A 60948-nucleotide genomic window follows, 5' to 3' on the forward strand; every position below is an offset into this window, starting at 1 on the left:
TTTTATCAATCACACACATTTTATGTCTTCTTCTACCGGATGTTTGTTTGTAAACTTAGCCTTTATCACAAAATAATAAACGCATTTTGTTTTTCTCAGTCGATCGTTAATCGACCATTACCTCATTGTATTCGTTTACATCTTCTTACATGCGCTAAATACTATGCATTTGTGTGTAGTAGTACTACAAGAGTACCTAGTTAGCTGTCCCTCTCGTAACGTAAACACAAACAAAACATCTCCACCGGCTTCTGGGCGCCTGGTGCAAAGGTTCCGCGTGTTACATCAGTCGGACACACGTAACCATCTCTGCTTACTTATGCACTCCTACTAGTGCTACATTCGGGAACCGAAGTTAACCGGAATAACTCGAGAATAACCGAACTTAACCGAGCGGGGGTCAAACGAAGTAATCTTAGTTCAAATTATGTCTTCATTGAAATTGTTTATTACCGATCTAAATAAACAATCTATTTACACGAACATTCAATGTGTTAGAACTGCTATTTGGAGATTGATAAATTTTGTTAGGTCAGTTGCAGACGTCAGGACTTAATGTCCTCTAGCCAATGAAACCAGTCATTAATTACGTTCCTAGATAAAACGAGTCGGGGTTTACGAAACTACTTAGCTACTAGTTATCTTATACGTAAGTATAATGACAGTATCGCGCAGCAAAATGATGGTTAACTTAATTCATAATTATCCTCAAACTTGTAAACTTTACAATGGGTTGCAAATATTATTTTTAAAATTTCAAAATAACCTTTTCCTTTTCAATTTCTCCCTTTAGTTTGATATGTGCCTCGGCAGCCATTAAGACTTAGGAACAGGCCAACAGGTACATAATGCAAGGCTTCCTCACACATATTAAATGTATCCAGTCAACTTTCAGAGCCTGCAGAAAGTGGTCTTAAAATGTATCAAACTTATATTTAACTCCATACAAACCTCATATAGTAAATATTTTGTTTTTTTTATAAAAACACCTGCATACAACAAAGCTGCCCTAGATGGCAATGCAAGTGACATCGATGTTGCATCATGCGTTTTGTTTCTAATCAACAAATTTCTCCCGCCTTGTGCGTTTGGATACGCCACTCGCAAACAGTTTGTATATTACATCAGATTATTTATTTGATTAAAACTTAGAAGGTTGATATTATTATGGCATTCCAATCCTATGTAGGTCAAGTTACTTGTACGGCGTCATATAACAAATGTAATGTAAAATTGTGTCTTCATTAATAGGTAACTTAGGTACATGGTTTCTTTCTTGGTGTATTATTATTTTCTTTAATAACTATATTTATTGATTACTTATTATGAATCCCTAATACTTAAATTACCACGCATACGAAGTCGCGGGCTATAACTAGTTTTATCTATTTGTTGAGTACATTCATTTGAACAAATAATGACAATTTAGGATGACATATTGGAATTTTAGTTAATAGCATATTCAATGAAATCTGACTACGGAGCACAGTAAAATACAGACATTGTGGAACAGCCTAGACGAAGATAGATGTATTGTTTATATTGCTATTTCATACACACCGGAAGGTGTCTAATGCAAGTTGCTCGGCGCGTTTCGTCATACGACCGTCCACTTTACACGGAACAGTCCCTAGATAGACACCTTACGTGATTAGAGGTCAAGATATATTAGCTACCAGGATAGCAGCAAGCTGATCTAGGACACCAATCACGAGGTTGCTGAGCCCTTTACGAAATTCAAATCATATGTTTTTGTCATTTCGTGTAAACTTAGTATGGGTTTTTGAAATTATGGAGTCCTAGTATATTAACTTAATACTCACTTATATAGAGGGAAATCTGCCATATTTATTTCTTCGATATAATTAAGGATCTGGGCAAGAAACAAATTATTGAAATAATTTTAATTCCTTGCTAGTATTAAATAAATTACATTTAATATTTGATGGACACTAGAACGTGCATAGTACATGCACGTCTGGTTACTGGTACTGCATAAGATTATCTCAAGTAGTATTAATTAACGTATAGGGTTGTAGGTAATTTTGCACACGTATCAAGCGTCCACACTTGTTGTAAAAGTGCACGCAATTATCTCTACAGTCATACTACTGAGTAATGAGATAAACTATTAAAAAACAGTAGGTCAATACAAACGCATCAGTTATGTAACGAATGCTCTACACCAATCAAATAAACTTATTATCAAACCGTTAATAATTATCGGTAATCCAATTAAAGAATGAATTTCATGCAATTAAAACTGCAATGTATATTTAAAATATTATAAAAAAACAGATTTTTCCAATCAATATTTAATATCAATTTAATAATCCGGGGCAAATATACTTTATTGATATAAAGATATTATAAGAATGCTTATTTTAAAATCTGAATAAAATTCTATATTATCTTAGCAGTGAATGCGTGTGCGCAGCTAGTAAATAAAACCGCATAGCGCGTGCGTACACCGCATTTGCTCAGCAAACGTCGCCCAGTGAGGTCGTGAACTGACGTCACGAAAACTTTCAGTTGTTTACAATTTTACATCGAGTGAGTTTTGTTGTTATACCAGTGAATAATTAAAATTATAAGGTACGTTTAATATTATGCTTCATTTTTTAAAAGTTACCAGGGTAAAGTAATGTTTTTTTAAGGAAATATTTAGACTAGATTAGAATACAATATTCTTTATTATATAGGTACCTTATAAGTGTAAAGGTACAATGGCGGTGTTATCGCTATATCTATAAATGTGAAATTAAGTAGTACAAGAGCTTTTAAGGGAGGATTGCCGATAAAGAAAATAGCGAACTGGATTCAAACCTGCGACCTAAATTGTTTTAACTCAGTGCAAACGAAAATAGTTGGTAATCTTCATTCAGGAGAGATTCGGAGGAGGCTTATAGGTTTCTTTCCCACGTAAATTAAAAAGTCAACATTCACTATATGGATTCAAACCTCCTTCGTTACGTAGTACCGTAACCTTGTTCATCGATGCATAAGCCTCTTGGTAATTATAATCTAAGAAAAACAAATTACCTTATTATAATTATTATCAGAAGACTAAAGCTCACTTTATGTTATGTTTTCGTTTATTTTAATTAATTGCCGTTTAAATTAGAACTTAAGTATTAATTATATGTCTCATCCAAACAATCCGATATCACATTAAAACAGAGTTATCACATCCATCGTTAATAGTTAATATCTTTCTTCTTAGCTTACATCTGAGATTAAACCAGTATTATTAACAAAGACCTTTTTAAACAAGGTTTTCAGTTTTTTTTCTTTTCGTGGATAGAAATTAGACTAGCCCAAATTCGATGGAGTTGCCTTGCTTAATTGCGAAGCTCCTTTACGACAATTATATTTGGAATATTCTGGACCCCGATTCTGCTATTTACAACGGCTTATAAATGAATATCAATTGGATTAAATTAGAATTGATTCCTATTCCCTTAAGCATTATGCCAACACAATAATTGGAAATTCATTGTATTGAGCGTGAGTGTACCGTCCCATATTAAATTTTATTGTGCAGGAAAAATGCGAGAAAGGCAGAGAGGAAAAATGAGAGATTACGAATAGTATCATTTTAAAACAATTTTCATTCATTCATCGGTCATTGTAAATAGCAGAATTAGGGCCCAGGCATGCATTCAAATTTCGTCTCAATCTGCAAACCTCTGCATTACAGACAAAGGGACATTAATAAAAAATTGTTAATAGAATTCAATGTTAATGGTTAGACTTAAGTTACCTAAAATAATCGCACGCATATTTTGTTTGTCCGGGAAATGGGTCGAATGCGGCGATCGAGGGAAATCGATATCAATAACATTTTAGTATAACATAGTTGTAATTAACAAGTTAATCGTGCTAATAACGGTATCATCGTTATGAGATTATCAGGGTCCACCACTAACATAGGCCTCCCTCAGAGTGCGCCACAACACTGGACCTCCACTTGCCACATCCAGTCTGAACCAGCTAGCTCTGTTTGCCAAAACCATGTTACCTTATTTCAAGCTTGCCTGTCTCAATAATGCCAGACCGTTCAATATCTTTTTCACGAAAAGAGGTTATATTTCGATGGCATCGCATAAATAACAGTGTTATTAATCCAAATAAACTTCATTTTTTGAATGGATCTGATATGATTTATATACTTTTTATTATTACTCACTCTTTTGATGTCACGGCCATAGATGGCCACATTAAATATTTACGAATATGTAAAAAAAACTGTAGGTATTCAGTTGAAATATTATCTAATTGAAATTCGTGTTTATTTTAAGATAATTGGCCACATTATCAATCCTACAGATAGGGCATTGACTTGTCCCCTTTCGCTCACCTAAGATTGTACGTGCCTAGAACCTATTTCGCCAATAGATCAAAGAGCAATAACTTCAATTTGTTAACAAATGTTACACGATCTTGCTTTTAAACGAAAATAACGAGTAAATGTTGCCAGATAAAGTTGAATTTAGATTGAGCATGCGAACATTATTGATAGAAACTTAAGAAACAAATGATTCCTTGTGCGATATGAATCTGGCAAGCCTTAAGAAGTTTAATTTAACTAAATCGAAAGTGATAGAAAAAGTAAACGTAACAGCTGTTGATGATGCACGAGTTATTGCAACATTGTAACTTATGAAACACGTGCTTATTAGCGCTCAAGCTGAGGACAGCTGATATGCACTTCATAATAATTATTTTGTCATACTATATTGCGATAGCATAGAAAGTAAGAAAGTTTAAGATTCAATTTAAATCAATCCATAATAGTCCCAATGAACGATCAAATTAACGATTTAAACAACATTGTTTGAATAATTATTTTAATACCATAATTAAAACAATTGCTATGCAGATATGTTGCCATAACTTTGATCTTAATTGAACGTCGATATTTCAGCCACACACAGCTGTATAATCTTTGTAGTATGCTATAATTATCCGAACTTAACCAGTTCGATTCAGCCCTTATCTAAACAAGCTCACACACTTTTCAATGAACTTTTACCCATCAGACAATAATTAGTTCAGTGATAATCAACTTGGTGACATATCAATTAATGTAGCGTTCCGTCGATCTGGAACCGGTCCAATGTAGACGCATCAAGTACGGAGCCAATATCTGATGTCAGAGTAAATTTATAATCACGCATATTTATTGATTTTTGACAGTAAGGTTTCCATCACTCAGATATAAGTTGTTCAGTGCCCTAAGAAGGGATATCGACTTTGTGTATGTATATTCTTCATACCATAAGTGATTTAGACTAGGAAAGCAGTAATGCAGAAGTGCTTGTGTGCCAAAAATGGATATTATTTAATTAAGCTACGTCAGAAGATTGTTTAATAAGCGTCATAGATATAGTACATAATGTTATTTATTCTCAGAAACATTGAACAAACAAGATCTTTCCGTTCGTCTTGCATATATAAGTGCAATGCATTTATCTGACCTTATGGAGACAATCCCTTCCTTGATGCCTTTATTGGGATGACTGACGATGTTGTTATAAGTGTTCTCGCATCGGAAGCACGGAACATTTTTTTATTATTTCCGCTTAATTTGCATTCATCATCATAAGATTGTAAATATTTAGCAAAAGACTGACTTTCATTAATACATTTTGTGGATAGGTATCTAAGTTCTCGTATTTTTGCCCCTCTTATTGAAGACTCGAAATTATTTAGTTTTTGTATAAATTAGGTCTTTGACCTTTGTTTCAATTTTACTGAATACTGATATTAGGGTATGTTTACAAAAACACAATCTGACTAATTGACTCCTAAGTAGATCGTTTTAATGGTTGTAGTTAATAGATGACATATTGGAATTTTAGTTAATAGCATATTCAATGAAATCTGACTACGGAGCACAGTAAAATACAGACATTGTGGAACAGCCTAGACGAAGATAGATGTATTGTTTATATTGCTATTTCATACACACCGGAAGGTGTCTAATGCAAGTTGCTCGGCGCGTTTCGTCATACGACCGTCCACTTTACACGGAACAGTCCCTAGATAGACACCTTACGTGATTAGAGGTCAAGATATATTAGCTACCAGGATAGCAGCAAGCTGATCTAGGACACCAATCACGAGGTTGCTGAGCCCTTTACGAAATTCAAATCATATGTTTTTGTCATTTCGTGTAAACTTAGTATGGGTTTTTGAAATTATGGAGTCCTAGTATATTAACTTAATACTCACTTATATAGAGGGAAATCTGCCATATTTATTTCTTCGATATAATTAAGGATCTGGGCAAGAAACAAATTATTGAAATAATTTTAATTCCTTGCTAGTATTAAATAAATTACATTTAATATTTGATGGACACTAGAACGTGCATAGTACATGCACGTCTGGTTACTGGTACTGCATAAGATTATCTCAAGTAGTATTAATTAACGTATAGGGTTGTAGGTAATTTTGCACACGTATCAAGCGTCCACACTTGTTGTAAAAGTGCACGCAATTATCTCTACAGTCATACTACTGAGTAATGAGATAAACTATTAAAAAACAGTAGGTCAATACAAACGCATCAGTTATGTAACGAATGCTCTACACCAATCAAATAAACTTATTATCAAACCGTTAATAATTATCGGTAATCCAATTAAAGAATGAATTTCATGCAATTAAAACTGCAATGTATATTTAAAATATTATAAAAAAACAGATTTTTCCAATCAATATTTAATATCAATTTAATAATCCGGGGCAAATATACTTTATTGATATAAAGATATTATAAGAATGCTTATTTTAAAATCTGAATAAAATTCTATATTATCTTAGCAGTGAATGCGTGTGCGCAGCTAGTAAATAAAACCGCATAGCGCGTGCGTACACCGCATTTGCTCAGCAAACGTCGCCCAGTGAGGTCGTGAACTGACGTCACGAAAACTTTCAGTTGTTTACAATTTTACATCGAGTGAGTTTTGTTGTTATACCAGTGAATAATTAAAATTATAAGGTACGTTTAATATTATGCTTCATTTTTTAAAAGTTACCAGGGTAAAGTAATGTTTTTTTAAGGAAATATTTAGACTAGATTAGAATACAATATTCTTTATTATATAGGTACCTTATAAGTGTAAAGGTACAATGGCGGTGTTATCGCTATATCTATAAATGTGAAATTAAGTAGTACAAGAGCTTTTAAGGGAGGATTGCCGATAAAGAAAATAGCGAACTGGATTCAAACCTGCGACCTAAATTGTTTTAACTCAGTGCAAACGAAAATAGTTGGTAATCTTCATTCAGGAGAGATTCGGAGGAGGCTTATAGGTTTCTTTCCCACGTAAATTAAAAAGTCAACATTCACTATATGGATTCAAACCTCCTTCGTTACGTAGTACCGTAACCTTGTTCATCGATGCATAAGCCTCTTGGTAATTATAATCTAAGAAAAACAAATTACCTTATTATAATTATTATCAGAAGACTAAAGCTCACTTTATGTTATGTTTTCGTTTATTTTAATTAATTGCCGTTTAAATTAGAACTTAAGTATTAATTATATGTCTCATCCAAACAATCCGATATCACATTAAAACAGAGTTATCACATCCATCGTTAATAGTTAATATCTTTCTTCTTAGCTTACATCTGAGATTAAACCAGTATTATTAACAAAGACCTTTTTAAACAAGGTTTTCAGTTTTTTTTCTTTTCGTGGATAGAAATTAGACTAGCCCAAATTCGATGGAGTTGCCTTGCTTAATTGCGAAGCTCCTTTACGACAATTATATTTGGAATATTCTGGACCCCGATTCTGCTATTTACAACGGCTTATAAATGAATATCAATTGGATTAAATTAGAATTGATTCCTATTCCCTTAAGCATTATGCCAACACAATAATTGGAAATTCATTGTATTGAGCGTGAGTGTACCGTCCCATATTAAATTTTATTGTGCAGGAAAAATGCGAGAAAGGCAGAGAGGAAAAATGAGAGATTACGAATAGTATCATTTTAAAACAATTTTCATTCATTCATCGGTCATTGTAAATAGCAGAATTAGGGCCCAGGCATGCATTCAAATTTCGTCTCAATCTGCAAACCTCTGCATTACAGACAAAGGGACATTAATAAAAAATTGTTAATAGAATTCAATGTTAATGGTTAGACTTAAGTTACCTAAAATAATCGCACGCATATTTTGTTTGTCCGGGAAATGGGTCGAATGCGGCGATCGAGGGAAATCGATATCAATAACATTTTAGTATAACATAGTTGTAATTAACAAGTTAATCGTGCTAATAACGGTATCATCGTTATGAGATTATCAGGGTCCACCACTAACATAGGCCTCCCTCAGAGTGCGCCACAACACTGGACCTCCACTTGCCACATCCAGTCTGAACCAGCTAGCTCTGTTTGCCAAAACCATGTTACCTTATTTCAAGCTTGCCTGTCTCAATAATGCCAGACCGTTCAATATCTTTTTCACGAAAAGAGGTTATATTTCGATGGCATCGCATAAATAACAGTGTTATTAATCCAAATAAACTTCATTTTTTGAATGGATCTGATATGATTTATATACTTTTTATTATTACTCACTCTTTTGATGTCACGGCCATAGATGGCCACATTAAATATTTACGAATATGTAAAAAAAACTGTAGGTATTCAGTTGAAATATTATCTAATTGAAATTCGTGTTTATTTTAAGATAATTGGCCACATTATCAATCCTACAGATAGGGCATTGACTTGTCCCCTTTCGCTCACCTAAGATTGTACGTGCCTAGAACCTATTTCGCCAATAGATCAAAGAGCAATAACTTCAATTTGTTAACAAATGTTACACGATCTTGCTTTTAAACGAAAATAACGAGTAAATGTTGCCAGATAAAGTTGAATTTAGATTGAGCATGCGAACATTATTGATAGAAACTTAAGAAACAAATGATTCCTTGTGCGATATGAATCTGGCAAGCCTTAAGAAGTTTAATTTAACTAAATCGAAAGTGATAGAAAAAGTAAACGTAACAGCTGTTGATGATGCACGAGTTATTGCAACATTGTAACTTATGAAACACGTGCTTATTAGCGCTCAAGCTGAGGACAGCTGATATGCACTTCATAATAATTATTTTGTCATACTATATTGCGATAGCATAGAAAGTAAGAAAGTTTAAGATTCAATTTAAATCAATCCATAATAGTCCCAATGAACGATCAAATTAACGATTTAAACAACATTGTTTGAATAATTATTTTAATACCATAATTAAAACAATTGCTATGCAGATATGTTGCCATAACTTTGATCTTAATTGAACGTCGATATTTCAGCCACACACAGCTGTATAATCTTTGTAGTATGCTATAATTATCCGAACTTAACCAGTTCGATTCAGCCCTTATCTAAACAAGCTCACACACTTTTCAATGAACTTTTACCCATCAGACAATAATTAGTTCAGTGATAATCAACTTGGTGACATATCAATTAATGTAGCGTTCCGTCGATCTGGAACCGGTCCAATGTAGACGCATCAAGTACGGAGCCAATATCTGATGTCAGAGTAAATTTATAATCACGCATATTTATTGATTTTTGACAGTAAGGTTTCCATCACTCAGATATAAGTTGTTCAGTGCCCTAAGAAGGGATATCGACTTTGTGTATGTATATTCTTCATACCATAAGTGATTTAGACTAGGAAAGCAGTAATGCAGAAGTGCTTGTGTGCCAAAAATGGATATTATTTAATTAAGCTACGTCAGAAGATTGTTTAATAAGCGTCATAGATATAGTACATAATGTTATTTATTCTCAGAAACATTGAACAAACAAGATCTTTCCGTTCGTCTTGCATATATAAGTGCAATGCATTTATCTGACCTTATGGAGACAATCCCTTCCTTGATGCCTTTATTGGGATGACTGACGATGTTGTTATAAGTGTTCTCGCATCGGAAGCACGGAACATTTTTTTATTATTTCCGCTTAATTTGCATTCATCATCATAAGATTGTAAATATTTAGCAAAAGACTGACTTTCATTAATACATTTTGTGGATAGGTATCTAAGTTCTCGTATTTTTGCCCCTCTTATTGAAGACTCGAAATTATTTAGTTTTTGTATAAATTAGGTCTTTGACCTTTGTTTCAATTTTACTGAATACTGATATTAGGGTATGTTTACAAAAACACAATCTGACTAATTGACTCCTAAGTAGATCGTTTTAATGGTTGTAGTTAATTATAATATGAGTTCAAATGAGTTTACTGAGCAAAATAGTTTATAAAATATTGTTTTATTACTCTGATAGGTTGAGCTCGCGAAATATGATAAAGTAATTAATTCCTTCCCAGTGATAATTTATCATTAGTTTTTGCATCACTGTCTGACCGAAGTCTGTTCACACGATTTATTCTGATATCGTTACATATCGAATAATACAAATAGAAAGGATTTTTTTAAATATAAAAACCATCATTTTTTAATTATATTTTTATTATACTTCCGTTTCATAAATTTTATATTTGTTACACATTTTCATTTTGCGTGACATGATACGTTATCTACACGCAAAGAAAGTAAGAAAATATAGTCATTTCCACTTTCCTAAGTACCAGGGCGTCATAAGATAGAGGAACTAAAAACTTTCTCCTCTCCCGTTTCAGCTATGGCTCGTGCATGCGTCATCGGAGCCGGCGCCGCTGGTTTGTGCACCGCTCGCCACCTGCTTGAGGAGCCCTGCGTCAGCCAGGTAGACATCTTGGAACAAGCGCCGCAGCTCGGGGGCACCTGGGTATACACCGAAAACGTTGGCTACGATGACTTTGGACTTCCTATTCATACAAGCATGTACAAAAGTTTGAGGTAAGAAGATACTGTAACACTAGTTCATTTTAGGATTTAAAATTATACGTTTAAAAACGTCCGTTTATATTAATAAGTACCATAAAAGCCATCTGAATAAAGCCAACATAAAAGAATAAGACCTTATTAGTTGAGCACTTTGCTCTACATTCTCACATAACAAGTATTTACAGCTAATTCATTATAGTGCTGAATCTTTATCGGGTATTCTGAAACAAGATGAATAAAGAAAAAAGGAGTGTCAATCTAACATTGAGATAGTTTTGTATTAACTGAGTCAATCTAAAATCTAATCTTTTCTAATCCAAAATTTAAATGATGTCACATTTAAGCTTTGTTTACAATTAATTAAGATTAATATGAAGAAGTATATATTGAGTTTTACTAACAAACTTTGTCATTTAATTCTCTGTCTTAATATGTATGTTCATGTACACCTACGTATGTATTGCCCGATAAAAGTAAGTAATCGATATATTTTTAACATTATTTATTTATTTTTGTTTACGACACCATAGTAACAACAATATTCCACAGTCGCCACGCTATCGAGGGTCGGAGGCTATCAGGGTAACATAAGTTACTCGGAGATATTTTACAAGCATTTTGTACATTCTAGAAATGTGTTTAGACGCGTGATTAGGTTAGCTCGCTCTATTTTACTATGATATTAGTAAGTTAGAAAATACCGTAGAAAATCTGTAAGGTTATGAAAAGCAGGCACTATTTCAAGCAGGCCTTTTTAAAGAACTTATGGATTTTAAATATTAATTACCCTTTTCTCATTTCATAATTTAAGTAGTTCCCTCACTTTCATAATCTCATTCTTAAGGAGAAGAACCGGCAAGAAACTCCAAATAGATTTTTAGAAATTCGTACTGAACAGAGATTTAATTTAACCGGGTTTTTTTTTATTCCCGTAAAAATGTCGACGACGCAGGTGTAAAAAAAAACAATATTCAAGTTAAATAGTGATGATATGCCTATCTAACATAAAGAAAAAACTATTTTATTTCATTCAATTGCACGTACTTTTATCATCCATTACGTACATAAATGAGTATTTTATACCAGGGTAGAGTGCAGTCGTAAGAGGTATTTTTATTGTTCTGTAAATATCCTCGGAGTTATCAATTGATTTATAATTCCACGTAGTTCAAGGTAGCGATCCATAACTGTTTTATGGATCACTATGTACTTCATTAATTGTTATATTATGGAAGATAATGCGACAAACAACAACGGGTCAACAGTTTAAAAATCGATCGAGAACAATAATAACTATCTTTAGCTATATAATTTATGTAATAATACTATACTCAATCAAATAAGTAGATCAAAAACTTTGATTTGAAATAGAGAATACTTACCGATTCTACCGACATTGATAGACTAATTCGCTTTAAAGTCCTGCACTCCTAGTAAAAATGCAAAAATAAATTGTTATTTCATTTTTAGGACTAATCTCCCGAAGGAAATCATGGGATTCCCGGACTTCCCAGTACCTGAAAGCGACAAGTCTTACCTACCAGCTAAAGATATGCTGGCCTTCTTACAGCTGTATGCTGACAGACATGGTGTCACGGAAAAGATAAGGGTAAGATACTTAGAGGTACTTAATCAGATGGAATAATAAACACTAGGGATCATAATAAGTATTCTATAAAGCTGAAAAAAGTTTCTATTTTCTAAGCATTGTTTTTAAATTATTGCAAAACGAGTAGAGTAAATGTATAATAATAATATGGCACCAAAAAATCGAAAGAAATAATTAAGGAAGTCATGTTTATTTAGTTCAGCCACCACGTGCAGCTAGTGATTCCCAAGCAAGGACCTTCTGGAGAACTCTGGGATGTGACCTTCAAGAACATGACCACTGGAGTCACGGAGACGAAGGAGTACGACTACGTGTTCGTCTGCAACGGCCATTATAACACGCCCTTCATACCACACATACCAGGGCTGAAGGAATTCCAAGGTAAATTCTAAAAAAATGTATAGAATTGATTTTACTCGGATATTTAGAATATAGAACTTTCCACCAAATTCCCCACATTATTCGACCTAAAATATTTATGTTATATTCAGTAAATGCAAGTACAGTATAACCCGTTTAATACGATCACGCTTAATACGATTTCTCGCATAATACGCCGCTTTACGCCAGTCCCTGCAACTTGAGACATATTTTCATACATTTCTTAACGCTTAATACGATTCGTCATCCCGTTTAATACGTCCGCGCTCAGGCCATAGGCCCGCACTCGAGGCCAGCCGAGAGCGCTTTAACGGCGAGGGCGAGCCGAGCCCCTTTGTTTTAAGAAAGCAGGTTTCAGAAATAACGTGGTTGACGTCGTGTTGGAAGAAGAAGAACCCGAGATACTGCAGGGTTTTCCTGGATATTCTTCCATTGATGACAATGTAGCACCGTACGAAATTCAATCAATTGAAGATCTTATTGAGAATGTGAATAACACACAAAACGAGGCCCATATAAGTGATAATGATGAAGACGAAGATGAGTCAACTCCGGTTTTGTCAAACGCCCAGGCATTATCAGCTGTTAATGATTTAAGACGCGTTGCTTCTTTGGATCAAAGTGAAGACGCACTGCAAAAGTTGAATTATGTTGAAAATCTTTTAATTGCTAATGCATCAAAATCTTTCTGTCAAACCAAAATAAGTGATTATTTTAAATAATGTATTGAATGTACATATGTAATTTAAAATAATAAGAACAAAATACATAATAATATGTAGTACGTTCGTTTTATTTTCCCTATCCCGCATAATACGCTTTCTCGCTTAAGACGCGTTTTTGGTGGGGTCCCTGAGAAATCGTCTTAAGCGGGTTTTACTGTATTATGATATCATGAAGGCATTTATATTTAACTAACACAAAATTATTATTAAACAGCCAATGAGACTTTAGTTAAATATTTTGTCCAATTATATAAATTGTTTAAAATCATAATGTCTCACGTATGTTTTTGTGTATCGGCTTTCTTTTCTCACGACTGGGTTCTTACTCGTAGGTGACGTCATGCATAGTCACGACTACAGGGTACCGGAAGTGTTTTCTGACAAACGGGTCCTAGTCATTGGTGCCGGACCTTCTGGCATGGACATCGCTTTGGAGCTCACCAGCGTCTCCAAAAAAGTGATCCTGAGTCACCATCTTAAAGAACATCCCCGGACCGTGTTCCCTGAGAACTTGGAACAGAAACCAGATGTGGAGAGGCTTGATGGTACTAAGGCATGCTTCCAGGATGGCAGCGAAGAGGAAATTGATGTAGTGTTCTTATGTACTGGTGAGTACGAACCATTATGTCTTTATTTTAAAACGTTTTAGCACAAAACGACTTTTTTGTAATTGTCAGTTTCAATTATCAAAGGTAGTCATAGAACCGACAAGCGTGTTGATCTATATCAGAAAGTAGCAAGTTCTAACTAAAAGCAAGCTCACGAACAATACTGATTTCAATCCTAGGTTACCTGTACAACTTCCCATTCCTCCACGAGTCGTGCGGCATCGTGGTAGAGGAGAACTGCGTGGAGCCGCTCTACAAGCACATCGTGAACATGAAACACCCCTCCATGTGCTTCATCGGGGTGCCCTACTACGTCTGTGCCTTCTCCATGTTCGATCTACAGGTACCTGCTATTGCATAGCATCAACATTTTCCAGATACTCCTTAGGAGAAGTAGTTAGGTCAGGTTACTTGGTACACGCATCGTAGCTAGTTTATAGATCTACCCGCTACAAATCGATAATGATTCTACAGAAGCATAAAACGGGATCAAAACTATCCTATGTGTTAATCCAACTATCTGACTAGCAAGTTTCGTCTAAATTCGTTCAGTAGTTTTTGGGTGACAGATTAACATCCATACATACAAACTTTCACGTTTTATATAAAAGTCCTTCTTTCTGCTGCAATATTGGAGACAATTAATTATGATAACATATTGTCAGACAAATAAACAAAACTACTGGATTCCATTTCAAAACAATCTCGCGCCATGTTTCAATAACATTTTGACTTGTGGATAGCGAAAACTATGAACCTACATAATTAATAATTAAGTATACTATATACTTTGTTAAAAATATTATTTTTTTGTTTGTAGGTTCGATACTACGTGCGCTCAATGAACGGAACCTTCAGACTGCCGAACCCTGAGCAGATGGCGGAACACTGGGAGCAGGAGAAGAGGGACCGTGCGGCTCGAGGGTTCACGAAGCGGCAAGCGCATATGATGGGACCAGACCAGGTAAATACATTATGACATACTTCGGAGTTCTGCAGTCCTAGTACTTGGTACTGGTCTGGACCGATATATACTTGTTTTGCGGTGTTGACTTTTGTGAGACGGATTCCTATTTGTTTTAATAACGATTTACTGCGTATCTATCGGTAGAGCTCAATTAGTTTCGGGCGAATCTGAACTCAATCATAAGTTGACAAAAATTTAAATTAATCAGTTTACAACTAATTCTAACAAAACAGCTGGCATTGAAGGTTGCGAGATCCAAGTAGGTTGGAAATGTAAGTAAGTAGATAATTACTTTTAAGTTCACCAAACTGAAAAAGTGAAAATACCTTGGTTTACAAGTAACCTACAATAAAACGGATCGAACTGCAATTCATTTTGGTATAGTACAAGTTAAATTATGTATCCACTGGAATTTTTAGTTAACAGAAAAGAAATACTCGTAAACAATTTATTCAATTGTTAAAAAAATCCAGTAAATTATACCTCTCATTATATTCATGAGCCTAAGATGACCATGATTGATTTTTAATTCTCGATTCTAAACACATTTACGACGTATCATGTCATAACTAACACAGCATTTGCGAATGTCCATTTACTTTTGGATGCCACGACTCTACAAGTTTCCGTGATTTTAATACTTGTTTACCTTAAAATTATTTCTGTAGACGATCTGTTCTTAGGCGCTGCTTTAAGAGTACTTACATCTGAGGAGATTGAGATACATACGTATACTTTTTTCAACCAATCTCATCAGAATATGAATTGGTTAATGTTAACAACCACACAAAACAACCTAGAAGAAACCCTTTTTATCTTTGGTTTGACTACATACATGTTGACAATTATGTCAACAGTATGTTATGTTGACTATGATGCTTTCATCACAGTTTAGAAAAAAGTTCTCAACAAAGCTTCTCCGATTTAGAACTTTGTCCCCATTTAGACTATAAAAGGACTGGGTTTTTTCCCTTCAATTCAAGAGGATAAATTTTATTTCGGAAAAACCTCGAATGAATCTATTTACCTATTAGTATTAACCCACTTATACACACATATATGTATATTATGTCGTGGCATCCAGAAGCTTACCTAACCCATGTACATGAGTTCAACCACAATATAGGCTGAGTACTACGTCTCGCTGGCCGAGGAGGCTGGCACCGCGCCGCTGCCGGCCGTCTTCACCAAGATTCACAACGACAGCAGTCAGAAATTCCTTGACAACCTCACCAAGTATAGAGACGATATCTATTGTGTGTTGGATGATGACAACTTTGTTTGTTACTAAGTAACATCCATTTTTGATATGATCGGGGAAATAAGTTACAGGCGCGAGAGAAATAAATATTTTTACTGATGTCATGCGGGAATATTGAGCAAGCGCCGTGAATTTAAATAATAATAAAAACATACTTCAAATTAAAAACGACTGAGCCAAACTTGATGAAATTTTTAAGCGACCAAATTTTTCCTTTAAAGAAAAAGAATCAACGAAATTCACCCACTCTGAACCTCTGAAGAAATAAAAAAATCAGATGAATTGAGAAGTTTTTGAACTCGGATAAAAATGAATTCGTATTTAATTGAAGCATTCCATGTTTACATATCAATTACAAGATTTATTGATTAATTAATCAATGGTTAATTAAACACATGTCATCAATATTATTATACTTGAAATTTAAGTTTTATTTCGACTTTTGTGCATAAAATTAAATGCAATTTAGTACATAAATACATACTCTAATAGATATAATATCATTTTGTAAATTAGCTTAGGTACATCACTATCATAATAAGCTTTTTTAAACATATATCCTCTTAAAATAAACTTCACATTTATAAAAATAGTTGGATATCATTTTTCATGAACATTTTGAGGTAATTTAGTTCCTAAGCAGTTATCATCGTAAATGTCAGTAGTCATATTTAATGTTACGTTTATTTTAATGTCGCGACAATAAATGTTGCTTGAATTAATTTGTTTATTTTTAGTTTAAAATGTTATTCTACTTTATAACAATATACACATAATGAAAGAGTAGAACAAGCTGACCTGTTTACTGAAAAAACACCAATTTAAGAAGAAAATAAAACAGTCAGTTCTCTGTATATGTATTTAAGTGTAGGGATAAAAATATCAACAAAACATGTAACTGTATATATCCCTTTTATTAAAATTAAGGAGTTTATTAGTTTTGTAATATTACGAAAGTAAATTATTCATGCGCTATGACCCAAACGCCATGTCTTAACATGACATTATTTCAGTTGTGGGGGAACGTGATAGAACACCACAATATTCCTTTTAGAAGTGGTCGCAGGCCATCAAATCCACACGAAACTATTTAGTCAGGATCGAAAATTTACAATCGACATTACATCGCATTTATTTCGTTATATCGGTTTAAATTACGTTACATTCAATAACAGTGCACTCTCCTTTTGTTGAGCTAGCCTTTCTTATACCTCACAGCTGGACAAGGGCCTAGGTACTCCAAATCCTTCCACAATAATTCATCCTACTACGTCGAAACAGGGCCCCGAATCTTCTTTTTACAATGGTCATAGCAAATTGCATTAAAATGACACTATTCGTATTCTCCTAAGCATTTTTTATTGAATATTTTAAAATTAATTGTATTGACGGCGACTGTTCCGCTGCGTACTGAATTTCCAATTATTGTTTTGGCAAAATGCTTAGGAAAGTGTGTGATTACGTGTTAAATTGAATTCAATATCCATTCATTTATCGGCCATTGTAAATAGCGGAATTCGGGTCCAGTCAGCTGTATACGAGCATAGTATCCTGCCTCCTTCACTCCTTCTTATCTTATATCATAAGCGTTGATAGCCCAAGTAACTGGGTTTAGGAGTTCAGATAGACAGTCGCTCCTTGTAAAACATTGGTACTTAGCTGAATCCGGATAGACTAAAAGCCAAACATAGTTGAGAAAAGGCTAGGCGCAAAGATGATGATGATGTCATATGCGTTAATGGTGTCATTTAAGGTTATAATTTTTGATTTGTGTGCATAAGGTGCAGGCTATATCCCAACGCAGACAAACTACCAAAGTACACTTTTTCAAAGATGTACTTTCTCAATCCTCGTAAGACAACGATAACGTAACGGTGATGGAAAACATCCTTCATCCATCCAAACCTTGATTCCAATAATTGAAATCTGGATGCGCAAAGTCGTGTGACCTATTGTGATGATCAATGCTTAGGTAAACCTTTCCTATATGGAAGGCCTGTTTTTTTTGTTTTTTTCAAATCACTTCGATCAATTCAAGATGATGCCTCTTGCCTTTAAATCATAAATCGATCTACTTATGACTAATTCCTTCGTGTTCAAAAAGTCACAAAACTACCAAGGAAGTCCTCTTATTATAACTACTTACTAAATGGGGCCCTCGTTGACTCATTAAAAAGGTGCAATCTTGTCCCGGGTTTATTCTGATATTTGTATCGTTTGATTATGATATTCTTATATTTTGAGAATATTATTCAAGTGTACAGCTGCAGTATTTCGCCATCGGTTTAAGTTTCATTGAAATTTACATAACTACTAGTGGCCTTAAATTATAAGCCTACTTACTTGAATATTCATTTAACTATTAAATAAACATTTTGGTCCCCGTACAACCTAAATTACAGAGTTCTTTTCTATCCATTCAATGCTACGATAAATTAACCTGTGTTCTTTGGAATCATCAGTAGCCTTGTTCTCAAGTGTCTGATTTTGTAAAGAACCGATAAGAGACATTTTATAACAATATTTTTCGAAAGCACTTAGACAAGTGTTCCGTGGTCAGTGGTCACAGATAACCCAGATTTGATTGTCACATTTATTAATTAATAAATATATTATTTAAGTCTTAAACTTCATGTTTGAACTTTAACTACAAGCATATTATTATGTATTCATATTATAAATTAAGCACAGTATTATATCGCTACAATAACAATAACTCACCTATTTATTTATAAGGGTGACCCGATTATCAATAAAAAACAAATAAATCCATATTTTATTTGTAGAAATACATAACAATATTTTAAATACAAGTACCAGGCGAGCAGAAACCGCAAGAGATTGCAAATATTGAGTTCAATTACTGTACACTGAGCGCTACGTCTTGATACTATCACTGGTTGTTTAACACTGACGCGCGCGCAGTTTGCTAAAGTTGAATTAGCGCATGTGTATGCACTGTTCAGCCTAGTTGGAGGTTATCGAATGTTTACCTTGGCTCGATACGCGCGCCGATTGTCGGCATCCTTCCTGAGCAGAATCAAAACAAGGAGCTAACTAGCCAACATTGCAGTGAACTTCCCTTGAAACGTCTATTTATTATTGTTTATAGCTTTTCCTTTACTGTGGCGGCCTTTTCCGAGTAAACAAGTTGCATTACAATTTAAAAAAATAGACAAACAATGACTAAATATTCGACTCGAACAAGAAATAATTCATTCAATAACTTTTCTCTTTTTATTTTTTTGTCTACTTTGTAATAGCATAGCTCTGTAACGGAATAGATAAGTAATTATGTATATTCTGTGTAGGTATATATTAAGGTCGATAGCATAGGACTCACAAGGATCTTTTTGTATTAACAGGGTGATAGCATAGAATAACTATTTGTTATTCAACACAAAAGTCAATAACCGCAGATGTCATTTATTTAACCTATCAATAAACTATTTTACATATCTAGCGCATATATCGTCTACTACCCTCTTTATGTTTACTTTGTATTTTTTGTTACAGGAAAAATACTACGCCTCATTAGCAACAGAAGCGAAGACCAAGACTCTTCCGTCCGTTATGACTAAGATTAGGGACGAGAGCTCGATCCGTTTCCTGCACAACCTCAAGCACTACCGGCAAGACGTGTACAAGATCATCGACGACGATACCTACGAGATCATCAGTAATGGGAAGAGGGAAGTCATTTGTTGAGCCTCAACGGACAACTTACTTAATTAGTTCTAAGGTTTAGTTCTAGCTCTACACTTAACTCGAATATACATAGGTACTTCTGTAGTTATGACAGCCTGGTAGCTAAGGTAAAATCTTTTTTGTGTCTAAAATTGGATTTTTCAATGTTTTCCTGTTTTAGCTTGTATTTATTTTATAATGTTATTTTCAGACATGTATTAATTACCATCATACGAATAATAAAGTCTGATATGGTTATAAGTTGTTTCAATAAAACACAAAAATTCAGCCAAAAATATTTTATTTAAGCGTATTTATAATCTTTATATTATCAATGCTGATATATTATTAATCTTTAATTCTAATATTTTTATGGCTTTCCCCATTCTATTACACACTAAATTGTGTGGAGTGATTCAAGTAACTTACAGCAGTCTTGTAAGAGGGGATATACTACAAATATCGTGAATCCCCCCTTCAGCCTGCTATAAGTTGATAAGAATGACCACTGTGTTAGTACCTACACGTACACTGGGCCGAGCCAAATATCTTTCATCAACAAGTTTGTACTTATTGTAATAATAACTTCGCTTCACATACTTAAAGATTTAAAAATAAAAATGTTATTTTACGATTATTATAAAAATACCACATTTTCAATATTGTTACCGAAATTCGCACTTTTGTTTCTCTAATATATTTGTCTCAATTTTTGTCACCAATACATCTTTTTTTCAGTGTGTAAAATAATATCGAAAAAAATCTTAACTTAAACTTAGAACGAAACTTACATCTATAACTAGTTATTTATTCGTTAACAAAGTACGACGCACGCCATAATATATAGTTGTGATTCAAAATAAACTGGGAGACTTCTACCTACAATCGTAATTAACTGCCATCATGCATAATAGTTTGGCCTCGTGCTCCAACAGAACCATCGCACTGCATCACAAAGTATACAACATCACTTGACTACAAGATTTGTAACATTCCGTAACATGCGTGTTTCCACTCTAAGGCTGATCATTTCCAACATTTTCTTACAAACTTCCCTTGCCGCTCGTACAAAACCTACCCTACTCCTTCCCGCTCGACCTACCTACATCCCTGTCTTTTCAGTCCCTCCATCAAGATATGAATAAAAAGGATCAAAAGAAGGGTTCAATCATACCCTGTCGAAATAATATAGTTATGCACTAATTAAAATACATGTTATAGTAGAATTTTACAGTAAAATGGCAACGTTTTAGGAGTACAAGCAGATGAAATGAAAAGTCCGAACGAACTGTAATATTACATACCAACTAGATTCCAAACTTATTTATATACAATCTTAAGTTACTACGGCGAAACGTAAACGAGTAGCATCAAGCGTCTAGCACCATTTCGATATAAAAGTATACTTCAATTAACATAAAATTATCAACCAAGAAAAATATAAAAAATGATAAAAACAATAATATAACAAACAGCTCCAAGAACCACGCAAGACATTTTTTTCTCCAAGTTATCCAAAATAAGACTAATGTAACTCACTGGTAAATTTTGAATAAAAGAGGGGACTAGCTGAGAAAGTATTGCATTTTAGGATAATAGACATTTATACCAAGAAAAACTACGTATACATAAAATCTAATCGAATAATATACATGAAAAATACATCTATACACTGAGATTACAGCGTTACACGTATAAAAAATAAAATCACATATCATCACGTCGGTCGCGCGTCCGGCACACGGCAACCACCGCACCCACTCGGCCCACTACCAGGGAATTACTCAACACTCCAAATGGATACCACTAAATATAACGTAACGAGGGTAACTTTTTAAGATAATCGAGTTTTATTACGTCAATATAAGTTCGTCGCCTAAGGACGGGTGAATCTGAGAAAATTGTCACAATTTGAGCCTCAAAAATCTACATTGTACTTTAAGACCTGTATAGGTGAATTTCCGAGCTACGATCGGTTAATGGAAGAAACATATTCATTTATTTAAATTGCAAAAATCTATTTATAACACGCTAACACCAAGATAGATAAAATTGTGTACTCTTTAAATTACTACGTCACGTAACAGTGACTGTACTGTAATGTACTTCAGAAAAAAAAACAAACGATCAAGATCGTTATTGCACAAAATAAACTTGTTTTACGTTTCTTCACTCGACACAATGACGTTAATGTCAAAGTACTAGGGCGACAGATCTCTTAAGAGTTCGTCTTGTTCGCGAACGGTATATCGGGTTCCATGCGCAGGCTCTGCTGCGTGGGGTCGTAGTGCCCGGCGAGGTAGTACACGTCGTTATTGTCATACACAGTGCTGTACTTGACCGGGTCGTCGCCCATGCGCTCCTTGTACTGCGCGAGAGGTAACACTTCGCATTTGTGAGATATCGTTTGAACGTCATTCTCGTCCGTGTGTGGAGATTCAAAAAGGCCTCCCTGAAAATGAAAACACATTTAATTTAGTAAAATAATATTATCTAGAGTTTCTTACTGTTCTCCTTATTAGATTGCTTAAGGATCAGTATAACGATTAAGTTTCGATTTCATCGAATCTTGTGCATAAATAGACGTGAAATAACAGTAAAATTAGGTAAGATGTTACATGTATGTACATACCGGGTATTGCAGTTGTCCGGCACAGCCGACAGTCTCCTCGGGGTGGTAGAACCACTTGACGCGCACAGCCATGGCCCCGCGCGCCTCCCACAGCGCCACGATGCGCCCGATGTAGGGCCGGTCTGCGCGGCCCGTTGACAGGAACACCGCCGCTTCACCCACCTGCAATGCAACACCATTTAAATCCTCATATCCTTGGAAACAGATTCTAGTAGACTCTCCTTGTAACAAATGACAATTTGAAATAGTTCAAATTTAAGAAATCTCCAACAAAGGATACACTTTACAAGATTGAAGAAAAGATTCATATATTTTCAAGAAGTGAATAAATTCACACCAAAGTGATGATTCTTCAAAATTCTATTGTAATTTGTCACCTGCCATAAGAGGCAGCAGGGTTTTTAAGTACTAGGAAAGCATAAATACCTGTAAGGTTTCCTCGCCGCGTTGTATGGCACGGTAGAAGAGTTTCTTGAGCCTGGGCCTGGCGGTGCGGCGGTAGGCGGCCCCGTGCCAGCGCCACAGCGCGCCGCCGGGCAGGAAGGCGGCCATCTTGCTGACGCCGGCGCCGGCGCCACCGTCTGATGATGTTGCCGACACCGTACGACGCTTCGCCTTCTGTAAGTCAAAAACCAAAAAAAAAACGAATTAGTTCAAACAAAACACGAAGTAGTCATTCTTTGACAAATTGATAACATTTAGCATAAAACGCAAAAGATCTAAAACGTCTTTACTTGTAGTTTATTGAATTCACCACAGAATTCATATTCCTCTTCGTATTATAAATTTCTTGGCTACTAAATAAACTACGAGTATATGAGGAACGTAATGAAGTACTCGTGTGTAACCTTACTAAACTGAACATTCATTCTTATTGATTCTAAAATCATTATTAAAATCTATGTAAAGAAAAAAATAATGAAAAAATATCCATATTTTTGTTCATTCTCACCTAATCGAAATCCAGCACCCAGTTTTAAAAATAACAATAAATACCTTTTTAGCATCACTTGTAGATGTCGAAGCTATTTCATCGTCTAAACCAATTCCACTATCTTTTAAGTTATCTTTAGTCTCTTCGTCCTTTTTCACAGTGATTTTACCCAAATTGCTGAAATCTAAAACGGCGTTTTTGACGAGGTTTTTCTTGGACAAAACAGCTTTCTTTATCACAGTCTTCATTTTGTCGTCTGGGGACTTTTCCACAGCGATCAATGTGGAGAGTCTGTCATTAGAGTCCACCGAGTCTTCGTTGGATTTATTTGAATCAATGTAGTCTGAGGAAGACTTGACTCTTTGTTGATCGTCGCCAGATGAACTAGAATGCTCCTTGCAACTTGAGTGATGTCTTTTCCTGTGTTTCCTGTGGTGTTTCTTGTGGTGCCGCCGGTGCTTGCAGTGCTCCTCACAGCACTTGTGTTTCTTTTTCTTTTTCTTAACGTATTCGACGGAGTTGGGGTCATCCTCGCTGGAATGCCGTTTCAATTTGTCTTTTCGATGCTTCTTCATTTTCTTTCTGTCTTTGTGCCTATCTTCCTCGTCTTTAGGTTTCTCCTCAACCACCTGTTCTGAAGTCGATGGTTTAGGTTCACTGGAAGTAGTAGGCGTAGGCGGCACAGTAACTTTCTTTTCGTCGGTGCTGACACCGCTAACACTGGTGTTTCTTCTTCTTTTACCGAGAGTGAACAGTGGGTTTTCATATTCTGCAATAGGAAAATAATTAAGAATAAAATAGAGGTAGTGTTTTATGAAAAACAAAAATATTGATATTTTTATTACTAACCTACAACAGGATAATTCGGTTCCAAGAACCTGATATCCTCGATGGCTATCCTGCCAGAATCTCCGTCATCAAATTCGACGGCAACGAACTTGTCGTCATGAGGGTCCGGAGACGAGACGGCCACAGTGCCAGGGTATAGACATCTGTATTGCTGTGACCAATAGGCACACACTCTAGACCCTGACGGCAGTTCGCTTACTGAAGTAGGGCTTACTTCTAATATCTAGAAATAAAGAGTCATGGATAAATATTATTGTAAAGAATAAAAAATATGATTTGTTTTAATGTTAAGATACTCACAGCATCCCTCAAAGTTTCTTCTCTCGACAGTATGTGAGGCTTATTTCCTCTTTCCCCATCAAGGGTAATGGCATATACATCTGGTGCGGTAACAGCGCTCAATTTTCCTGCATAAAACAATCCACCCATGGCAGTAAGTACTCTTGGCGAATTGTCGAGTTTGTCCTCTGTTAAGGTACACTTAGATATCTGGATGGGCGCATTAGGAACCGATGTCGATGCCCTTAGCTCGTCACCATTCCTCTCTTTAGATTTGTGACTCTTTCGCCTCTTCTTCGCCCGCCGCCTTTCTTTCTCACTGTCACTAGACGCACTCGCGCGCCGTAAAGCAAACTCAAGTTCGGGTATGTCATCTCTTGAATGTTTTCTGACTAAGCGATCCACCTTCTCCCTATTTTTCTGCCTCACTTCGTTAAGACTCTCCATAGAAGAACTAGCTGACCGATTAAGTCCCCATTCACCTTCTTCCTGATCAGAGCAGGCCTTCATAATTGGTTCAGCTTTTAACTTCGGTCGCACTTTGCTTGTTCTGTTAACCTCTTCTCTAGAAGGTTCTCCTCTTGTGCACAATATACCGCCTTTGAGCTTTCCTTTTGCCAACAGATAGCCCACAAGACTGCTCTTTGATTTCGGCTTCTTGGCAACTATTGTTTCAGTAGAGTCTGGACTTGATACCTTTCGCGGTCTTCCCACTTTGCGTTTTTTGGATGAACCTCTATCGGAATCTGGTGACAAAGCTGGCGTAGAAGGTGTTGTAGATGCTGATAACGTTTGTAAAGGGGGATTCAATGCTTCCAACTGAGCTTTCCTCTCATCAAACTGTCTTTCCAAGGCCAAAAGTCTCTCGCGCATATCCTTTTCTATTGCACTGGCTAGGGCGTGAGCTGTACGAACGTTGGACGTATGAGTACAAGACACTGAGTTGCATGAGCACGCAGTCACACGTCTTAAGCTTGTCTCCAACTCACCTCCGCTATTCCTCGCTTCATCTCTTTCTCGATCTCGCTTGTGCCGCCGCATTTTTTCCAGTTTATGTCTTAATCGTTCTTCTCTGTCACGGCTACGTATTTTTCTTCTTTCGCCGCTCGAATCGGCGTCTCTATGCCTATGTCTGTCTTTTTTATTTGAAGAAGAATCCGCTGAGCGACTCCTATCGGTGGGGCTTAATAGAGGTTCAGTTTTAATAAAGGGACGGGTTGTAATAGGTATGTTTGACGGAGGGTTGTCTACTACTTCTTCCATAAATCTCTGTTCCGCTAAAGCACATAACAGTCCTAGACCATCGAGCGAAGGCTTTGCCTGTTCACTGGTAGATGGATCCGCTGATGGGAATTCAAACCTTCTGTGAGGCTCCACCTCGGTTCTGGGAGGGGATTTTGGAGACGTTTTAATTAAAATGTTTAACTTAGTCGGTGTTCTTGTATCGATAGTCAAGGGTGCGGGATCTAACGTTGGCATACTAGTTCCAGGAGTAGTGCGTTCAAACTGTTCAATGCTGTTTGACAGCAATTCTAAACCACTAACATCAACAGGAGGCCTTGAAGGTAGTGTAGGCTGTGGAATGGGAGTTGTCCTCGCTGTGTCTATTACAAGATCGTTAGACGCGTTGCTATTTGAGTTGTCTAATGTCTCATCCCTCTCTATCGCATCTATAGCTTTCTCAACAGCGCCGACGACAGACGTCGCAAGACCTTCCGAAGATGACTCTTCAGCACTATCCATAGTCGGAGGATGTAATAATTGAGGTTGATTTTGCATCATATTTTCATCAGGATAGTGAGCTACCCCGACGCAGGCTACATCCCTCTCGTCTTCATCAGCATTATTAGGCGACTCATCATCCTCGTCGATGTGATCGGTTTGGTTTGAAGCATCTCTGTGCGCTGGCAGCTCCGGGGCGTCTGGCGGCGGTGTCGGGGGAGCAGCTGGAGATGTAGCCTGACTCCGGCACGCCTGCTCAGCGTAATCAGGCTGGTAATACAAATGGGTGGTGATCATCGGCTGTTGAACAGGTTCCGGAGCATATGAAGGTTGTGGTTTCTCTTGCGGCGGCTCAGGTTCAATTTTAATTAAATGTGGCGTGATCAACGGTTGCATTATTGGTTTCCGTTTATCTGCTGTATGCGCTGGATGCGGCTGGGGCTGAGGCGCAGGAGCGAGTGTTACTAGGCGCGTAGAATGTGTGTGAGTATGTTGTAACGTGGCTGTCGAAGCCAAGAGGTCGCCGGGTAAGAGCTGGAGGTGGTGTGAAGGATGCGGCGCGGGGGGCAGGAGGAGTGGCGCAGATTGGTAAGGCATCCCGCCCCACACTACTGCATGCGACAGGTCTGGCGGTGTGGGTAACAACAGCAGGGCGCCCGAGGTGGGATCCCGCACCAGTTGGAAGCCGCCAGACATGCCACTGCCCACCGAACCCACTCCACCAACTCCGACGCCGCCGACCATCATGCTCTCCATTGACATTTGAGCTGAAAGAAGAAACAAATAATAAATCAGATAGTTGTTTCATTGAACTGTGCCAGGTTATATAAATCAGAGATCACAGATTTTGTATCTGTGAGCTACAAAATAACTTTGTAAATTGTCTCTACCACCCACAGTTTTGAGCGATACCGACTTACGTGCAGAATTACTAATGTTTAAAAATGAATCTTGCGCTTGTATTTGATTTACAAACAAGTAGCATTACGATCATGTAATTACGCACTAAAAGAGACGATTTAGGAAATGTCATAAAATTGTTACAATTTGCATACAAAAGAGTACCAAGGTAACATAAGGACGTAGTGGGTATATGTCACCGCGCCAATGCTGTGAGCCTGGTGTAAGATTAATAAATAAATGGAGCAGTGAACATAACTTCATTACATTCTTATTTATTTTGAAAAATTGATCAGTCTTCTTCTATTTATCTAATTATAAAGACATCGAAGGTATATATTGAGGTGTTAGTTTTAGCCCTAGGACTGAAAAATATACACAGCCTTTCAATTAAAACTGAAGGCGATCCGCGTATCAACAACTAAACCAGAAATCACTCCAAGCGCTAGTTACTCTGTGGCACAGCTCATCACTCAGTCACAATACACGAAGGCATCCGAGCCCGCACTTAGTATTCCGCGACCGCGCTTCCGGACACGAACAGGAATGTTAATGCTTTCGGTGGGAAATTACTCTTTATACTTTATTTGGTGTCGGTTTATGTTTAAAAGATAAGATCTTTCGTGTGATTTCACTGATATACTAGGGCATAGTATTAGGGGATTCTTCCGAACAGTATCTGCGACAATCTGCTTTCCTAGTACCTTGAATATAGAGGATTTAAGAAATAAGTTTTCACTTTTGAAATTAATAATCCTAATATATAAATCTCGAGTCCTTAATATATATATCAATCTCAATGGACTCCTAAACCACTTAACCGATTATAATAAAATTCGCACTCCATGTGCAGTTCGATCCAACTTGAGAGATAGGATAGTTTAAATCTCAAGTTATAGTCGCAATTTCTTCTAACCACGCGGACGAAGTCGCGGGCAACAGCTAGTGCAATTATAAAAGTGCCCATTACGGATATTCTAAGACATTTAATTAATCATCGGTTAAAATGGTAAAAAAGCCGTATCTTCGCTTGATCTGACACCATACGTAATACACTTTTTATATGCACTTAATATTCTACTTGAATGATTACCATATCGTTTAACACACATAATTCAGTTTTATATGCCTTTTATTATAATTACACCTTAGACCTTTATCTATCGCGTAATTAACGCACAATGGACATCATTTCCATAAAAAAAGAAGTACCTACTGGTCAAGTACAAGTTGAAGTCGCGACACTTAGGGTTCCATAAAAACAGGGTGAGGAAAATAAAATTAAAAAAAACCCACTATATTTGTGTAATGTCTAGCTATAGTTATTCATGAGGTAGGTAGGTACAGAATGGTGACTGATGGACGATATTACCTTTTGGGCAAGAAAATCTAAAAACCCAGTTATAAAGTAACCCGTTGAATTAAAACTATTTAAACATTAATCGACTGTTCGTTATAAGTTGCCCCTCGCAATACAAACCATTAGGTATCAGATTCAAAACATAAAACCGAAATAAAACCAAACTAAAACTCCCATTGATTGCTTTAAATTCATTCCCAAATACCGCGTACAGCTTCGAAACACTTTTAATGACTTGCATTTCACTGTTCCAATTAATCCATTATTCTTTTCACATCCCTAACGGGAGGGAAAGAGAGGGAACGTTAGAAAACAACGTGAAATGAAAAGAGATAGCACGGGGCTATTAGCATCGCTTTAATTTTAAACGTTTCTGAAAAGCGGTCGGTTTTTAAATAGTTTCATTTAGTTTAAATTGAGTGATGTGTTGAATGTGAAATGGTGGTTTTTATGATGTGAAGGCTTTTCGAGGCGCTTCGGTTTTGTGTGGACAGCTGGTTACGGTAATGGACGTTTTAGTATAACTTCAAAATATTCATCGACAAAGTGGCGTCGGGTTTTGTTTTTTGCACTGAAAAGCGATGAGTTTAGATAACTGCAGTAGACGGTTTAACTATTTTCTTTGATAAATAGATAGTCCGTAAGTTTGTAAAATACCAAATTATTGTCTAAAAGGCAACTTAACTAGGTTAGAATTAACTTGAGGTCCAACTTAGCTTACTGAGTAAACTTTAGTAAGTACTAGGATGTCATCACGATTAAAGGGTGACTTTAATATTTATTATCATATAGGTAAGTACTGTTCTACCTATTAAAATATAAAATACATAATATACATGTGTTTAAAACAAAAAATAGGAGATAATAATAAACATCAATAACTATTATTAAAATAGGTATATTTTATTAATCCTATAATAAGCTAGCTAGAATAGTCAGCCTAGACTGATCTATTACCTACTATAGAATTAATTCGACTACACTTTAGCACGCGATTCAAGTTTTTTACTTCTAATAAAACTTTATTTCTCGTAGATTAGTAAATTAGAAAGACCTGTTTGGAGTTCCATGGTCAAAGGGTAAATACGGAACCCTATTAAGAGGCACCGCTGTCTGACCGTCACCAAGCTTTCAAGGTATTGCAAGAACTGTGATAGTGACACTTGACATTTTCACAGATTATGTAGGGATTTCTGTTGCCTTTCTAACAACAAATACTACAAACGAGGTTAAGTAACGGTAAGTACGGCCATAAATATGATAGGTCGGTCCCCACCGATGTAAATTGGTTTTCGTCTAGCCTATACACACAGAACCCTCTATGTCGCAAGTTCGACTAGCATATGTTAGCATGTTTATTTCTTTTCTATTGAGAAACCTGTAACTTAAAGGTAGGTAGGCAGAGGTAGGTACTTTAGGTACCTGCTAAGAAGAAGGCGAAACAACTCTCGCAGATCTAACAATAGTTTAAGAATCTATCCGTCATTCGTCAGTCGGAATACCAGGCTGTCAGCTTCAAAAGGCGGTGTGTGCTAATAGCTAGTCTAGCTAGGTTTCGTGACGGCCTGAGGGGGTTCTATGCATGCACAGATGGTTTGGTGTGTTATTAGCTGTTACTCTCGTAAACCATTTATTTGGATCTCAGATGGAATTTTAGCATTGCTTGCTAGATGTAGGTAATATGGCTGGGAATTCGAAAAAGTCCAAGTTATTGTAGGTTCTAAACATCTCACCTGGCTAGTTGATAACAATTTAAAGTAACACCATTAGTCCCTTAGTTTCAATGATTTAAAAGACTGAGTGAACTAAGAAAATAAATCCAATCAAAAATTAAAATCAGCCCGAATCGAAATACCTATTTAGCATTGAAAAGTCTGCAATGGTCGCCGTAGCTGAAGGAGAAAAAAATAATGTGAAAGTAATTAAAAAAGCAATGCATTTCGCTTCTAGACTGCAAACATCGTTGACTTTCGTAAATTTACAAAGCAGCTAGCCAACTCCAGAAATTCATGATAACTTTGATTTCTTTAATTCAAGGTTAATTATAGACTGTGTATTAATTAGTCCTGCATTAAATCTCTTAATTATTTACTTTGCCCAACATCTTCCTAAATGCCTATTAAAATACAATTTCGTTATCAGATGTGTATCAAAGCCCAACAATTACCGAGCCATCAATCATTGCAACAAACGTTCTTTTTTTCAACGGTCGCGTGAGGTGTCAAACGCTCGGCGTGCGTTCAAGACGCAAAAATCGCCATTACCACACAACTTGTTATTACAAGAAAAACATAAACGCAAAAAACTCATTCACAACACTAAAAAGATTGAGGCGGCGATCACAAAGCCCTGCCTTTATAAACACACCGGCTTCTTATTGGCGGAGACGCTGAGGGGCGGAGCTTAGGAGGCGGAGCGTGAAATGTTAGGGCTGTACGTAAGTCGACTCAAGTTTATCGATAAATGACTTTTTATGTTTTTTTATGGCGTTATAATTTATGGCGTGGAAGTGACAGAGTTCCGTTTGTAGGGACCGATTTAGCGGATGGATGCGGGTGAGCGATGGATCCGGTCGAGTTTTAAGTATGTGTTATGACGTCATTTCTTTAAAACTGACAACACTCGTCACGGTGCTTTGGTAGATCACTCAATACTTTCAATTGATTTTATTATCCAGTAAATGAATGCAATTAAACTGACAGGTTAATTCTCGCTCTTTATTTAGGTACAGTAGCTATTAAATAAACAATTACATTGTTTGCTGAGTTACGATTTTTTTCATGTTTCAATTCCATTGCATTAATGACACTTAAAGGCACATTGTACTGCACTGTAAAACTATTTTCAATTTAATAAAGTGATCAATTTGTTTGGTAATACAATTACAATAAGTAATACACCTGAACGTTAACATTAATTTTAAACAATCTTTTACGTTTTTCCCACACGCTAATTACAAACGGACCACATTCATTTCTGTCTGAATTCCTGGTAATTAGGCAGAGCGAATGTTCAAAAGTTATCTTGAGACTATTTTAAAAGTTCATTCCAATACCATACATAAGCAATTAATAAAGAAACTGTTGAAATTGATTAATTACTTATGAATCTTTTGACAGTTAAAGGGTCGTACAGAAATTATCCATGGATTTATAGGTATACTGGAAAACCCTACTTTCCTGGTATATTTTTTGTTATTTGGCTATAAAAGTTTATAGGTACGTCACTTAAGAAATAAAGAATAGCAAAACATTCAAAAATCTCTATTTTAAGAAGATCGCACAACAAACTAAGAGAAAAATCAAACCGAAATCGTAGTATGAGAACTACCTAAGTACCTAGATTAAAACCCACAACATGTTTTGCTTCTGGCGGGTTAAACTTAATTTTGATCTTAATTAGCTTTCTTAACCGATTCTATCGGCAGTAGACTTAAAAAAAATTGATTCATCATCGTCCTCATCAGCCCATGTTCGTCCAGTGCAGGACATAGGCCTCCCCAATCGCACGCAATCGAGATCTATTTTCCGCTGCTCGCAGCAATGCAATTTACATGGCTACAAATATTCAATAAGCCGTAATAAATTCAAGTATTACAATAATTACTTTGTTTATTCCTTCGCGAGCATTAATCATTGTACCTATACTTACATATTAATATTAATTAACGTATTCTAACTGTGAGTTATGTTAGTTCTTGTCACGTCGAGGTTAACCGTTGTCTAGATAACAAAGGTTTAAATATATGGAGCTGGGATCATTCTTCTATTAGATATTGATTAAATGAATAAATTATAGTCCACAGCCCGATTATGTGTATCTAATTAATTCTTACACAGGGTACTTATATTGTTGTTTCTGGTGAAGCGTCTGAATGTTCAAATGATCATGAAATCACAAGAAATGATATAATAGACTAGCCATGGATTTGCCATGATTGATGAATTACCTCTACAAAAAACCAGCAAAGGTTTTTCTACCTAATAGGTACCTATGTACTAAGGTGGGTACTATGTGGTGCGAAACACAGTGTTGGCTCTAATTCAATTAGAATAATGAACAACGAATGCTAAGAGTTAGTAACTAAATAAGAAGCATAACTACTACTATCTAGACACACATCATCTACCTGGATTATTTATTAATAAATACTAGATTACTCTGTATTCAAATCAATAATATAATTAAAAATTAGAATATTCTAATTAAACAATGCAACAATGCATACGTTAGTCTTGTTTCCTGAATTAATTATTGAATAGAAGTTTGAGTTATTTACGAGTAACAACTTCTACAATGAAATGTGGCTTAAAAAAATGTTTCGTATAATTACTATCGGATGCATGTAATTGATTAATTACAACTACTAGTGTCCGAGTTAAAAACTATAGGAATTATGTTTAACTTTTATTGATTTACGTTAATTTCTGGTCAATTTTATCGATTCTATAATTTATCGATGTTTTTTACATATAGTTTACGAACATCACTTTACAATTATCAATTTAGTTAATCGATCATTTTACAAAATAAGCATTTAAACAGTGTCAGTAGATACAAATTCTTTATTTTTCAAACATCATCGACGTGTTATCTCAATGGCTAAAGTTTGTTTAATAACGTGACGATTTCTTTTTAATTTCATATTAAGCAACTGAAATCAATATCTTTGAGGACCTATCCATCAAATTAACTACTCTTTGCTTAGCAGTTTTAAGAAAAATCCCTTTAAAAAGTCAATTCTTAGCAAATTACATAGGTATTCAACAACAGATCACTTAGAACAAGAACACCTGTATTAAAAAATTAAAATCGTTGCCAAAAATGGTACAAAACTCCACCTCTCTACCATAATCAGCTCAGCGCCGTGATCCGGCTCATTCATTCACATCCGTGCGTTGCCTAATCCGAATCCGTTCACTAATTAACTTTTGTCGCCGACCGTACCTCGCTGGCCATTCAAACCGCACAACGTACAGTCGCGCGCGAAACCTAACGCCGTATTAATCGCAAAGGGATTCCATTAATTCATACCTAATGAGATAAAAAACGTTTGCGCGATGAAAGGGACGTAATAAAGGAGATCGGGTTACCGCACGTTTATGTTGCGTGGTTCCGCATAAATTAAAGGACATTAAAGATTTATAAAATTAAGGTTATAACCGTATCTAGAGAGAATCGACGAAATTTATTAAAGGTGTTTTAACTGTCGTTTAGTGTGTCTATTAATACAGGATATGGTAATGGTATTTTTTTTTTTTTTTTATAATAACTATCGTGAGACTGATTCATTATTAATTCGGTAATTTTTTCGTTGATTTTTTAGTGGAAGTTAACTGAAGATCACCTTAAAGACGGTTCCGTTCCTATGCCTCTGTAGGGCAAAGACATTTCTTAGATTTCTCTACTCTGTCCGATCTATTGCTGCAAATCATTTATTTCCTTCGTTTTTTTTTTAATTAGTAATAAAATCGATTTGCAAAAATACTAGGTAACGTGGTAAAACAGAAAATCTACTTTCATATAATCAAACATACCATACATACATAAAAAGGCGGAGTTTTTCTCGAAAGCAAAATCAATTCGAACAAAAAATCTTGAAAAATGGGCCAAGTGGGAATCGGGAACGCGACCAAAGATAAACAAATCGCTTGAAAGACAAATAAATTAGTGGATAGATTTTTAATTTTGAAAACATTAATATTTTTAGTGTTTAGTAGGTAATCATTCGCACATAATTTCCAATATCAATTAACCTATAATTTCAATGTGCGCTTTCAAGCTATACGTTACATATTCAGTAGGAAATAAATAAGTAGTTTATTGAATGAACTAAAAAAGGAAAATCGAAAATAAACATACAAAAAGGCGCCAAAGTAGCCACGAGCAAACGTTGTGTTTATACCCGGCCACGTAAAGAAGACCCTTCTCTTTCGAACGGTACACTAGCAAACGTAGGACTACCTCACACAGCCGGATAAACCGAACCCGCCGACTATTGACCGGACAAGTACGGTTGCAATGCAGCTACCAAAGCAACATGAGTAAAGAGGTGGTTATCTAAACGGGCGGGATTCTCGCGCAGAATAAGGCGCCTTTTTACTCAGTCCGATATTCTATCTTTTTTCAATGTATCGCAAAAGAAAGAGATAGCAATATGACTAGAGCGTAGTGTGTCATCCGTGTTAAATTTTCATTTCTGGCCGAGGTTCGGGCATCGCTGAAACGGCGGTCTCGCAATGCAGTTGGCGCGTAGCTACCAGGGCCGCAGATATCAGTAGGAGGTGACTCACCGGGGTAGGGCCAGAGAGGCGCGGGGGGAGCGGCGGTGGGCGGCGCCGGCCACGCCAGGGGGGCGGGCCGCTCGTCGCAGAGCACGTTCGCCACGCCGACCGTCATGGCCGCCTGCGCCGCGTCTGCACAACAACACAGTGACGTGGCGGCTGCAACGCGCGACACGCGTAAACAAACACCATGGGTTAACTAAATAAATACAATCGTTATTTTATCCAAATGAGGACAACTACATGAGATTCGTTAGATAATCGGGTAAAACAAAAAATAAATACAGCTATTGCTTTGCATTTGCGGGGAATTGGCTTATGGTGGAGTAACAAAAGTTGCCGCGCCTCCTCGTAATAATTGGTAAAAGCCAGTAATTTCATACATGACCTATCATCATCGGTTGCTGTCTCTGTTAAGCCAAGTAGCATTAAATGCAGACACATATACCTAATCCCTTTAATGTAGGTACACGCGTACATACATGTAAAAACACTTAACTGATGATATCTATTGAATAGAAATGGTACCTATATTCGGTTACCGATGACAGAACTAGAGATTACGAAAAAATAAAAATAAATCTTTTAGACTGTCCTCCAGATCCAGAACCATCCAAAAATCTTTAACCTAGGACTATAAAAAGAAGTTGCTAGAAAATAAATAAGAATCAGCCTAAAATGGCGAGGTTTTGCCTGTGTATCCTCCAAAACCTATAGTTACTTAATAACATTAGCGTAGGTATTTGTATATTTTAGCTGGACGTAACCATTGTAAACTCATTCTTAGGAAACGCTCTGTGTTCCATCCCGTTTCCACAAATACAAGACTCCTGATATACGAATCCAAAGTACTCACTACGTACAAGTTCTGAAGACTCTTAATGACCAGCCACGAGCACTCGACTCCCAGAGGCTAGGTACCTATCAGAGTAGTGCCACCTTATCGACACATGACTGATAAAATCATTCCGATATCGACTGCACATGTTATTCAACTAATTTATCTAATTCAATCAACATTACTGCTATCCTGGTCTTATCCATATAAAGATGTGGTTTTAATGATAGGATTTTTAAATAAATAACTTGAAGTCTTTGGAAGTTCTTTCGATAAACGTTAGACAGTCAGACTACTAAGATGTTTATCGAAAGCCTGTTGAAGTTTGGTTTTCACTCGAATAGGTACTTATCGCAATTTAACTGCAACACATTCTTGCTTACATACCTACTTTTTTTTAAGTAAAAGGAGTTGAAACTTTGATTTAGGCTTCGGTATTAGACTGCACCTGCATTTCGTCAGCACGTTTAAAAAGTGAACATTTCAAACCGAAATACGGAAACTTGTAAAAGAGTTAAATGGAAGCAGATTTTAAAGTTATAAGAAGGTACATCTGTATTAAATCTATAATAAGACACGAGCTTAATAAATGTTAGTATTTTCAGTAGAGAAATCATTTCCATTATAAAAGAAAGGAAGATGTTTTCCAAAATTTTGCTGTTGCCTTCCATCGTTCATCAAGTCACTTATAAAATGAACTCATGTATTTATTTAGACGCTCCAATCATACTCCTAACGATAAGATTATAGTCAATTGTTTCGGTGATTATTCTAATTAATCCTGAATTCTTACTTTTTCCTAGCCCATTTCTAGTATCTCTGCTGGACAGAATCAATCTTGCAATAATCCCGTTTCATTCACTTACTTACCAGGGCACCCATTCCGCTATTTACAATTGCCGATGAATGAATAGAAATTGGATTAAATTTGACTCCATTCGTAATTTCCCAAGAATTTTGCCAACACAATGATTGGAAATATAGTACGGGGCGTAACACTCACTGTCAATAGTGTCAATATTAACACGTATTAAATAAGAGCACGACTGATTTATTTCAGATTTGATTTGGTGAGTTTATTGTTGTTTTACATTTATTTAGAGTCGCGTTATATTTTTTTACTGTTTTTTTTTTCTCATAAAGATAGATTATTTACCTTTTTTAAATATCCACCTACCTATCAAGAGTAAAATAACATTTCTATGGTGTATAATAAAGAATATTAAATTATTTTAATCTTAGTCTTTCAGTTTCGTAGCCCCGCGTTTCAATCAGATATTATATTTCATGCAAAAAAAAAACATTTGGACCCCGTTCTTTTGCGTGATTCAGAAATAAAAAAAACATCCAAACTTTCTATTCACAATTTAACGAAAATGAGTAGTTTTCTACGGGGAAATGTACCACTCCATAGAAATACCTGCCGCCTACCCACCGGACGTAATCCGTGCCCATACAATATCTACAGCATATGACCGGAGCGCCCAGCTGATCATAAACCGGTCTGGACCGGTTCCCGACTAATTTATATTGTAATTCATTTGGACTCGTTATTAAAACCCAATGGCCCTTTGTGGCATTGTACTAACGAGTCTTGGCAGCGTGGCTGTTGTCGCTGTAGATTATTTTGAGAGATTTTCACATGTGCATCCTACGTATTTATGTTTCCTTGGTACATGGCACTGACGATCAAATGAATGTTGGGATGCTGTGAGCGTTTGGACGACGCAGCAAGAAACAAAAAGGAATAATAATGTAGGTACAATCAATATGCTTGCGTTCTATTTTTGTATGTATTCTACTTTTAAGTAATTTATGTTCAAAATTTTCCTTAAACGTATCCTCGAAATAAATATAAAATTGATTTTACACACAAACTTAGCCACGAAACTTTACAACAATGACATGAATTTGAAGTGGCTGCGGGGCGAGGAGCTAAAACGAAATTATGAAAGGAAGCACGTGCTTGTATCCCTGTCTTGCTCTTACATGTAGCGCCTTCTTTGTCTTAAACTTGACGTACCACGGAGTAGTACAAATAAAGTAAAATGAGGCGAGTATTTTTTTTAATGAATACTTTACAATTTATTGCACTTGCATAAAATTATTACTTTTCGGATTATTATTTTTAAGTTTAATTCATATTGTTTCATTAAAGTTCGTTAGAAGACTAATAATTAATCCAAAATCTAACAATTAACCTACTACAGCCTCTCTTCTTATTTTTATTTATCGTTAATTTCTTTTGACTGTGTGTGTTCTATGCGTACGTTTTATCTATGCTTGAATCACACTGTGTACATCCTATCAGTTGACCTTCACCGTAATGTCTCTTTCTAACGCCAGCATTCCGACCATAGTGACGTCTCTTTTACTCCTACGGCCGTATTCGACGCGGCGCTACGTATTAACTACTCGAGCTTGCTGTGCGCCTAGTATCACGCGCGCTGAAGAAAAGGGTTTATCCGACGCCGAATGACCCGGATGCATCTAGGATTTTCCGACCAACAAATCTATTTAGTTTTTCGTGACAAAAACTTTATTTTCCAAGAAAATTATGTAAATATTACAAAATTTATTATTATTTTACATTTTATTTGTGTACAATTTTAGAAATACAATAAATTTTAAACTGCCCCAAAATTCGATATGATTTTTTATAATGAAAAAGCGCAGTGTTGTCTCAACAGGGGTTCGCTACTTTTCATTGCTAGGAAATCTAGGCCACAGTTAAATAGCGTCCCTATTCTAGAATTAAAATAGCTGCACGTCGCGCGCGTTGCGTGGTCAGCGTAGTGAAGCGTAGCGTAAATAGAATGACGCGATGTCGCACGGCCGCGCTAGTAGCGATTGGGAACCGATATCGATACAGAAACAAAATAATATATCATATTTTGTTGTGAAGAGACAATATCTATTTTAATATTAAGTAGGAAACTAATTAAATTATACGTATATTAAATGAGTATTAATGAATAACGTGTTGCAGAAAAACAATGAGGCAAATAATGATAATGCTTGATAAGAGATTGTTTAGAAGCTAAGATGTAGTTTCAACAAAGAAGTAAACTGTATAACTTAAATACTACTCCCACCATCATCTCACTTAGTGATAAAATTGATTCGGAGGGAGGCCGGGGACACGGTATCTTGAATTCACTAACATGATCGACGCACTGACTTACACAAAAAAGTACCAAGGCTCCATGAGAGGCGATAAGGTTACTGTAAATCAAACGCATAATACAAACTCATTTTGTGAGCTTGTACAAGCGATTTCCAACTTTAATCCTAGGCGCGAAGAATGCGAATTCACGAAAAAATGTTTGGTCTCAGTCGTGCGAAAAAAACGTCTTTAGAAAATTTTTATCGACTTCTATCTATAGCTTTTTCAAGTGTGATAAAATATACTTTTTTTTCCTTTCGATTAAAATTGTGGTACTGTTTATTAATGGTAGAATTTTAAGAAAATTATAAAAGTTACTAAAATACTTAGCTTCCCTTGAAAAATAGGAGTGGATATGAAGACAGTTTACATTATTTTGTTGTAGTATGATGAACTCCTTTCCCCTTTCATATAATAGCAGTAATGTTGTAAGCACATAATAATAACCAATCATTTTATAATTATTGTTTAACTTTACACTTACGAACGCATCTTGTTTTTCTTTTTGTTACAATTATAATACAAATAAATGTTAGTATTCGCATTTTAATAGCAAAGTCAACATTTTTTTGCCTAAACATGGTTAGGGCGAGATATGGGACCCTCTTTGCGACACCCCTATAACCGAATTAAGCTTTAGAAATATATAGTTTATGGCCTTGCAATAAGGTTCAAATTATGACCGACACGTTAAAGTGGGGTTCGATTAGTTTGAAAATTTGAGCCATACATTTGCGGAATTGAAATATTTATGGAAGTGCAAATTTCTAATAAATATTATAATAGTACAAATGCGACCGAAGCGGCCGAAGCTTTTACAAATATTTATAGCTTTGTTTCTTAAAGGTATATTTGTAAAGGTAAAAGAGCGGTAAATAAATTCATCGTTTCGTATGGGTCATAACAAATTACAAACCACCGTGCACCGGTTTGCAAACGCAGTTGTAGCGACTAATACAGCTCCCACGTTTATGATTTCCTATTAATATAAATAAATACTTATAAATAAATAATATGTAGCTTTATAATTATAATCTGCTAAGATTTAAATGATTGCTTAATAAAATAAATAACAGTATTAATGCAGGTAATACTTAGTTTTCCTTGACAATAAATTGTGGCAATCACCCATTGAGCGGACATATTTGATTGCTTGCTCGTTAGAAAATCACCTTTTATGGTTTATGCACCAAGAGCATGCATTTAATAGCTGTTCCCTACATGAGTCTATGAGATTGATGGTACTTAAAGTGAGGAGTTAATAATTTTCCATGTAAGTATTTACGATTACAAGCCGTATTCATCGGAATCTATTGAATGATAGTTTTTTTTTTATTTGTATGTAGAAACGTGTTTATTAGGGCTGAAGGCAGAAATAATGTAAAACAGATCTGCAAAAACCATGGTAATGTTTGTTGAAATGCGCAAATCAAAACGTTTCTCGTTCGTAGCAGAAAGCAACATTCGATTGGGATAACATAATTAGTGAGGAGTTATTAACTAAGTAATTACGTTCAACTATGATAGATGCGGCAGCATTGAGAGTTAAATTAATGTTAACCGGCGGGCGTCTGACTGTTTATTATATCAGACACAATTCGTAACAGTAATTTATTCAGACACCGTGAATTATTTCTATATTGACCCATATAATGGGTTATCACAGTCCATGTTTTCACGCATGATCGTTGTTGAAATGTAGAACGCAAATGTTATTGTCAATATGTTGTTTAAGACTAAGTAATTAAAATCTGTAAACTTTAAGAAAGTGGACAATATTAAATATTTTTTTACCAGAATCTACCAAAAAAACAATCAAATCTAAATTAAAATTACTATTCTAATGGATTTTTTCTTAAGGAGCTCAATTTTCATTATCACAAGTATTTCGTTTATCTTTAACGTCATATCAAGATCTGTCACGATCGTAAAATATCATTTTGATCTCTTCGTACCACCCACCGCCGCCTTCACTCGTCTTGGCTTGACTGACGTAGACTCGGATAGAAACGTCACGGAATGTACTAGGGGCGCAGTAGCGGCAAGGCGGTATGCGCGAAGCGCTCGTCAGTCGCCGGCTAGGGTCGAGCGAGGGTCGCTGTGCGGGGGAGATTTCTTGTAGGTTGCGTCGAGTCGAGGGTTGTCAACAAAAATAAAACGACGCAATAAAGTTAAATGTATTTTAGTGATTGTAAGGAAAAAAATAGCAGGAAGAGAGCAAACTGTACGATTTTTTGCGCATTTGCCTTATACATCTTGTCTCTTCGGTTTATAACTTTTTTAAAATCGGTACTATGCTTTTCCGTGCTTAATTTTCGAACATTTCCGAGTTATTTCATAAAACCAAGCTTGAACCATTTTTTTTTAACTTGACTAATCGAATTGTTTTCTTTTTACAAGCTCGATTCACATATAATTTTATATTTCAAGTTAAATTACATAATATGACGATGTTGCTGTAAAGGAAGCGCTGGCTAATTTGAACTTATAGGTATTTCTAGGTAAATGTCTAAGTAAATATCAATTGTGCTATGAAAGTCCAACTAGGTTCTAAAACCAAAGTTATCGAAGTGCAGGGTAAAGTTTTTGTTTTGTTATTTTCATCGAAAACTCTAATGAGCCGTGTTAAACCTTCTACTGTTCAGATACAGAGATTGCCACGTTTGTCAACTGTGGAGCAAACAAGGATTGATTTGAACGTATCATAACTATTCGAAAGCATTATTCCTAGTGACGTTTAGTTCTCTCCCATAAAATATTAGAACACAAATATCAGTGAAACCACTGCAATTACTGTACTCGCCAAGTGTTCGTAAAAAGTGCGTTTGTAATAAATTGGCGGGCGTTGCCAGCCCTGGATTGGCGGGAAGCGCGCCAAATGTTTGTGACGGGCGGTCGGCACTCGGGCCCGGAGGCCGATTTGCCACGACGTGATTAGAAATATTCCATTCGTTGGCAAAGACTAGAAAAAAGATAGAACGTAAGCAAATATAACTTGGAAGCATAAAGTAACATGAAAATCCCTCATTGGAAGCTACCAAGAAGGCTAAGAATTACTGAAAGTTCCAAGGAAAAATTAAAAAAAAAATCATGAATAAACGAAAAGCATTTCCGCGTTCTGCATTACGGAATTTTGATCATATTGACTTAATTTCTCCTCTCTATTTTTATGTGTCCCTAGTCTATTGAATCGTATGAAGCATCGTCTATATTTCTCTTGGTCTTTGTTGGCTGCACACTGCCCCCGGCTATGAGGGCGAATCGCAAAGATTCCCCGGGACGCAATGATAACGTTTGAAGCGAGACAGAGCCGTATTTAAAATGTTAATTCGAAATAATTAAACCTTATTTAAAGCGTTAAAATCGTCCATACATCACTTTGTAGTAAGTAGGGATAAGTATTTTTTTACACACTATGTTATCTTTTACTCACAGTCATTTAATTCCCTTTCCCTCTGAATCTAAGTAAGTGTGTATTATTTCTTTATTTACAAGCACTTTTATTACCAAACGATTCTAAAAAAAGTCAAGTTTCGCAAACAATGAGAACGTTCCTACAGCGTGTTCACAAAAATAAAAAATACATTTTTTTATGTGTGAAATTTCATCGTTCTGCAATACTTAAATATTAAACTCAAATGTGATTAGCATGTAATTGGTCGGTAGTGCGTTTCGTACATAATTCCGAAAGTGATAATATCGGCATGTTTTCGCGATGCTATCTCTGACGACTGATGCAAGCTCGAATTCGTAGTAAGTTGTTTCATAAAAATACTGTTTTATAATTACACAGTATGTTTTATTTAATATACTAGTTATTTATGAAGAAAACGACTGAAGAAGTTAGTAGCAAGAGTTTTATAGATATTTTTCTTTAACATAATCATTTACGATATGAATTTTAAACGGCAAGTTTAAAATTTATTCTATCATAATGTACTTGTAGGAAAGTATTACAGATTTTATGAGTTTTTTATATGAGTTTATAATAACATACAATTATGCCACGGACACATTCGTCGAGAACGTTTAACAAAGTATAACATAAAATTTTACGATGACAAAACCTATCTTTAATGCCGATAATAATTAAGTACTTTAAAGTCTAACATAAAAATTCTAGAAGTTAGTAATTTAACGCTAGCTATTGGAAAAGGGCTTTTATGAGTGCATGTTGCTTGAATGTTTGTGAAAACTCCGCGAAACAACGATTAGATTCCTTCTACAAGACTCGACTTATATAAAAAAGTAAATTGGTTTTAGAAGCAGAATATTACTTAATTATTCGTTTTATTAAGTTGTAATTTAAAACAAAACAATTATTCGTCTATTAAGGCAGTTGTGTTTGAAAATGATAGTCAGTTTACGTCGTATAATTTAAGCATGCAAGTTGACGGCAGGTGTATGAATGTCTATATTATTCACCGCAGCCCTGGTATCAATTTGGTCATGCAACTGCATTTGTTCATTTAATGTGATACATTTTATGACCTTATCGCAGTCATAAAATATGAATTATCATTTATTTTGTTTTCATGTATCGAAAAAAAGTAATATCTAAAAATTCAGAATATATATACAACTTAAAAACGTTACTCGCAAATATTACAGAATCAGCTAAAGATTTCTTCGATTTACAAATATTTCGAGGCAGCATTCACAAAAGGTATATTAGACAAAAATCACAAAAATAAAATTAAAAGCATGGAAAATATGATTCTAATATCTAAGCTTCGAAACCTTAACAATATTACTTCCAACAAGATATCCTTAATTCCACTTTGTATTACTCAGCAATACAATAAATCTCAATAACACGACTATAAAACTGTAATGATAAAGTAATTGAATAGGTAAGCTTATAGATTTTAAATAATTTTCAACGCGCGCCGTGGACTGCGGGCAAAACATAATTAATATTTATATTCCGTGCACGACTATCGATACCATCTATGGCAACTTTACAATTATGCCGCTAAAATGTAATATGCAGAAATATATTGTTATTTAGATCTGAACGCAACTACATACTAATTATACTAAAAAACAATTTGGTTTCGATCTATAATTTTAAGGTTCTTTCGTGGGAAGAACGGAAAAATTCACACTACGCTGATTTTCTATGAGAATCTTAGAGATAATTTTTAATTGATAAACATTTATCATAGAATAATCGTGACCAGTCGCGATATAGTATACCGTTGCAATCGTTACAAACAAGCCCGTAATATCTAATTACCATATAATTGTCGGATACAGACGCGCTTTTATGCAATAAATCTCCTTTGCAAAGGCCGATACATACGTATACTATATTGATAATATTAAACATAATTCAAATGTCAAGCTAAACTTGTGGGGAATGGAGGAAAACCGCACTTATATAGTTAGTTTATAGCGTTCGACATGATCGAGCAGAGTGTATGCAAACGTTTTTATTAAGAACAGGGAAATATAATTATGAATTCATTACATACGACTTCATGAAATTCATTTGCGTTTCATATAATGTGTAGAACCTGTTTTGTACATAATGTAATGGTCTTAAAGTCGTTAAGGAACATCCGATTCGTGTAGTTCTTTTTTTAAAGTAAAGTGCAAAAAGTTTAAGTATACATAGACGCCAATCACAAAATCGTGTATAACACCAGTGTAAAGTTTGGCACGCGATGCAAACGGTAGCAATACAGAAGCTAATCTGGAATACCTAATAACGATTGAAATTCACAAATACGTTACAATTTTCACATTGGATCGATTATGTCTGGCCGGGATGACGGTGCCTAAAGGCGCTACTTATACAAACGATTGGCCGCGATTAATGCAAATTTTATACTGGTTTCTGACGCTATTACGCTAATAAGGATTTACTAAAATTGTTAGCTTTCGATACTATGTTGCATTTAAAAATTTATTGTTATTTTTTTTTTAAATTGTTACATACAGATTTTGTATTTATTAAATATAAGGAAGAATATTTTTGATTAAACAATTTAAGAAAACCATAACAAACGTTAATGTTACTTACTGTACCTTCCTGGCTAAAGCTCTCGAGGTTTCATTGCAAATATTGCGCCTTATTATTTATGCTTGCACATAAATAATGTACATTAGGTAGAACGATTGTTATTATTTATTCATTGAATGTTGCTATAATTCAAAGCAGTATCAAAAACTATGCTCGCGTGATCGAAGCGATTCGGTGCGATGCCGCGATAACACCGCGATTTCATTTTAAACGTGCTATCAATTAAACTAGACATTTGACTTATGAGCCCTTCCGTTCGATATTGGTTTTATTGGATTTAGAAAAATAATATTAAATCTTGTTAGAAAACCTAAGTATTATAATGGAATATGGAAACTTTAAACTGCTAAAGTAGAGCAACGTGTAGTCTTATTAGTTTACAAACAAAATTAAACTTTATCGCAACACAATAAAGATTAATATTAAAATGACCAGTGATTTTTGTTTGACCTTCAAATCTTAATTATTTACTTTTTTTTCATTACCAAGCGCATCATAGTAAATACATAGTGATACCAGGCTAACAGAGACAGCAAAGAGATTGTTGCGAGCGTCGATGGCGCTGTATCGGAGCTATCGGTATCGTCTACCAATGACAGAGAATATAAAAACTGTTTCTAAATAACACACACACAAGGATAAGGTGTAATTCATAGTTGTGTGTTCACGTGATAAGAAGGAAATAGCTATCTGTGTCCGCAAACTTTTTATCTACATGTCTACTACATACAAAATGACTTACCGATATCGTGCATGCGCTGTTGGTTGTCTTTTTGGGAGAGCGCTGCGAGGAGTCCCGCATCGCCTACTCGTTGTCGGGCGACCGCGATGCCGACAGGAATAGAACCTATAATAAAAATAATGTTTTAATTTTTAAGTTATTCCATTTTATCTTAGGCTTCTTAATAATACTAAAAATTATCCAGATAAAAAAAATGAAGGGGAATTTATAAGGGGGCTCTAGGTATTTAATTAAGAGTCTATTCACAGCATAAAACATGAAAAAGAGGGAAGAGAAGGCTGACCGCGTCAAATTCTCATCACTGTCTCGCATAAATACGGTGCGAATGTACTAGGCAAGCATAACACCGTAGCAGCTTACCGTTGTTCAGCGACGCCGGTATAGCCGGAGGCGGGTGGTCTGGCTTGTTACCAGGCGACGCTTGTTCAAGCTTGACGGCAACCAGTTCTGAAACTTGGACGTGCTGTGGTTCCCGCTTCACCTGGACTTGCACATTTTGTCCCGCAACTCCAAGCCAGGTTACAGGATTTGTTCGACTGCAACCACTGTCAGCGTGCATGATCTATTGAAAAATATTGCATGAATATTTGGTTTCCAGTGGTTTATAAACTAATTTTATAATGATTGCAATAACATGATAAATATAATAAACAGTTTCTTACAAAATATAGAGCAGTATATCCATAAATAGGTAACATTATAATTATCTAGTGTTGTTAGACAATTTTAAAAAAGTGTTCGTTATTTGACATTTCATTTTTATGATATTTTTTTCACATGCCTTACTAGGTATCTACGCTTCACTAATCTATGGCTTATTTTTTTTATTAGTCTTAAAACGCATTGTTCCTTGTCAAAGCAAAATAGAATCTTTAAAAATACAAGCTATAACCGGCTGAACGACTAACGAAACTAAACAGTTCCACTGTTTGCGCATTAGCGAACAAAGAATCTATTTCTGTCGAGGCCCAAGGGATCTAAGACCTTAATTACTGAGTGTCACTCGGCAGCCAGCAACTCTCGCGCAACACATGTGTTCATATTTAAGTCGCATATTTGTCGTTGCTGTTAGCTCATATTTTATGCTACGTATCTTATTACATTTGGCAATAACAACTGCTAGGTTTCGTTCAAACTGTATACAGTGTAGCACATTAGCAGCTAACATTTAGAGAGATGGTAAAAACGAATCATAAACTTTGCGAAGAAGAAATACCTAATATCGGACTTGATTCCAAACTAAAGTTCTGATAACAGAAGACTTAAGTTTTTCATTTTTACTTTAAAAGTCACGTCATCGTTACATAGGATTGTTTCTCACTGAACCGTCTCTGTAGTTTCGAGCTAATTATAGCCAGAAAATATTTTGGCCTTTAGATTATTACATTAATTGAATAGGTACCTGTAGAGTTCTTTAGTACAAAACGGTGTGTTCAGTCATTCTTTAAAATATTTTCCACAGAACAATGCGATAAAGTGAAGCAAATGGTCATATTGTGAACGTGACTAGAATACCAGGCAAACATATTTAAAAAGAGAACATCGCTTGGTTTCCATACAATGTTTGTTACGTATTTCTTATTTCTTGCCTTTATCGAATTCGAGGCTGAAGTGATATTTATCTACTGTAATATAAATACATAGCTTAGCTTCGTACAGTGTGTTAGTGGGTATGCGCATGCGGTATCTGAGTAGCGCTTGTTGTCCGTCCCATTTCACGCATGTCACTCCGGCCGCGCACTCCCCGTGACTAATCGTTTTAATTCGGACCCTCGATGCATTGCCGAGATTATGAACGCATGTCTTACTGGCTACAGTGAGGTATCCATCAGAATCCGTTATTATTAAGAGTATTGCACAAACCGACCAAACCGTGCATATTTAAACGTTGTCTGTAAGGCAAAGTACAGCTATCTGCATAGGAAAGCCACTGTTGAGCCGTCACTCATCAATCAGGCACCGTCATAATAATATCCTAGGTATCCTCACGCCTGTCGCCCGGGGCACTGACAGCGAGATATCACGCGATGTAACCCGTTTACGAAGAACCCTAATTAACTTGTACGTTTTGTAGCTTTGTTTATGTTCTATTGTTTGTGGTGTGCCCTATGATTTATGTTTGCCTGGTAATCCTTGAACAAGCAGAATTAAAACAATAGGTGTTTTTTTTTGTTCTGACCGAAACGATACTTGTGTATATATTTTTATATATTTTTTGTTTATCTTCGTTAGACTAGATCCGAGCCTTCTCAAAATGAGACTGCTTCCAATAAAATATAATTTTTAATGTATTTTTGATAAATTAAACCTATAGGTATCATGTTAACGGAACTGATAAAACATAAAAAATAGCTAAAAAGAAACACTAAATCCCAAAATTATTTATAGGAAATCTATGGCGCAAAGTTTTGTCGCATCATCGCATGCCGATGGAAGTTAAAAAATGTTTTAGTCGTAAGGTTCCCCACACACCACAAGTGTTTACAGCAACAAATAACTTATTTCAAAGTTTTCGTTTTAGTTTGGTGACCGCAACCAGATTTGCCTAAAACAAACTAGATTTGTAATTAAATACAAATATTAATAAAATTTGTAATGGCAAATATCCGTTTCGTAACACTATCTGTGTATTCAGACAATGAAGAAACGAGATTTCAATATAAGCGGTATTTCTTTATTTAATTTTGTCCACTATGTCCATATCAATTACTTTACGTCATTTTTTAAACGAACTCATTTGAAACTGTTAGTCCTTTTATTGCATTTTAATAAGAAACTCTTTTGTTAAAGCACTACAAGTTTTCATTAGTCTCGGAAAAACTAAGTGAGTAAACTCTAATAAAAACGCAAGGCGTTCTGCGAAAGTCTATCATATTAAATGGCACCCCGGGCGGAGAGTTTGAACTATCCGTATTATGCAATCAATTTTAAACGTGACATTGTGCCTAATAAATAGTCTTTGTGGCCCATATTCATGAGTAGAGCCTACATAGAATGATGTAGGACGGTACTAACCTTTGTGTATCGTGGGCCGGTGGCCGGGCTGCGTCGGGAACAAAGAGTACAGGGGGAAGCGAGCCACACCTGTGGAACAATATACATATTACTACCATATTACTACAGTAATTGCAGTTTCTTTGACGGTAACAAAGTAACGCTATTTATTGATGGTGACTACGCTGACTACCCGTTTTAACGTAAATAATAATTACCTATTCCATTTTATGAGTAATTATTATTTACTCGTTGGTAACTGTTAATAATACACAGTATCAAATGTGAAACTGAATTTAAATGAATACCAGTTATGAATGTCTGTTTACTTTGTTTTCAGTTTTCACTCTGGTTCAATATTTAAGCTTTTGTTTATAGACTGAATACAGACCAATATTGAAGCGAAATTGCATTTATTGGTTACTTGAAAATTGAAATTATATACTATTCAACAATTTGTTTATTTGAATATTTCTTTTCACATGGGACACAAGCATACTGTAAGAAAAAGGAGCACTTAATCCCTCTGTATTAAGAAAGTATTTGTCAAAAACATTGATTCAAAGTTTCATAAATTGTATAAAGGTTGGAAAATAGAGCATGTCATAAAACTCATATTCTTACAACTCATAGTATTTACTACAACCAAAAACAAAAAAAAACTGACTGATAAATCCACTCACAGTCCCTGCAACAAAATATCGGCGTTTGTAGTTTGGATAAAAATATTACTGTTATTACGATACACAAGTACCAGGCTGTCATACCTTGCTGGAGATCAGTGGGCGGGCGGGAGCGGGCGCCCCCCGCCGCCCCGCCCAGCATCGCCTCTCGTGTTGAACCACCTCACTACCTGTGAACACACGCAAACGTTAATCACTGAGCTCTATAACACCTACAGTTTATAATTAATATACATTTTATAGGAACAAGTGATTTATTGATGAACTTATGAATCTGCTTTTTTATTAAAGTAGCCGATGTTCAAAACCATACTTCTTTTGGATAAATAAACGCATAAAGGATTTTATTTTTAATTAAAAATTGTTAACTTGTCTATAGGCATTCATTCAAAATTAAATACAGTAAATAATTCATTTAAAATACGATACAATCGTTCATAAATAATTCATTGCGACATTGGCTGAATATTACATGCTGAATTGTAAACAAAGTATGTAATTATATACTGCCTAATTTAGCAGATGCGTCATACACCGCGCGCCAAGAAAGAATTCATAAGTATTAAGTAATACAAACTCCTTTAGTATCTGTTGCCTTGGTACTACGACTCATCGTTCACTTTCAAATCGAAGATTTATTTATTATCCGAATCGGATGTGGTTTTATTTCGCCATTTTATAAAATGTTTCCGTGTTCTAATATATTTTTATAGTATTTAGTATACGTAGGTTTCCGTTGTTGTTTATTCTTAAGTTCTTAACAAGCTACTTTATTTATTTATTTCAATAATAATATTATTTTCCTGCTTATCCTACATAAAGTATAGAAATCAATCGGATAATAAAATAAAATAAAATTACAACTTCCAAGTTTTTCCCTCGCAGGTTTGCACCTCCCGCCATAACCATTACTCGGTGATGCACCAAAATAACAGTAACGAAAAGAGGTAGCAATTTGGCGAGGTCGAACACCGATCGCTGTGACGTCAGAGATATTAGACAATAACGGTGTGAACGATCGAACCGTTTTTGTTTCGTCCAGTTGCTTTTTTTATCAATCGGCCTGTGATTTCGGTTGACGTCTGTTCTGCGCCGCTTGCAATTTGCGGAATTTTTAATTCGATTAGAAGTTTGTGCCCGATATTCACTCAGATTTAATCTCAAAATTTTTAACGGTTACTGAAGTATTTTTCTCAAAGCGAATGTGGATTAAAATTGCCGGGAAAGGATCGGCATCGTGTTAGTGACAGGTCGATGTTAGTCGCGGAAGCACGTACTGTTCCGTTTCACGGTCGCGTTTCGACTGAGATTTGAGTTTCAACGGAAGGAAATATCACTTTTGTGGGAGAGCTGAGGATTATTTTTGAAACGATTCCTTGCTTTATCAATAGAATAAGTTGTTAATTCGTTATTGGAAGCTAGAGTAGTATCTCATTAGAATTTGGACTGAATTAGTCATTTCTGCAAAAAAATAATAGGAGTAAAATGTATTGATGTGTGATAATAAATATCTAGGCCACTTAATATTAGAATGCCATGCAAAAAAAACCTTTAATTTGCATTATTAGATCGATTCTCCACAGTCGCTTGTTAGGCGATAATAAAGCGTTTCTTTCGACATTCCTCACCCAAACATTTACACACCGTGTGTAGTTTGAAGCAATTAAATTAACATATAATAAGTGTCGATGTTTAACGATACAGAACTAGTAATACTGGACTTAGGGGTGTGGTTAAAAATAATAAATTCATGTTCTGACAGCCTGGTATGTATGTAGAGCTAATATGAAGTCTTTGTGGATGGCATAAAAAATGTCAATTCATTTAACACAGCAAACATTGTTTTGCTATAGAAATAATTTTGAAAAAAAAGTGTAGACAGAATGAAAAATAGATGATGTCCGATTTTCAGACCTACTCGTACCTAATATAAATTTCGTAAGAATCGCTCGAGTCGTTTCGGAGGAATTACATGAACGGTAATCGACTCAAAAACTCAGAATTTTATATAATAAATTAAATTAATAAATTAGTAAATTATAATTGAAAACCCGATTTAATATTTAATTTTAATCTAATTTATGGTGTTAATTTATAGGTGTACATTAAGCCGAATGAATTGATGAATGAATTTCTTCTCTTCGTGAGAAGAAGTTTCAGATTCCCCGGAATAGTTACATAGTGGTATGTTAATTATCATATTAAGTGGATATTTGTGAGATGTATAGCGACAGCCAGTTGTAAGCTAACGCGCCCACAGCCGCGCTACGTCACGAACACATAAAATAACACAAATATATGGAGTATGGTAATTAGGTGAGGTCTTGGCATAGAGGTCATAAACATTGTTGGGCGTTAACTGGACTAAATAAATAATGCTTAGCAACATTAATGTCAGTTGTATTAAAGTTACGTTACTACAACAAATAATTATAAACACTATTAAAAGAAATTCTGTTTTCATTTTTTTTGTTAGATTAGGAAAGTTTAATATTATTACTGAAGTGCGATGTTAGATTAACGTTTATAAAGTTACGAAAGTAAATACCTATATTAGAAGTTGGAATCAAAAGACACAAAATAATTGAAAGACCGGTATGATAAAAGCTTCATCTAATAGATACGTAAATGAAAGAAAATATCGAATCACAGCTGAACAAGACACATTGATTTACCATACGTAAAAACTAAAAAGATCAAACAAACATACACATTATTATTCATTCATACGTTCCGGTCAGTTTCACTTAATCATCCAGAAAATCGTATCTCAAAGCAAAACATCGCTCTGTTCGCTTTCCAAACAGTGCTAATAAACACCGCAAGGTTCAATTAACAAAAAACGACTGTTAACTCGTGAACCTAACAAAAAACTAATCATTCGAAATTGTGGAATAAAAACATGGAGAGCGTCCTTCGTATGGCAGACGGACGGCCGAGACGAAAAAAGTAAAATAATTAAAAGTGGACAGGTGCGACTCGGGAGCGGCGCGCAGTTCCGCGTCTTGACATACACGATGTGTCATTTTAAGGAAAACCCGCAAAAAGACGCTGACGACATAACAGGAGAAGGTCGTTAATTTGTTAATCATTGCCGTATTAGGTATTTTTATAACACAAACTTGCCACATTTCTTTAACTTGATTTCTTAAGTTAATAGCACCTGTCAATTCAACCAAAAATACTAACACATTAAAGCTTAAACCAGTTTTTACGAAATAGGTGCGAAACCCTAAAAATGGTGTCCTATTAACCAGTGAGATGCAGAGAATAAATTATGCTAACCCATTTGAAAAGCAAAGGGCATCGCATAAAAGGGCCGGTGGTCCTTCCCGGAACGCCGCGCCTGCGCCGTGCGCTTCTCCAAACTGTTTAGAATACCATTTTAGAATAGTTCGTGAAGTTAATTTGAGTGTTTGTCTCTGGACGAGGTGTAGTTGAGTCTAGTCGTTTTGCCTTGAGTAAAATATGGGAAATTATTAAAGTACGGAGTCTATGTTCTACAGGTACAGATACGTAAGCATAAATAGGAGAAAAACCGCAAAGTAATCTGGCAAACCAGATAACTTAAAGTCTAGAAGTAGCTTTCGCTAAAATTTTGAATTAACATATTGGAAATTAAGATGAAGAAAATTGCGACATGAATATATTGCCACCGTTTGGTCCAACAAGCACGCGACAAACTTGACGTGACACGGCATGGTCTGCATGCCGCAGGAGATAGCAATACCCGACGTGACACGCTCTGGAATGGAATGTTATCCTTGGGAAGCCGCGACCCTTCACATTGAGGTATCGTCGCCTAACTGGAGGAGCTTAAGACAACGTAACTACGTTAAAGTTATGGGGCCCTGGTACTTTCTATAGGACATTAGAAGATGAAGATTTAGGGTAGGAGAAGAAGACTAAAGAATTATTTGGTTGGGGTTATAGGGGTTGGTTATAGGATTGCACGAAGATAAAGATTGTAGAACAAGCATTTGTTATGGAATCACAACATTTCGCATCTGTTGACCGAACAAGTTCCTATGATTGTGAGTTTACCTCTATTTTCGTTAAGTACATAATAGTTGGGAGGAAAATGAAAGGCACGTTGAAACTATCTCCTATGTATATGTTATATTCCAGTAAGTTCACGCGTGAGTAATTCTAAGTTAGATTGCTACTCGGAATTTTGTAAAGGACGAGCCGATTTGCGCAATAGCTACGTGTAAGCGTTTTGCAATACGTAGTTGGGCTACACTCGGGTTCCACGCCTTACCTAACAAATAATTACAATATATTTTGCTAACTTAAAGATATTAGGCAAGCATAATGCATAATAATAAAACATTATTTGTAACGACTAAAGCTACATCTGTAGTTAATTTGTTCAAAAGTCGCCTTACTAAACACCTGTGAATTTAATAAATCAATAATGACACAATTGTGTTTGAAACAAAGCAATGAATAAATATGCAACACAACTCCTTAAATGTCCTTCTTAATATGATGTTCTACACTAATTGTATTAAATATGAAGTCATTGTGCAAGTCACCGTAACGATGGTTTATCACTTGGAAATTTGTTATAATGAGCACTTGTCGCTAAACAGTTGTTACATCTAAGTATGGGATGACAGTTTTGATCTATGTTTTTTAGCACCACCACGTGACACGCTAATGACCACATTTACGCATCTGTCAAAGTACATTGACGCAAACCAATGAAGCGTCTAGCCGAGACCCGAACATGAGATGCAATCATAATGAATTGTTACTTTGAGATCGCGTGATAAAGTGCGATATTATCGCTTGACATCTCAAATTATAGAAAATAGAAATGTTGCCCTTCGCACTATTATTATCCTTCCTCACTTAAATTAATGACTATAATCGCTTGACCAGATAGCCGTCGAAAATTGTCAGTTCTATTTGAGAGAGCAATTTTTTTGCCGGTATCGCACAAATATCGTTTCGAAATCCTTAGTGGATCGATTGCGTGATATCGGAGCCGCGTGGGTGATGATGTGTGCTAATGATAATACAGGGAGAGAAATTAATGATGGGCGTTTCGAAAGATATCGATGATATTTCTCTTTATTGCATTACGTGAAGTCGTGAAGATAAAGTATCAATGTTTGGAAATGCAATATTTAAATGCTAGGTTTTTTGTCGATAATAATTCACGTTATTGAACATAATATTACTGTCCAGTACAGTACGGTGGTCCAAAGACTCTCCACACAAATTAGTTTGTCAAAACTAGCAATAAACATTTATTGCGAATGCACTTACGTTTATGTCAGCAAAGACAATGGCTCAACGTCTCAAATAAAACTGCGAACGATGACGCGAACGGATGCAAATGCGTGAGGTCTACACCTCTGCAGCCCTGGTAGTGGACAGTAAAACCCTTACTGCCTATTCTTCGGAAACAAAGACGACGAAACCATAAGATGCATCCTTCCAAGTATTTAATATGAGGAAGCAAGTACAGCTAAATTACTTAAGCTTAAGATTTATTTTATTTAAACTGCAATTGAAGTAAATACATTTTTAACCCTATACTTGACATTGTGCACTTACATGCACATCGTATTCAGTTTTTTTTTTTTAACAAAATCTAACATCGAATCTTTTTAAGAATAACTCTAAGTGACTTCGTAAACGTCTCTTTACGTAAGAAAAAGAAATCTATATTTGTCTCGCTCACACATTGTCAGTGGTGAACAAAATGGCGAGCCGTCGGTCAGCGCCTGCGCAACGCTCTGTAAGTATCGTATTTTATCTCAATTAAATTAAGTTATCAGTATGAAATTGTTATAATTTTACTTTCTGCAAGCTTCACGCAATTGTCTGGCAATATTATTTTTGTAATAAATGTTTTGAATATACAGTAATTCACTATTTTTGTTTGGTGTGCATTAAAATACGCACTGCCTGGTGCAGGGTGAATGACTCAATATTTGTTGTGTATATTTAAATGCACACTGCCTGCTTTGCTGTGAATAACATCCTATTTGTCGTGTACATATAAATACACACTGCCAACGTCACAGACTATTATTATTTGTGAATGTTGTGTCTATAAATGCACATTGCCTACTGTGCTACTACATAATCGAGCATTTGTTCAGACAGTTTTTTTTATTAATTTTTGATAGCAATTCGTATTACTCTTTCCACCAAATTCCTATTCCTTAGCATGCAATAATTTTATTTCAGATGACTAGAAGTCGAAAAATTCTAGCTTTGGTGCCTAAATGCGGAGCTAAGTCTGATGTAGAATCTAGCGAATCTTCGGAAGATGAATTCCAGATGTGTAGGCCTCATCAAGATGTCTCCGAAGACAGTTCTCCTGTCCGATCAATAGCGTCATCTGTCGAAAATGTAAATATCTCTGATAGTGATGACTGTGAGTATCGAGAAATATACGCCGTTGCTTCTGTCCATGAAGAGCCGAGATTCGGACACAACACTACTGACTCTATTCCATACTCCCCTTCTATTCTTCAACATGATCCTGACATTATACCGCCTTCACCATCAGTTTATATTCCACCATCACCATCTATAGACTCAATCTGCAGTCCCGCATCTTCAGCACCTACCGCATCTTCAGCACCTGCTGCACCTTCAGCACCTGCTACCGCAGCTACCGTGCGTCTTCGGCGTTATAAAAAAACTCCGGTTATCGTAAAGAAAACAATATTGAAACCTATTAAAATGTCTGTTAAATGGACCAGAACGAAATTTCAAGGATCAGCAGATATAGAAGATAATATGTTTTTCAATTCTACTGATATTGAAAAATCGCCGCTTGATTACTTTAACCTATTTTTTACTGACGATATACTAGAACTTATTGTATACCATTCTAATTTATATTCGGTACAAAAGAAGGGCACTTCAATTAATATAACCAAAGACGATATAAAAGATTTCATAGCTATAAATATTTTAATGGGTGTTGTAGACATGCCGGCATATACTGATTACTGGTCCAATGACTTTAAGTACCAAAGAATTTCCGACGTCATGACATTGAAGAAATTTCAATTAATTCGACGATACATTCACTTCAATGATAACCTTAAAGATGACGGTGACAGGTACTATAAAATAAGACCGCTTGTAGAAAAAGTTCGTCGTAACTATGCGTCTAATATTCCTGAAGGAAAACGATTCAGCATCGACGAGATGATGGTGCCTTATAAGGGTACTAGAGCTGGGAGCCGAAAACAATATGTACGCAATAAACCCAAAAAATGGGGCTTTAAGTTTTTTGTCCGTGCTTCTCCATCTGGCCTCGTACATGATTTTATTATTTATGGAGGAGAAGATACTTTTAGACACCATACTTTTTCTGAAAAAGAAAAAGGAATGGGTCTTGGAGCCAAAGTTGTAATAGCTTTGGCCAAATCTATCAAGCAAAAACCATGCTCCGTACTTTACTTCGACAACTTTTTTACGTCAATTGAATTGATGCATCACCTAAGGAATGAGTATGGTATATTCTCCTTAGGTACAGTCAGGACAAATCGACTTCGTGGGGCAGAAAAAAAATTACCATCTGATAAGGAGTTGAAGAAAAAGGGCAGGGGAGCTTTTGCACAAGTCGTGTCTAACGAACACAATATCGCAGTTGTGAAGTGGTTCGACAACAAGTTTGTTGTGGCTGCAAGCACTTATGTCGACGCTCACCCTGTACAGAATATAATGCGGTACAAGAAAGAAGAAAAGAAAAAAGGTCTGGTCACGTGCCCAAATTTAATAAAGCACTACAACGGAAATATGGGTGGAGTTGATCTAGCAGACATGTTAGTTGCTTTATATCGTACTGATTTGAAAGGCCATCGTTGGTATTTAGTATTGTTTTCACAGATTCTGGACATCTGCGTCAATAATGCCTGGTTGCTGTATCGTCACGAGAATAGTAGTAAACCAAAACTTTTGCCACTCAAAAAGTTTCGAGTCGCTTTATTTAGGCAACTGCGTTTTTTTGAGAGGAGTTCTGATCTACAACCTGATACTCTTTCCAAATCAGTGAATCTAGAAGAAATAAATATTACTCAATGACTGAAGCCATTGAGAAATGAGGTGCTACAGAATAATGTCTTTACGAATACAGATCTGAGGATATGACGAAATAGACTAAAAAATAAAAACCTGCTGTACGAGCTAAGTAAGATCTCTCACTTAATTATTATTCATTTTAAATGGAATTTTTCTGGAGATTGAATGTCCATAATAGCCATTGTTCAAAAGGGAGATAAGGATGATTAATTTATCGACAAACTTTAATACGATTTTATCTAAAATTTATGAAAGGTAATGTATAGAGACTGATTGATTTTGCAATAAATTCAGATATAAGGACGAACAATTTGGATTCCAAAAAAGTAATCTTAAACTTTAGCTACATTTCTCTTATGAAAGCAATACTTTCCAATGTTAACAACAATCAAATGACCACTGGACTATTTTTTGATTATCAAAGGCCTTCGACCTGGTATACTGACAATTGCTGAAAATTGGAAGCTATTGGATAAGGGGACCCGCTCAAGTGGATTATGTCCTATTTGAGTAATAGGAAATCTTATATCATAAAATTAACAAAATAGAGTCATGACATCCTACTGTTCAGATATAGACATAATAAATACGGCGTGCCACAAAGTGTGCTTGCCAGTATTATTTTATATACATAAATGAATTACAGAAATACCAAACAAGCACCTCTTGCTGTGACATATTGTGGCAACTGAAAAAAAAAATACCATTACAGATCATGGCGTGAAATTAATAACTAATGCTTGAAAAAAAAAAAAAAAAAAAAAAAAAAAAAAAAAAAAAAAAAAAAAAAAAAAAAAAAAAAAAAAAAAAAAAAAAAAAAAAAAAAAAAAAAAAAAAAAAAAAAAAAAAATGTTACAAAGAAACAAATATCCGCAGTTGATGAAACTAGGTAAGTGGATCGACATACAAGCATTTTTAGTGTGTTGGCTGGCAAGCACTTATGTTGACGCTCCCTGTTACAGAATATATCGGTTACAACAATAAAAAAAAACCCTGTTGCGGAGAGAGGCCTGATGATGATGTATACTCCGTTTACGACCTGATGGGACATTCTTCCTGCTTTTTACGAACAAAAGGCAGATGTAGGCTATGTACCAAACATCAAACCAAATTTTTTTGTTCAAAGTGTAACGCACGGCTATGTATAGTTGAAGGGCGAAATTGCTTTACAGATTTTCATACAAAGTAGTATTTAAGTTTTTCATATTGTTATATAGTAGATAGAAACGTAAGTAAACTTTGATCTCAGTAGCATTATTACTGAATATTGTGATAAATAATTATAGAAAGTTTAACTTTGTTTAAAATTTTTTGTTAAATTATATATGTAATAACATCGTTACATGCCATACTTATTGACCTAGTTCCTAACAGATCTCAAAGCTTGTTGATAATTTTTAAGATTTATGTTATTTTTATGTTTTTGTTACTTTTTTAGTTTAGTGACTACATGGCAGTGTGCATGTAAAGACACATTTTTCTTTTTCCTTTTTTTCTTGTGAACTTGACAGTGTGCACTGCAAGACACATAATATATCCTGAAAACTGAAATTCTGAGAATTTTTATTTTAATTTTCCTCATAACCTTATAATCCAATTAACATAGGGAAGTAGTAAAAGTTCCATTTTTTTAAGGTAAAATTCTCTGCCAAGTATAGGGTTAATATTGTTTTATGGAATTTCACTTCAGGGTTAAAATAAAGCTTAACTCCCACTTGGTGATTTTATGCAATAGCTCAACAACACTCTATTTGTCAGAGCCACACAAAAACGAATTAATAATACGTTTTAAATTCATAATGCGGTCCGCTACGAACTGTACAAAACAGCGCTAGACTCTAGAATATTCTATGAATGTAGCAAAAATCAGGACTCGACGAGTGGTCTCGAAATAAATGCGGTTCCACTAGTCGGGGGATACACATAAAGCGGGCTCATTTTAATTACAGCAAGCCGGCAATGCGAGCGATATCCCAGGAATGTCCGCCTTTATTACGTAAGGGTCCACATAACAAAAATTATAAGCAACACCGATGGTAGGCGGGGAAATATTGAACTCGAAATATTATTTATCGTAAATCCTGTTCACTGATACGAGTATGAAAGTGTGAAGAGAATTCGCTTGATAACAATGTCGTAAATACACACACCGCGCACAAATCCGAATTAAACTAAAACACATTAACTTCATAAGGTCATATAATTACTCAGAGACAGAATCGCTTTTTAGTAGAGTCGAGTCATTCAGAAATAGTTTTTCTGCATAAAAATCTAGCGAGTCGCATACTTTTAACTTTCTTTCATGCCAAAAAACAGTACCTACGAGAGCAAAAATAAAAATTCATTTTTAGACAGTTAGAACGCAGTTTCGTTTCTTACAAAAAGTTTGAATAGCTGCAAAAATGCAAAAAGCGAGGCAAATATTTACACTTTGAGTTCTCATTAATGTAACTTGAAGGCTTTGCTTACGTCTGATGAATGAACGTTGTTTATAAACTAATACACCTGGGTGGCATGATACGTAGGTACATACCTACTTTTGTGGATGTATTTTGTCACGTATTGATTGTACCGAATTCACCTGCAGATGACGTCAATGACCTGAATTCTGTATCGGATCTGATTCCGCAAATAATAGAGTTTGTTTCATTAATTGTTGTTTGAGTGCCTAATCAATTAATTGTTTTTTTTTTCAGATTATACGTATTGTCGACGCATGTTTTGAAAAAGTTTTGTGTGAATTGATCAAAATCACAAAGAATAAGAAGACACAAGAGTCTTGAGAATTAGAAGGAATATTCATCAATTTGTGATTGTACTGTATACTGCGATAGAGTGTGATTTATTTTGGTTTCTTAGTACTCTGTCTCTCTGGTTTTATGTAGTACAGTATCCCACACATATAATAAATTCAAGGCTTCAATCGATCGAACAAAATTGCGCCGCTTCATCGGTCACTTCAATTTCCTGGGTCAAATATTCGGGTAATCTGTTAAATATTATGTAGTTACTTACTACGTATATGGCAGTGTTTAAACTAGCTATTTCTCTAATATTATGGTAATATTTCCTCTCGAGACTAAAGAGAAAAAAAGAAATATTTCGCGGTTTTTCTCAAATTATAGATAAGGTCACAATGGTCTGCACCTATAGATTGTATTGTGTTGATGTTGATTTTTCTTTCATTTTCAAGCAACATTATGTAGCAGTATCAAGAGTTCTGTGATATATCTACACTAGCTGTTGCCCGCGGCTTCTTCCGCGTGGTTAGAAGTTAGGATTTTTTGAACGGAAGCCATCGAAGATGAATATTTTCCCCCGTTTTTGCCACATTTTCCATTGTATCTTCGCTCCTATTATTTGCAGCATGATAT

The 60948-nt window shown here is 35.5% G+C and overlaps 3 protein-coding genes across 5 annotated transcripts; 2 read left to right on the top strand and 1 right to left on the bottom strand.

The window, feature by feature from the left end:
- Nucleotides 1-6880: 6880 nt before the first annotated feature.
- On the top strand, nt 6881-20393 carry LOC113494838 (senecionine N-oxygenase). Of its 2 annotated transcripts, none has more exons than XM_026873335.1 (8): nt 6881-7009; nt 10681-10879; nt 12338-12476; nt 12674-12857; nt 13915-14190; nt 14370-14533; nt 15011-15154; nt 19935-20393. In XM_026873335.1, exons 2-8 carry the CDS (start codon nt 10683-10685, stop codon nt 20124-20126), a joined length of 1296 nt encoding a protein of 431 aa, XP_026729136.1. In that variant the 5' UTR covers nt 6881-7009; nt 10681-10682; the 3' UTR covers nt 20127-20393. The 2 variants fall into 2 exon arrangements, with proteins under 2 accessions (XP_026729136.1, XP_026729137.1); XM_026873336.1 differs by lacking the exon at nt 6881-7009 and adding an exon at nt 9263-9674.
- A 1305-nt stretch (nt 20394-21698) lies between these two features.
- LOC113494837 lies at nt 21699-46512 on the bottom strand. Of its 2 annotated transcripts, none has more exons than XM_026873334.1 (10): nt 46502-46512; nt 46200-46401; nt 45840-45944; nt 35075-35197; nt 24821-27288; nt 24521-24743; nt 23734-24440; nt 23164-23355; nt 22738-22899; nt 21699-22557 (listed from the first exon to the last, which is right to left on the bottom strand). In XM_026873334.1, exons 2-10 carry the CDS (start codon nt 46396-46398, stop codon nt 22324-22326), a joined length of 4413 nt encoding a protein of 1470 aa, XP_026729135.1. In that variant the 5' UTR covers nt 46399-46401; nt 46502-46512; the 3' UTR covers nt 21699-22323. The 2 variants fall into 2 exon arrangements, with proteins under 2 accessions (XP_026729135.1, XP_026729134.1); XM_026873333.1 differs by having other exon boundaries at nt 35075-35224.
- An 8544-nt stretch (nt 46513-55056) lies between these two features.
- Nucleotides 55057-57577, top strand: LOC113495127 (piggyBac transposable element-derived protein 3-like). Its single transcript, XM_026873725.1, has 2 exons — nt 55057-55268; nt 55724-57577. Exons 1-2 carry the CDS (start codon nt 55233-55235, stop codon nt 57575-57577), a joined length of 1890 nt encoding a protein of 629 aa, XP_026729526.1. The 5' UTR covers nt 55057-55232.
- The last annotated feature ends 3371 nt before the right edge of the window (nt 57578-60948 follow it).

The sequence above is a fragment of the Trichoplusia ni genome, chromosome 6 (genome assembly GCF_003590095.1).
Source record: "Trichoplusia ni isolate ovarian cell line Hi5 chromosome 6, tn1, whole genome shotgun sequence".
Classification (NCBI taxonomy): domain Eukaryota; kingdom Metazoa; phylum Arthropoda; class Insecta; order Lepidoptera; family Noctuidae; genus Trichoplusia; species Trichoplusia ni.

What these genes read in the sequence shown, in the direction of transcription:
- LOC113494837 (XM_026873333.1), bottom strand. Translation starts at nt 46,398, where the DNA reads ATGCACGCTGACAGTGGTTGCAGTCGAACAAATCCTGTAACCTGGCTT. An exon ending in GCCTCTCTGGCCCTACCCCG is followed by an intron (nt 27,289 to 35,074) that starts GTGAGTCACCTC and finishes TTCTTCTTTCAG; the next exon opens with CTCAAATGTCAATGGAGAGC. An exon ending in CCGGACAACTGCAATACCCG is followed by an intron (nt 22,558 to 22,737) that starts GTATGTACATAC and finishes TTTCATTTTCAG; the next exon opens with GGAGGCCTTTTTGAATCTCC.
- LOC113494838 (XM_026873335.1), top strand. Translation starts at nt 10,683, where the DNA reads ATGGCTCGTGCATGCGTCATCGGAGCCGGCGCCGCTGGTTTGTGCACC. An exon ending in AGCATGTACAAAAGTTTGAG is followed by an intron (nt 10,880 to 12,337) that starts GTAAGAAGATAC and finishes TTTCATTTTTAG; the next exon opens with GACTAATCTCCCGAAGGAAA. An exon ending in TGTAGTGTTCTTATGTACTG is followed by an intron (nt 14,191 to 14,369) that starts GTGAGTACGAAC and finishes TTTCAATCCTAG; the next exon opens with GTTACCTGTACAACTTCCCA.
- LOC113495127 (XM_026873725.1), top strand. Translation starts at nt 55,233, where the DNA reads ATGGCGAGCCGTCGGTCAGCGCCTGCGCAACGCTCT. An exon ending in CAGCGCCTGCGCAACGCTCT is followed by an intron (nt 55,269 to 55,723) that starts GTAAGTATCGTA and finishes ATTTTATTTCAG; the next exon opens with ATGACTAGAAGTCGAAAAAT.